The sequence below is a fragment of the Anabrus simplex genome, chromosome 9 (assembly GCF_040414725.1).
Source record: "Anabrus simplex isolate iqAnaSimp1 chromosome 9, ASM4041472v1, whole genome shotgun sequence".
NCBI classification, from domain to species: domain Eukaryota; kingdom Metazoa; phylum Arthropoda; class Insecta; order Orthoptera; family Tettigoniidae; genus Anabrus; species Anabrus simplex.
Genome location: NC_090273.1, coordinates 29,030,069 through 29,102,157, shown reverse-complemented (window position 1 = coordinate 29,102,157; position 72,089 = coordinate 29,030,069).

The following is a 72,089-nucleotide window of genomic DNA, read 5'->3' as shown; positions in this document are numbered from 1 at the left end:
TGCAACTCGTGTCCATCATACACATAATAGCTCGTAGGCCTTTCACTCCAGCCCTTTATACTGTGCTGGCAATATGTGATCTGAACTGAGATGGGAAATGGTGTGCCTCATTTCACATCAACCATCCATTCAGTACTGTGATAATGGACGCATATTAACAGAGACAGTTTTGCAAAATGTGCTAAACTAGTGAGATGGTTATGGATTTCAACTTTATTCTTCATTCTAAATGTGACTGCACCCCTGGAGTCAGGCGGTGGCTGGCACTTGGAAGGAACGAAACAGTTCTAGAAAAGCTGTGCCGTCAGTGAAACTATGAACTGATCACCAACATCGATTTCTCTCTAGCCACTTGTGGTTGTAAAACAATATTAAAACATGGATGGAAGAAGGGCGTAACTCAAAAAAACACCCTTTTGATATAAATGGTTTTAAAGAATTATAACATCAAACACTTTTCTCAGAAATAGAGAATTTTGGAATATTATACTTAACTACATTCTTGATTATTTCATAATATGTATATCAAAAGTATCTATAAATTTTATGGTTTGTCGTTAGTTTTCATTTTGGAGTTACGCCCTTATTCCAATTTCAATAAACATTTCCATTGAAAATTAATATTATTTACATTGTTGGAAGCATGTAGACAAGTTTTACACGTTAGAACACTTGACAGGTCACAGCATATCATTAGGGAAGTCACTCTACCGAGAATTTCCTATTCCCACAGATTCAGCTTCCCAGAAAATATTTTCAAACCATTCACGTGCATGGCACATACAAAGCTTACTAAATCTTCAACATCTTTTAATTTCCCGGGTTTAATACCTTCACGAGGGACTGAGATACTACCCAAAGTATTTACAGACCTCATATCCTTCAATAACTGAAACTTATTATGAAACGTAATATTATAAGTCTGCCTTCCTGATACAGTTCCTTCAGGAGAATAACATAATATGACATATTTTTGAATGGAAAACTTTAAGTCCTTTGGTTTGTAGTGTTGCAAATAGGCTGAGAACGGCAGATCATTCGGTTAGTCAGGATTTGGTATTCGAACCATCTGAGGTTTCACTTGGTATATATTCACTGTCATCTGCTGAAGAATCACATGTTTCCCCTCCCGAAACTTCTCCTATGGCATCCATTTCGCTTCTGATGAGTGATTAGTGCTGGGTCGTCGTAAGTCAGCATTGGAGTGTATTTTAAGTCAGGCACGAGCAATATTTGTAAGAACGGCGCAACTCAATATAGCACTTCACACGCCATCTCTTGCCACTACCGAGAAGCCATTTAGGTAATACCTAGAACAGCCTCCGACGAACGTATATATGCAATTTACCGAATTACGACACAACCTGACTTAAGCCCTTCTTATTGTCGCCATAAAACCTATCTCTGTCGGTGCGACGTAAAGCAAATAAAAGAAAAAGCCCGTCTTCCATCCATGTCTTCAATTTGAACTTCGGTGTTGGCGGCACATTCTCTTAATACCGCTGACTACCCGAAATAGTAATAACAAATTGTTGGACAACGACAGGTCAGAAATCTCCCAAGTGAGACAAAATATATCCTACTTTGGCAGCACTGTGCAAAGTGGAAAAGGATGTCATGATCAGGATGGTGATAGTAAGAGAAAAACTAACAAGCCAAGATCACGTTGGCTATTTGGATTCAATATCGGGACACTGGCATGACGATCAGTAAACTGAAAGAATCTACAGCTGAGTGTAGACACATGATCCATAGGGTGACCGAGAACCATACTCGACCAAACGAAAGAAGACAGGGAGAAGGAGCTAAGAACTGTACAGGAAGATTTTTGATCGCTCACTTGTTGGAACGTTAGTAGTTGAATTTCCAGATATCTAAATCAATATATTTCCCAACTAGCACCTGAAAACTAGTTTCCTCACATGTAAGTCTTTCTTCTTGGTTGTGAGATCACCAGCAATCCGTTCACTCATTGCAAGGAGGTATAAAGGAACTCTACACCTTTCAACAATCTTGGCTCTTCATATTTTCATTTCTATCATGTACTGATTATTTTTGTCACATGTTCTTCCCTTTCATATAGTCTAGATTGTCTGTTGCCTACATTTGATATTTTTATCCTTATTTACAATTTCTTAAGCAGTGTCCAACACCTTTGGGAGTCCAAAAAGCGTCATTTTTTCAATTTTCTTCACATAATATGAAACATCACTTTTGAATCAGTTTTGGTATTTCGTTGACATTTATAATACATTCCATGTTTTGTCTTAAAGTGTGCAGAGTCGTCACTCAAGTTAGCCTTATTAATTCCAGAAGTTTTGCAAGTATCGAGTGACTTTGTTGCTCCTTTTCTGTAAAACGTAATTTTCGAAACTTTTCCCCGACAACTCCCGGAGTTTATAAGATAGTTAGTATTTCATACTCTTCTGAAATTTGTAGATAAGAAAAACTCATAGTAGAGCTGAAGCTCTGTTTTTTAAGTTAATGAAAAAAGGTATTTGGTGAAAATTTGAACGAAATGTTTTGGCTTAAAATAACATCAATAAAAATTATCAATATTTCAAATAAATTACTTATTCTGCTAGGGACTGTACATATAACAAAGATAAGTACATAGTTTTTAAATCATTGAAGAATATTTATATTGACAAATATTAAAAGGCAAAAGGCAAATATGTCCATATTATACAGCTGTCAATTTGAGTACCTAATTTTCTGTAATGACATGCACTATGTAACATTTACATACGAGTCGTCCAGTCGCAAAACCCGTTATGTACAGACAAACACATTTTTCAGGAAGGGCAAAAAACTGTCATTTGTAATGCAACAAAGATAGGAGGTGAAAATTTTGTAATAAAATAGTAAGCATTCATCTTCGTCATACCACAAAATCTCCACAAAATTTAACTTGTAAAACCCATGTTGTTTGCAGAAAACATTTGGATAAAACGAGTTTTGCAGGAGTTTTGTGGAGATAAAATCTATGTGCAGCAGTATATGGAATATAGTGTGCAGATTTGTAGTGAACATGTTTTGTTAGCTACGTTTGAAAGTAATACACTATGAAAATAGCATGAATAGAAATAATTTTAAGGTTAGTATATAATGTTTTGATATCTAATCTCCGCTCTTTGATTTTATGATTACATCAAGAAATCATTCGTTCAAAACATTTCATAAGTTCTATAACATTTTGTACAGTTATATTAAAATCTGTTATTGTCTTCACCAAAATTTTCCACATCAGTGTCATAGTCCGGCATTTCAAATTGTAAAGTTTGCCGCTGGTCAAACAGTGTCTTCTAGAATGTGTTGTCATCGTTCCTTATCCACTCTTTCCCATAATGTTTGGTCAGCAATGTGTTCAGGTCGTTGAGGTTTTCTTTCTTAAGAGAAAACCCTTCCTCCACTGGTACTGGCTCAATAGCAGAAATGGGTTTCCCAAGCTTCAATATGCTTTTCGCTTCCACCACAATCGCTGTTATATCTCTTATCACACAGTTGTCTTATTTTGTTCGTGTAAGTATGATCCTCTTGCAGGGTTCTGGGACATAACGATCTTTGCTGCATAACACACGCTGGACATAACGACTTCTGCAGCAGTTCCAGTTATTTATCACCTTTAAAGGTATGGATTAAATGGACTTTGCTCACGTATTACATTACTGGATTGTGTATTTTGATGAGCTGAATACAATGGCGGCGATAACTCATTTCGAGAAAAAAAATGGCCATAACGGGTTTCAACTGGGCGAGTCATACATCGTCATGTTGAGAAAGAACTGTGTATTTTCCGCATCAAATTTAATTTTTTTCACACTTTCTCCTACTGAATGTGTCATTGAGTGTGCTTTTTGGTCGTTAAACAGCAGGTGTTGGTCCTCTCTTAAATATTTCTCATCACATTTCATTCATCTCACTTTAAATCTACTGCATGGCTAGATTTATTACTTTCTTATTTCGTCGTTATTCTTTAGCGTTCGTTCCCTTTACATTTTTCGTTCTCTATCATTCTGCAATTCTTATCTTGAATTACTTTCCTGTATGTTTCTCGTCCGTCCTCCTTTCTGCTTGTCGTATCTCCTACTCATCTTCTCTCCAATTACATGTTTGATTGCACCTATCTGACTCATATCTTCTAAGCTATCTTCTTCTCTGTTAATTGCTTTACCTCCTACGGGTCTGAGGAGCTCAAGGGGTAGAGCGCTGACATTATGAACTCAACTTGGCTGGTTTGATCCAGGCTCACTTGCAAAAAAAAAAAAAAAAAAATACATTCCTAGAGTGCGGTACGGTAAGGTTCATTTTCCTTTACACGTCAGCATAGTGTAGAACTCGTAGATAACTTACATTTCTTTATAAGTTGCTTTACGTCGCACCGACACAGATAGCTCTTATGAAGACGATGGGATAGGAAATGGCTAGGAGTGGGGACGAAGCAACCATGGCCTTAATTAAGGTACAGCCCCAGCCTTTGCCTGGCGTGAAAATGAGAAACCACGGAAAACCATTCTCAGGGCTGCCAACAGTTGGATTCGAACCCACTATCTCCCGAATACTGGATACCGGCCGCACTTAAGCGACTACAGCTATCGAAAATGGTAGATAACTTACAGAAAGCGGATGAGTATGCTGCGCGACGTATGTGTTTAACGAATTTTATGAACATGAGTTGCAAAATGTCTGTTCTGTTTCTCGAAACAACTGTTGCATTTCTTCAGTTCCTATCTGAGTGATAGGAAGCAGTTCGTTTCCTTCCAGAAATATTATTCTCGGGAATAAAGTATAAATTCAGGAATAATTCAGGGGTCCAATTTAGGCTTTTTTTATTTTTCTTGCATTTATCAATGATTTGCCTGAACAAGTAAAATATTCCAGCTGTCTGATAAATGCAGACGATTTCAAAGTGTTCATAGCCACTGAAAGCATGAATGACTGCAAATAGCTTCAGCTAGACTTGAAAAGTGTTTTGGAGTGGGCGACTGAAAATAAACTGTACTTAAATGCAGCAAAATATGTATCGATATCGTTCACTAGAAGGAAAACTCCCGTGCACTACACTTACAAGCCAGGTGTCAGAGGTTTACGATCGGTTTGCGAGGTGAAAGCCCTCGGTTTTTATACTTTAAATTCGCATATACTGAAAGCGGTAGCTGAGTCATAAAAGACCCTAGGATTCATTATTAGGAATATAAAACCCTTCAAAAGCACACAACCTTGCATTCATCTGTTCAATACCATAGTAAGACCAAAAAATGAAAATGCCAGCATTGTTTGGAGCCCTAGGTCTCAATCATATGTCCATCAGATTGAAAAATTACAAACATGATTTTAAAATACTTATAATATAAGAAAACTGGCTGCTATCTCGGTATGGTACCCTGTAGTGATATTCTTTTAAATTTCGGAGTGGAGAGTTTAGAAATGTACGGACGGAAGGACACTGTAAAATTTCTTTTCAAAATATTGTAAACTATGCCATTGTTAATCCTGAATTACTGTATCTCTTAAATTTCCATGTACCTCGCTTCAATTCCAGAAATAACCTAACATTTTGAAATGAAAAATCCAGGATGTCTGCCCAGAATAACGCGCCAGCGAACAGTTTCTGCAATGCCTTAACAGTGGTACTCAGAAAAATTGTGGCATTGGCATCAGTCTGCCAATGGTCGAGTTAGTAACTGAACTTCATCGAGCCATCGTATGAAGTCATAGAAATGGGGGAAATTTTAAGGCGAAGTTCTCTAATATGATGCTTGTACGTGAATTTATTCATTTCTTTTATAATTTTACTTTATCGTGTGTTTCTTAAGCATTTTAATATAAGGATCATGAGTTTTTAGAGAACTACATTGATATCTTATATTAATACTGTATGTGATTAGATAAAATTGTAGAATATAGTTTAGATTTAAGTACCGCCATATTAATTGTAGTTTATATGACGAAGTTGCCACTGTAATGGGGACACCAAGTCCTGTAGCATACAATAAATAAATAAATAAATAAATAAATAAATAAATAAATAAATAAATAAATAAATAAATAAATAAATAAATAAATAAATAAATAAATAAATAAATAAATAAATAAATAAATAAATAAATAAATAAATAAATAAATAAATAAATAAATAAATAAGCAAGTCGGTCTGGAGCGATCTATAATCTATATATAAAGGTATAAAAATGTAAATAAACGTGAATTAATGAGACACTTCCAGAAATTTCAAAAATTTTAAAAATGTTACCAGAGAAGCTGATGACCCCCAGCATCCCTAGAAAATCGAAAATTCTCAAAATTTCCCGAGGGGGACACGCTCGAGGCTTCAAATTTTGGACTCAGCATAATAAGGCAGTCGTATAATTTATCCAAAGCGTCAACCTATAGGTTTCGTGGGCTTAAGAAAATTCGTGAATTTCCTCATTTTTATCCCCCTTCCCCCAAAATTAAGATGGCGGCACAATCTGCCAGACCAGCTAGAAAACTGAAATTTGGCGAAATTATAGCTTGTAGCCTGTAATCGACGAAAAAATTCCAAGATTTTGTAATTTTTAACATATACCCCCAACAATATCGAAATATGGAGTCAATTTTAATGACTGTGCAGATATTCCTTTTGAGCTAATTGTTGGCTAAACGGTAAGTCCTATCACAAAACGGTTGGCACAACCTGGGTTCAATTTGGGGTGATATACAACTTTGGTCATGTGACCTTTTGTCATATCCCCCTCCCTTATACGTTAGATTTGGATATACTTTGGATTATTCGTAAATTTGGTGATTTTTACACGTTTATTTTCTTGTTTGACACACTTATGGGAAAGATAGAGTTATCAAGTTTGGTGCGCATATTGGCACGATTAAAGGCCATATGTGGACCACATTTCATGATTCTAGCTTATACTTCAGTATGCAAAACGTAATATAAAGCGTTGAAAATGTCCTCAAATTTTACCCTATTCAAATTTTCGAACTCAATTTAATCCATAAATATCGGAGATAAGTTACAAGAAAATATTTTAAAATTAAATATGTAGAACGATAAAGGGGACGTCTAATGGCGCAAACTGTTTTTTAATATGATGAACCGTTTAGGAGTAGTGAATCTTTAATTAATTTAATGAAATCTCAATTACGGCGTGTAATTTATGTAGAAATCCGTATACGATTTAAAAAACCGTAGCGAAGCAGGGCAATTTGTTAGCAAATAAATAAATAAAATCATGTTACATACATGCAGCTTTACACACGTCTGGCTCAATGGCTAAATGGTTAGCGTGCTGGCCTTTGGTCCACAGGGTCTTGGGTTTGATTTCCGGCCAGGTAAGGCATTTTAACCTTCATTGGTTAATTCCGATAGCTCGAGGGCTGGGTGTGTGTGTCATATTCATCATTCCAATTCATCATAGGAAGGCCCCATCCTCATAGACGCGCAAGTCGCCTATAAGGCGTCAACTCGAAAGACCTGCACCGGGCCTCTCCCGAGGCTTCACGCCATTAAATTAGCTTTACACACAGAACTTCAGCCTGGGCTAGAAGACTCGTAACATTAGTTAGTAAGTGAGGCCACATGGTGGCCATGATCGTTAAGGAGTGAGGTCTCTATGATCTCACGTCGTGGTTAACTGGTTCGAGTCCGGCAGAGTACGAGATGTGGGAGAATGCGTGACAAAATCATGGATTGTCTCCGCAGTGTGCATATGGAGTGAGCGCATATACCGCTGTTGATGATTATTCGTCAATCAGATGGAGATGCTAACCTTTCAATACACCCGTTTGAGTTATACGATTGGACTAGCTTATGTGCCGACACCGAGTTTCATCCTTTCCCTACCTCTGTATCACCAACATCCCGGACCTAGACGCACAGGTTGCCCATAGCCGTCAATTAGAAATTCTTTCATTGGTTTATCCGGAGACCAAACGCCATAATATCAGGTCACCGTTAAAATATCAGTACAATCTCTCCCTTAATCATTACATCTTACATTGCTTATTAATATTCACGGAGTGAGTCTCTTTTAAATATTAAGTCTTAGTTCTGTTTCACGAACGAAGCAGTGTCTCTGCAGGCGAAAGGTCTCATTTGCCGGTGGTTGAGGATATGAACTAGTAAAAAGGAATCATGAAGCCAACATGTGTTTTGTGTTCTACACGAACTCTCACTCCATTATTCGACCAATTAGCCACTGGACAGTATCTGAACTTTGCAAGGCAACAGTTGATTATACGCCGTGGCTTATTGATTTTGCTCCCATATTAAGCGACAAGTGGACCACTGCGACGCGTTACGAATACAGATACAATGCTGCTTTCTTGCTCCCAGCAGCAGTAACAAGACCTCTCTGATTGCGGACGCACAAAATAGGGCACGTCCAAGCTTTTGCAACTCATGAACTCTAAACACAGTGGAAACAATTTCATCTCTCGTGGAAGGTGTTCCACAAATAATATTCTTCTTCTTCTTGCCGTACTTCACAGCAATAGTTAATGCCTTAGAGAGTACAGATCAGATTCTCAAGCTGTCATCGATAGATTATGATTTGATTTGTACAAAGATGTGTATGGAGTCTCCTAGAAATAGGGCCAGTATGTCAATGATGTTGTTCGTCGTTGAAAGGTACCTAATATCTAAGGTCATCGGTCCGCAGTATGTTAATGCACTACTACCAATTCATGTACGTTCCCGTAACATAGCATCTGCAATTGGAGAAGTAATAATTCTGTTGATGATGAATCGAATCGAATCGAATCGAATCGAATCAAGGAAAATTAACATTGTGATACGGAATTTATTTTGTTCTTGCATACGCAACCTCAATCTTCCTCACTAATAACTGCTGTACACTGTTGGGAAAGTGTTTTATTCTTCTTCGCAGTAATATCAGCTAACGAAGATAACTTACAATGAAAAGACAGAACAAAATTCAATAAAAAAAAGTATGTAGGTTTTTTATTTTTATTGTAGCAGTCTTCGAAATTGTAAGCGATTATCCCCGGGTACGTGCGTGTGCTTAAACGTATCTGACAACCATTGCCACTGTAGTGTAGGACTTAATATGCACGATTTTCAACTTTAACAATCCACATGTATAGCGCTTGATAGGCGAGTGTTGTGGATCGCGTGTTTTAATATATAGAAGTGTAATTTACTGCAGAACTATCATAGTTGAAAAGTAAACACTTATGCCACTTTTTCTTTTTTGTTGAAACCCTAATGGCAGATTGTGCCGAAATCCTAAATTGTAATATCTTGGAACTTCAAAATAGGTGGGACGAGTATGGTATGAAATTAGTATTTCCAAGACTAAATTGGTGTCAGAAGGTGAGAAATACAAGAGAATTGGATGTGAGATTGGAGATACAAAGTAAGGGAGATTGAATCAATGTGCAGCAATGCAAACGCAGTGAGCTCGCGGTTGCGGTCAACAGTATTCCGTAAGAAGAACTTCAGCATCCAGACGAAACTATTTTTACATCGGCCTATTTCCAGTAAGTTATACTAAGTGCTGTTAATATTGTTATAATTTTACGTTATTGTTAACATCTGTAATTGGAGAAGTAATGACTCAGGTGATGATAAATAAACAAATCTAATCAAATCAAATCGAATCAAGGAAGATTAACATTGTGATACGGAATTTATTTTGTTCTTGCATGCACAACCTCAATCTTCTTCATTAATAACTATTGTACATGACATTGCAGGGAGAGTGTTTTTTTTTCTCAGTAATATCAGCTAACGGTTACTCAAGAGTTCAACAAGATCGGAAGACAAAACACAATATAGAAGATTGTAGAATGCTATAAAAAGGAGAGCAAGAATTGCAAGAGAAAATTATTACGAGGGTATATGCTCAATGATAGAAGAAGAAACTACTAAAGGACATGTAGATTCTGCGTATCAGATGGTAAAGATTTTCTTTGGAAAGAGGTGTAACAAATATAATGCCATAAGTAATGCAGAGGGAGTAATTGTCGATGATTATAGCGAGATTGCAAGGAGGTGGAAAAATTACAATGAAACTCTGTACGAGAATGTAAATCTACAAGAAAATGAAGTTCTTGGGGAAGAATAACATTCTTCATGTACATTCATGAGCCAGTCAGCCAGAAGTCTTCCGGAGTGTCTTTCAATTGTGGTGATAAGGAGGCACTTTCTGACAACATATTCATCACGCCGGCGTATGGAATACGGTAACATTTCCGATATCAGCATACCTTTGAAACTTCCTCTCATGTATTTACTTTGCACTCTTGTCTTTAAGTGAATCTTCTCCTGACCACCGCAGCAGTTAGTGAGGATTTTCTCCTCACGAACTCCCTTGGGAGTTCAGCATTCAGCGCCATAGAGATTGGTCGATCGTGTAGTAGTCTTGTATATCTTGTTCTTGCGGTCATTCTTCTCCCATTACAGACTATAAAACTCACTTTTGATCCGTATTGATGGTTGACATTTCTACAAATTGTAAAATTGTGTTTAATTATCCTATTACTAAATACTAACGAAAAATACAAAAAAAAAACTCCGCAATCAACAAACACCGGAAGATCAAGCAGGCCATGTAACATTATGAATCAGACGGTTTAACTTCATTAGCAACTCACATAATGTTATCCTCTGACTTAACAGAATAATTCAGAGTCAACAATGTACAGATATATTTTAACTGCATCGAGTGGCAACGAGAAAGTTACAACAAAGAAAAACTTCCAGCACAAAAACTTTTATACCAGGTGTATGCATAGGTCATTTCCCGTGTCAATAAGAAAGAGATGGCGCCAGCGAACAGTACGCAGCGTATGAATTTAACACGTAAGTCAGTTTGTTCGTCTGATATTAACCTACCAACACACACAAATTGAGTCCGCCAATCACCAGTGTTTGTGTTGTATCGTTCTGTGATCATGTCGACGTTTGTGCCTGAAAAAGAACATTTGCTGCGCGCATTGCTTTTCTTAATTAATGAAAAGGAAAAGGCTGTGGAACGTCATCGTTTGCTGGTAGAAACATATGGTGAACGTGCTCCATCGATTAGAACAGGGCCTCTCAAACGCCCAAAATCTCACGCGTGCAGAGCGAGGCGCAAGAGCCCCGTGCACTGTGCATCGGTGTCGCTCGGTGCCGCTCGGTATGGCTCGGATCAACGCTTCGTCTCTGGGCTACTCGACTATGCTCGGCTCTACTCGGCTATACTCGGCTCAACTCAGCCCGGATTTGGAGAGCTACGGCGCAAGTGGGGGAGAGGGAGACAGGCGGAGCGAGCGAGACAGGCGTGAGGAAAGAGAGAGTTAGCGCTATTGCTCCAAATCGAGGAGTGGGGGTCTGCACTCTGGCCAACCAATTGAAGTCGTCTTTTGCACCGTGCACAGTGCATGCACCACGCGCATGCACCCTGAGAGGCTCTGAATTAGAACATGGTTTGGACGATTTAAACGTGGTTATTTCAATGTGAAAGACAGTACGCGCCCTGGTAGACAACACAAGTGCGAAGACGAGCAATTGCAGGAGTTACTGGATGATCAACCAGCTCAAACTCAACAGCAATTGGTGCAAGTATTAAATGTGTCACAAGAAATAATCAGCATATGTTTACGATCAATGGCGAAGATCAATAAACTCGGTAAATGGGTCCCACTCCATTTGAATGAACGGCAAATGGAAAATCGCAAAGTCACTTGAGAAATGGCGCTTCAACGCCACCGTATTGCGATGGATGACAAAAAAAAAAAAAAAAAATAATTTGGAAACCCGAAGAGGAGAAATCGTATCTGTCACATGGCGAACCCGATCCTTCAAGACCAAGGCCAAATCGCTTCGGCGAGAAGACCATGCTTTGTGTCTGGTGGGACCAGAGCGGTATTACATATTATGAACACTTGAAACCAGGCTAAAAAACCAAACCAAACCCCATGGCACTACAGCCCTTGAAGGGCCTTGGCCTACCAAGCGACCGCTGCTCAGCCCGGAGGCCTGCAGATTACGAGGTGTCGTGTGGTCAGCACGACGAATCCTCTCGGTCGTTATTCTTGGCTTTCTAGACCGGGGCCGCTATCTCACCGTCAGATAGCTCCTCAATTCTAATCACGTAGGCTGAGTGGACCTCGAACCAGCCCTCAGGTCCAGGTAAAAATCCCTGACCTGGCCGGGAATCGAACCCGGGGCCTCCGGGTGAGAGGGAGGCACGCTACCCCTACACCACGGGGCCGGCGAAACCAGGCTAAACCGTTGTGAAAAATGCTATCGCCAACAAATGATTAATTTAAATCACGCATTGATCGAACGACGACCAGAATGAGCCACAAGACATGTCAAAGTGATTTAGTTAGACGACAATGTGCCGCCTCACCCAGCAAAAACACTGAAGGACAGCTTGAAATCGCTTGGATGGGACATCCTTCTGCACCTGCCGTACTCGCTCGATCTGGTTCCATCTGGCTATTACATCTTCGCATCAATGGAGCCCGCGCTTGCAGAGCAGCACTCCAGCAGTTTCGAGGATGTTGAAAAATGGCTTGACGAATGGTTTGCCGCAAGAAACAAGCAGTTTTTCTGGCATGGTATTCATAACTTACCTGAAAGATGGGCGAAGTGCGTAGAAGCCGATGGTCAATATTTTGAATAAACAGAAAAGGAATGACTTTTGACAATTACGTGTTTCTTTTACTACAAAAATTTATGCATACACCTGGTACACAATGTTGTGTGTCTAACGTTTTTAGATTTTTATAATGTATTTTACTGATGTTGACCATGTGTTCGAGTTGAAACAGGTCTAACAGCCTGTTGAGGATTTGAGTGCTATTTCCGAAGATTTCTTCTTTCCGGGACTGGATTGTTGTCTGACGGTCGGTTGTTGGTCTTGATGGGTCAGAATATGACCTGCGCCCTTTTTGAGGGCAATTTCTCGAAGATGTCCAAGGAGGGGAGTTCAGGGAAGTCATAATTAACATGAGCGAGGCAATTGAAGACGTATGGTCACCCATCCAATTGGTGACCACGCTCGATGTTGCTCAGCTGTCATGATTGCTGACGCATCTGTTCCAGTGCTTCGGACGAGAAAAAACTTGGGAGTACTTCTGGAAGTGAACTTTAATATCGCTGGGTGAGGGTGAGTGATGTTTCAAGGCGGGGTCTTTATCATAGAGGAGTATTGTGGGTTAGCTTGTGATTAACTGTCTTCTTGGCATGGTAGGGGGAGAAGGCGGACTTTGGATCGTGAATAGTTTGAGGAAAATTTTGTACTTTGGTGCTTATGGCAACCTTTAAAGTATTTTTTAATTTTTCTGATACACGGTGATTACAACCCATATTTCGACCATTTTATAAAAAGGCCGTGTTGAACATATTTAGTTACGTACGTCTCTATATGAAAGAATATAAATGCATGTATCCTACGGGGAACTGTTTTTGAGAATGAAAATCTACAGCCTGTTTCTAGTCATTCGATCGGGGCGGGAATGGAGTGAATGCATCCGCCATCTAGCGGCGAGGATAGGGACTGTGCGGGCTGCCGAACCCTGTCGCACTCCTCTGGGGCAAAGATTAATGATTAAAAGGTGAAATAAAATGATAGTGGGGAGTGTTGTTGGAAAGAAATATGACAGGAAAAACCGGAGTACTCGGAAATAAACCTGCCCCGCCTTCGTTTTGTCCATCCGAAATCTCACTCGGAGTGACCGGGATTTGAACTACGGAACACAGCGGTGAGAGGCCGACGTGCGAGTACAGTAGTTATGAAAGTGTGATATTCATCCATCCAGGCTTGTACTGGCTGATAACGTTCTGGCCTACCGCTCGTAACTGCTGTTTCTCATGCACAAAGAGCTGAGGCTCGATCTAGAGAATTCGTCAACCTGTCGACGCGTCACTTCGCAATCTGCCTTGCAAACAAATTATGAAATAATTTTAAGTGAAAGTTAATTAGTCATATGGTAGTTCCTTCTGAAAGATGTTCGTACAAAATATCATAGAATTCCGCCCAGCATTTCACACGCCATATCCTGAAAAAATAATGTTTGAATATTAAAAATCCCTTAAAGATGTATTTTCGAGTTTTCGAATTACTATGTTAGAGCTAGCAGAAATTATTGCTAATTTTCTCAGAAACTCTCCAAACTGTAAATCGCCGTTTGTGCGACAAGTTACAAAATATTAAATAAATGTTTCATTCGGGGTATCTTGAAAAAAATATTACATAATAAGACACTTTACTGCAAAATATTTTGAAGTATGTTTTAACCCATATACAAGAGCAGCTATCATTTTTAGCATTTTCCCTTTCTATATAACATACAGTATATCAAATTTGCACTATCAATTTCTTGAAAATTATGTGTGTTAGTATTGTAACTTGCCTACTACAATTAATTGAATTTGTAAACGATTCTTTAACTGAGATGATTTAAAGACTTACTTGTCGGGCTGAGTAGCTCAGTCGGTAAAGTGCTCGGCTTCTGAGTTTAACTTGGTAGGTTCGAGCCTAGCTCGGTCTGGTGGTATTTGAAGGTGCTCAAATACGTCAGCCTAGTGTCGGTAGACTAACCGCCACGTTATAGAACTCCTGCGGGAAAATGTTTCTTGTCTTCAAAGAACGTAAGAGTATTTAGTTGGGCATAAAACGAATCTCCACGCACACAGGGCAATTATGTGGTAGTAATTTTCTTTTCGTTGCATGTTTATTACAGAAAGCAGTAAAACGGTAGGCTGTTGAGGAGACTGTTGAGAATAACGTGATTGTGAATGGTAAGAGCAGCAGAGTTTAATCGAAGATATCCACATTCACGACAGTGTTGGACGCACGGCTCCGTGACTAACTGGTCAGCATGCCGGATTTCCGTCTAAGCGGTCACGATTTTGAATCCCAGCAGGTTCGGGGATCCCAAGCAATATTTTGCAAAGGGTACGGTTTTGAATGTTCACTTTAAGGATTTGTATTACCTGTTAATTATGTGTGAAGTGAATTTGTGTAGATATTATTATTTCGCTGATTGAAATCTTAACAACTATTTTGCAGTTTTAGAATGATCGTTTTGTGTTTATTTTTCTTTTGCTTTAAACTTTGCCCTTCTGGCAGCACAGATTGTCTGGGAAGTAGTTAACCCTTTCAAATAAATAATATAGATGATAGCCATGTGTAATTACGAGTCGCTCTATAGATATGATATATACGATTCGAACTATCACTGGCACTGTCACCGATCAGCCAAGCGACCAGAAACTGTGATTCAACACTATAAATAATTAAATCCATCACCAGTCACAATTTTGATCGAATCTTCTTCACAGCGCGTTTCAGAGTTTCACAGTGAAGAATATTCATTAAAAGTTGTGACTAGTAACGGATTTAATTATTTATAAGGACCTAATTCACAGTCACGGAGAAGCCCTAAGCTAAACATTTTAACGTTTAAGATTCATCTTCTTGGTTGAACTTGATGTCAGTGCATTCATTTGTAGAGCACGGACTGAGTTGCGGACAAGACACCCGCTCTTGGAATTCATACAACTATAACATATGTTTTCTTCTTTCTTTATTTTGACCTTCGTCCATAGGACATTTGGCCATCAATAATGTACAATGATAAAAAATTGTTATAGAAAAGAGAAATAAAAACGGACAACAAGTTAAAAGACATACAAAATAACAGAAATGACCTAGAACAGAGCAAAAAGTAAGCAAAACACACTTGAAATAAAGACACTTACACTTTAGATATTAACACCAGTTTTTGTGAAGAATGTTGAAATTGCACTGTACGCACGTAAGTCCCCAGTTGCCAGTAATAGCTGAAACATATGTTTTCGGCAACAGAAGTATGGGCAACTGCTACGCTTGGGAAAGTTACAACAATGGTCTTCATTGAGGTACAGCCTCAGCATTTGCTTGGTGTGAATATGGGAGACAACGGAAGACCATCTTCAGGTCTGCCGACTTCGGGATTCGAACCCTTCTATCTCCCGAATGCAAGTTCACAGCTAAGCGACCCAAACCGCATGGCCAATTCCCTCGGTCCGTCACATTGTTGAGATAATTATAGTTTTCAATATACATATCCATCTTTTTCCCGCTGTCTTTTTGTCAGTTACTTGCGATCCACACTCCGTGTGGGCATGGCTCAGTTTTACGGTCGGTTGCCCTTCCTGACGCCGGTCTTGTCTAGAGGGAAGTATTAATTATTGGATATTACTGTGGTGTGCTTTGTTAAAATGTAGATTTCTGTGTTAAGGTGAACACAAACAACCCGTCCCAATTGAAAGGAAATAACAGCCACTGCCACAATACCCTGTTTGACCAGTAATCGAACCCACAATCACCTATACCTGAGACAGCTGCGTTCACCATTCAGTCAAACAGCCAGACATTCGGCATAATCTATGTATTGTCTGGCTACATGGCTAAATAGTTAGCGTGCTGGTCTTTGGTCCAGTGGGGGAAGTTTGCTTTCATTGGTTAATTCCGATAGCTCGGGGACTGGGTGTGTGTTGTGCCTTTCTCATTATAATTCATCATAGGTAAGGCCTCATCGTCGCAGGTCACCTAGACGCCGTGAACTCGAAAGACCTGCACCAGACCTCTCCGAAGGCCAGACGCTATTATTATTATTGTCTATATATTGGATATATTTGACAAGATTCATACAGGAAAACTAATGAAAATGTCGCATCCTATTCTCCAGAATATTATGTATGAAATGCGAGGACTTACTATGACGTGAGTTTGTGTTCTGTTGAAAAAGTTGTAAATGAACACGAAGCAGGTCTATGAATATGAATGCGACCTGGGGCCTACTGCAGGGTCAGCGCAGAACTGGACGGCCCGCTGTTTACTTAAGAGGGGTTACAAGTGCCATTTACAATTTAAATTTTGCTCGCAATTATTTTATGCTGCTTTTCAAATGGTGAGATCTATCATTACAAATTATTCTTTCCTTTACATCGCAGACCTTGTTTCACAGCCTCTAATTATCTATGGTTGTAACAATATTATTTGTATTGAGTAAATATGAGGGAATCCGTTTCATTCTCTATTGCACTGGATGTTTATTTCCCCTATAAACGTATCTTAGTCTTTTCTATTAGGCCTACATGGTAATATTGATTATATACACGAGTTCTGGCAAGGGAATAAATCACATTTTACAGTCGCTGTAAGTACAAGTTCACCCAAGTTTTAAACGAGTATTTTTTTCTTTAGAAATATATGATACTAAGTATATTGTTTCGGTTTTGTTTGCAGACGATAAGGTATAAGAATTTTGTCCCTCACGAGTTCCTTTATGTTACAGCAATTTTACCGACATGGGGCTGACGCAATTGCACGCTCTCAAGTAACACCGGGGTGAAGCTGGCTCAAACCCACCAATGCGGGCCCAAAAGACCAGCGCATTACTATTTTTTTAAATTTTTTTTGCTAGGGGCTTTACGTCGCACCGACACAGACAGGTCTTATGGCGACGATGGGATAGGAAAGGCCTAGGAGTTGGAAGGAAGCGGCCGTGGCCTTAATTAAGGTACAGCCTCAGCATTTGCCTGGTGTGAAAATGGGAAACCACGGAAAACCATTTTCAGGGCTGCCGATAGTGGGATTCGAACCTACTATCTCCCGGATGCAAGCTCACAGCCGCGCGCCTCTACACGCACGGCCAACTCGCCCGGTCACATTACTATTTGGCTCACTTAATCAAGAATCTCAAGTTCTAATTGAAATACTTGAAATAATTCCTCTCTGATAGCAGCTGGTAAATTAAATGAAATGGCGTATGGCTTTTAGTGCCGGGATGTGTCCGAGAAATTCGGCTTGCCAGGTGCAGGTCTTTTGATTTGACTCCCGTAGGCGACCTGCGCATCGTGATGAGGATGAATTGATAATTAAGATGATGCATACACCCAGTCCCCGGGTCAGGGGAATGAACCAGTTGTGGTTAAAGTTCCGGACCCTGCCGGGAATCGAACCCGAGACCCCTGTGGCCAAAGGCCAGAAAATAATCCATTTGGACGCTTTCAAACGATTCTAAGTGGTGGTAATTTGTAGACTCTGGTAGTAAGAACATATACTGTTACATATCACGTAGCCTATGTCTTACTGATTTTCATGAAGTTTCTATCCTCTCAAAAAATCCCCCTTTCCGCTCGTGTGTCGACCTGAGGTCGACAGCCGTCACTTAGCGTTATAGCTCGTGTGTCGACCCTGAGTCTACACAGTGTTTCGTCGCTCGTTGCTAGGTTATCTGGCAAGCCAGGATTTTTGTAATTAGTTTCGTAAGTGCTGGTCCCTTCCGGAAACCAAAATAAACCAAATAGGAATGGTTTAGTTTCTCTTTGCTCGACAAAATTGCTCCGTTTCCTTGACAATGGAAAGCAGTCGCGTGAAGCAACATGGCGGCGCACAGTCTGATCGAAGCTGAGATTCTTGAGTCTATTGCGGCTGATTTTGTTGATAGTGACCATGAAAGTGACGAAAATTTTGAATATGGCAATGAAAGTGATATGTCCATTAGTGATTCAAGTGATGACATCGATATCAGAGTCGCAAGAAATCATAGAGGAGGCGGCAGTATTATGACTCGTCCCGGTCCCAGTCATACAGTGCTGACTTCAAATATACCTTGGAGATCGTGGAGAACTGGTGATGCAAGATTACCCAAATTTCCTTACAGGTTAGTCAGTGGATTCATAAGTTGTGGCAATAGACCTAAAATAGAACTAGAGTACTGGCAGCTATGTTTTACTGTTCAGTTGCTAACGTCTATTGTCCATGAGACGAACAAATTTGCCGAAATGAAAATACAGCAAATACTCCACTTCAGAAGAGATCTATCTGGTTTTCTTGGAAAGATGTGTTCTATAGATTTCTACATATATTCTGGAATCTCCATCTTTCTTCCCCTGATGGGGCAGGACCACAATCTAGAGGTTCGAAGGCCAGAAATATAGTGTCGTACCTGGACACGAAATTCCGGGAACACTTCATTCCAGGAAAGAATCTGAGTGTTGATGAAAGCACTGTAGGCTTCAAGAGTCGTGTCGTGTTCAAGTGTTACAATAAGCGGAAACCAACAAAGTGGGGACTCCGTATTGATGTACTGTCAGACTCGAATACCGGATACGTATGTGCTATTGAACCATATTACGGTTCAATAACCACACAATCCCTTGTTAGGCAAGATTTACCCTTCACTTGCAGGATAGTTATTCATTTGGTTACAGAAGTTTTGCAAGCCACCAACGAAACTGGGTTTCATGTCTTTACGGACTGGTTCTATACCAGTTACGACCTTGCAGCTGAGCTACTGAAACTAAAGGTCCATATTACAGGCACTGTAATGGTAAATAGGAGAGGTCTGCCATTACAAGTGAGAAAAGCCGCAACAAAGAGAATGAAACAACATGACATTATTGCACTCCGAACAGATAACACTTCTTGCTTGGTTTGGAAGGACAAGCGAATTATTGCTATGCTGTCCACTTTCTGTGACAATTCCACGCAGCCTATGCAAAGAATAAGACGTCAAGGTGCCGAGGAAATTGTAGAGAAACCTACTGTCGTATGTGCTTATAATCAATACATGGGGGGCATTGATCTTTCTGAACACTATGCTAGCTCATACCCATTCACACGTAAATCAGTGAAGTGGTGGAGAAAAATATTCTTCTGGCTTCTAGAGATCACAATAGTGAACGCCTTCCTACTCTTCAAAGAAGGTAACAATGGAATCACCCATCTGAAGTTCAGGAAAAACTTGATAAGACAACTTGTAGAAAATGTGCGGAATACACAGAGCAGGAACAGGGGAAGACCTTCCTCAACAGATGAAGAAGTGAGGCTGAATGGCAAGCTACACCTGCTGTACCCCCATCCTGAAGGAATAACTAAGGATTGCAAGGTTTGCAGTGACAGGAAAGTTATTGGAGGGAGGAGAGAGACAGTCCACTTCTGTAAATCCTGTGAGAAGCAACCAGGGCTCCATCCAGGCATTTGCTTTGAACGCTTCCACACACTCATGGGATACCGTTAAGAAAGTGAAAAACATTATTTTGTGCATTCTAAATACCATAAATTAATTAATTCTGTAGTTTCTTCCTGTATATATTGTTGCAACCAGTACTTAATAGAAGGTTTTAAAATATGAAGAATGCTGACAGAAATAAATACGAGTGGGGAGAAATCAGGACTTACAAATAATTCGAGTGGAAAGGGTAAAAACACATAAACTCTAAATCCCTCAATTATAGGTCAATTATATGCTTTTCATTTATACGTTTTCTTATATATGCGTTGCTCTTTTCGGAACAACAAACGAGTAATTTAATCATTTAAACATTTTCTTTTGCATTTTTTCGATTACGTTCGAGAAGCTATTCGAGGAGGAAAATTTACTTAGTATAATAATGAACTCGAGCATGGAGGGTAAGAAAAGTAGAGGGAGATCAAAGCGACTATGGTTAGACTCAAATTTCAATTACTTAATTATAAGAGGTGTAGAACTTAACGAGGTCACTGTGCTAGTTGAAAACAAAGCTTTGTTTATTTACAGAGGTTTAAGAGCTGAAAGAAATGTCAATACATAACGAAGATAATTATGGCGATTCCGGGTTATATCAATATCAACATTCTTCGGTACAAGTTAGTGACTACACTTTTGTTAACAATGAGGATAACCCTTAACTTGTATCCTACTACTGTGGGACGGCTACCGAACTTTCCCATGGCTATCCCCTCTCCTTGCGGGGTCCTACTGAATTTATTTATTTATTTATTTATTTATTTATTTATTTATTTATTTATTTTAGGATCAACAAGAGCATAGCACCAAATTACAAATGTCAGTAATATGTACAACAGTTATAATCTAAAATGGGAAATAAACAAACATTTACAATCGATACAAATATATACAAAATACACCGTAAAAACATATATTTTACATATTTACATAAAGAACGATATAAATAATCCTGTACGCTTCAGAAAGCTTAGAATTACAAACCAGAAAAGACATTGAAGAAATCGAGAAGAAGGAAAGAAAGATTTTAATAACAATTTCTCGGACCAAAATAATGTGCTTACACATACTGATTAAGCAGTAACAAAGGAGTATATAACGCATGCAGTAGGATTTCAGATACAAAGCGATGGGTACAATTATTTGGACATATTTCAAGAATATCCGACGAGAGACTTACTAAGAATTTTTTTTAACCATCTAAACAAGCCCAATAGGAAAGGCTAGAGCCAGAAACAGTGACCAAGAATAAATAACGCTGGGGGCTAAAAAGAAAGAAGTTGTATGCAAAATAATGAAGAAATATTGGATCAAAAGGAACCTGAAGTCATGAAGAGTTATTGACGGGGTCCATAGCCGGCCAAAATCCATTGTGAAAGAACAAGAGAAGAAACAGAGAATGAAGATGAGGAAAAAATAGGAGGTAAGAAAATAAATCCGACTTATGTGAGACATATCATGGCAAAAGTAAGGATACGATCAGAAGCTCTATAGGCTCCTGATGAAAGATACGGTATTATACGTTGCTGGAATACGTATAAAATGAACCTTTGTGTAAGAGATTGGTGGGAGTAGGGAATATGAAAGGGGGTATTTATTCTGGTACTACCGGAAGGGGCATTGAGTGGGAAGAAGGAAAATGTATAATTGTTTCCATGAAAAGTATAGTCACATACCGTGTAATCAGGACTTCTGTTCACACTAACAAATATGAGTTACCGGATCAAATTCAAACTTTTAGTTTTCCGGTGAATGATTTATTTTACCGATTCTAGATTATTTAAAAACTGACTGAGATAGCAGAGAAATTATAATAAACGAGTTTTTTCTATAATTTTGAGAAAAAAAGGTAGTGCAATTTCTCAGAGCTTCAGTTTAGTATATTTTTATTTCTTTAAAATTTGTAATTTTTCCTCTAAGTTTCACTGTGACTTGATTAAAACAAATGATTAAAGGAATTACATTCAATATTCAATAACAACAACAACAACAAATAAAACATTGTTTAATTTAATATTACATATCTGAGATCTGGTAGACACCATGATGCCAGTTGCGTTACATGAATTTGTGATATCAGTTGAAGGTAAGGATAAATGCGTGCTGGAAAGCAAATATGATGTTTCGGAGAGAAGTATACTTTAGAGGCTAGAGCTGCATAAAGCTCGGTAGTACACAGAGTGAATTGATTAATTTTAAATGTAAGATGCATCTCGGTGTGAGTGGGCGGACCGCTCTTTGGAATATATCCCTTGCAAAGAGGAACATCTTTAAGACTTCTTCCGTTCACAAAGCTTTTATCAAAGGGAATGCATCCTTCTTCGAATTTAATAGTATCACATCAAATGTTGGATTTAGGAGAGAAGTGATTTTCATTTCTAAAATATGTTTTACACGATCAAATGTTAATCAAATTCAACGCTTTACAAACAGTTAACTTGTCAAATCGCATGCAATACTCGACAAGTCTTGAAAAGTCTCCAAAAGTCTTGAAAGTGAATTAAGACATGTTCTAATCGATCAAAGAATCGCAAAGTCTTTGAAAGAGTTGACCAATGGAATTTAAATATTAACGATACGTGCTAGGCCGCTAGGCATGCTGGGAGTGCCGAGACGGGAATCAAAAGAAGAACAAAATGACTTCGTCTTCATGACCAAAGAATGTTGTGTGTGTATTTACTACTAAGTATAAGGCACATCCCTGCCTATATTGAATGGACGGCAGCGTACGAGGAGACAGTAAGAGAAATATCTCAAGAACTTGGACAGCTGTTACGTTTATTACCGTACGGAGAACACTTTCAGATGTGTTCTATTTATGACGATCTTTGCATATTATTATGGATTATCAGTCTAAAAAAAAAAAATTCGTGGTTCATGAAGAATTCCACCGTGTAGCAAAATGTGGATGTAACTGTCGTGTTTATAAAATTGCCATCAACCGGACACAAAACAAAGGAGAAATCATTGACTCTACGATAAGAATTGAAGCCTCTCCTTCCCAGCCATATGATATAGATAAATAAAAATAGGATATAACTCTATATTCACCAACAATGTCCTACGTCCAGAAAGCCTACAGCGTCAGGAACATACGAATAAGATAACTGCTTCCGGGTGCTAGAGGGACCATGACCAGAAATTTTTTCGAATGGCGGCAATCGCACAGACTGTACAGAAATATCTAAGACAACATTATTATCACGATTATAAAATTCTCGGTGGCAATAATGCGGAACCATTTGTATGGGAAATATAGTATTTATTCCACCCGGCAACATAAAGAAGTTCATATTCTTGAGTACATTTATATTACGAATCCAGCAATTCAATTATGTTTTATAAGAACTTATGAGCTATTCTGTGTCCTCTCGCTAACACGTATTGGTGTCAGAATGAACAGGAAGAAATATATTTTCATTTAGTGAGCAAATTCAGTATAACCCAACCTCTGCATGTGATGTTATGGCAGTAAATGCAATGCAAACATTATGTTGAAAATAACCAGATTAATATTTTCCCCCACGTAAATTATTGTCTATTGAGCGTTTCCCTTCTTTTTAAGAATGTAACCAACTGCTAGTCCAAAAACTACAACCGCCGTTTGAATTTCCTCCATGTTAAAACAAAATGCTGTCAAACCTTGCAAAATCTCTTCAAATCTCTTCAAACCTTCGGCAATGTTGAACAATCTTCGACAAGATTTGTCAACTTTTTCTTGTGAAGTATTGAAGTGAAAGAAAAAATTGATGAGGTACAACAGGCATGACACTACCACACGAAGGTGCTAGTGTAAGGGGTACAATAGTTTAGAAAGTACTTGCATGTGTGCATGGAATCATTAGGGATATAAAATAATAGCAAGACTGTAAATCCGCTTTTTGTGCTGTTTTGAAGAAATTTTAATTGGCATTGTACCTCTATGGGAAGAATTTACTTCTCCTTTAGCAGGTTAGTAATCCGTATGTGCTGTCACAGTGAGACAGTGTGATCAGTGTAAGTATTTCGGACCCAAATTACACACCCACACACACATACACGGCGTACACACCAAAGAGCAGGTTATATTACCGTGACTTGTTTTAGCTAGTGCCGAAAAAGCCATAATTTGCATTGTATCTCTACGTGGAGTATATATATATTTTTGATAATGGAAATTCGCTTCACCCTTATCATGTGGAACTGCACGATGAGTCTGGCCTACTAACAAAATCTATCTCGCTCTTAATAACTAACCTCACGCTGAATCCCCCACCCTCGCGTACCTAGATCCCACGTTTCAAAACAATCTCAGATGGAACGTACATTCCGATAAAGGTTATAAAAAGGTATACAACGGGTTTCACCGTTGGTGGGTAGGTCGAAGTAGGATGACCCCTTATCCTGGATATCAGACCATCCTAACCACTACCACAAAATCCTAAAACTTGCCGACAGACTCCGACGTGAAACTAGATTTAAAGACCATTAACGTCTTATATACTTTCCAAACAATACCGTCCCACCTCATTTCTATCTGTTTTCACTTTCTCCAGAACACTGTTTCCTACACTCTTCCTCATGTTCTCGAAGCTCTCATCATATCCCCGTTCACTCACTCCACGCTCAACTACCAACCAAGATATTTTTTCAAGTATTGTTGCCACACCAAGGATGTTCGAGGAATTGTGTACCAAACTTATTTCACCATTCTATCATTAATGTATTTTATTCACAATGGAGACACTATAGAAACTCTAGCATGTTACTAAAATACCACATACGCAGTAATGGAAGTATAGAAGCCATATTTACGCGTCCCTCCTTATTAGATTTTATGTTTGTCAAAACTCGAACACACAGATATACCTCGTTGTATGTCTGTATGTTAGGTCTTCAGCCCAGAGGCTGGTTGGATCCTGAAATAGCACCACGGAAGGCTATGCAATTATAGGGAAAGCGCAAAGGAGGAGTGAGGTAGTTTGCCATTGCTTTCCTCACTGGGCCAGAAGGTGCTACTGCAGCACGACTGATCCTATGAGCAACACCTTTCATGACACTCAGACCCTGCTAGTGCTCCACATGTCATTACTCAGCAACACTCATACACAAGCAGCTTCCAAATTGTCACAGACACAGATGAGACTGGGACTTCAGTGGCAGCTACACTTTGTTCTGGGCTGTGCCAAGAGACGGATACAAAAATACTGCATCCATCAAGAAATAGAAACAGGCTAATAAGGCTAATAAATTGAGTGATATTTCAAATTTAATGTTCATCTGCTACAAAGCAGCGCAGAAACAATGGAATAAAACATAAAGAAATTTCAAACAAGTAATAAATTAGGGAGCTTAAACTACGTTGAGGTAGAAGCAAGATCATAAGTAATGTACTAGAGTGAAGATATAAAGTTGTTTCTATAACAAAGTCTGCAATTTAATCTTTGTATATAAGATGAATACAATTTGAAACATTTTATTGCGAAGTAATAACAATTCAGAAACTTGCAACTCTCTTTAAAGTATAATACGACTTCATTACATAGCGCAACGGGAAGTAAAATGGTACTAAACTTCATTATATGGCTTAAAAGGGGTAAAACTACACACAACTTACAGGATTTTTAACTCCTCTCTTAAACTATCCTGCGTATTTGAGAAGAAGGTATACATAAGAAACAGATCGTGATTTCAAACTTTTGATTCCTCTGCGTATATGCGAAACGTTCTGCCTTACTTACATAACAGCGTTTTCCTGTCCGTTAACTTCTGTGGGTGAGGCAGGTAGAATACATCCATGGTATCCCTTCCCCGTTGTAAGAGGTAAGAGAAAGGCAAGAATTGGGAAGGAAGAGGCAGTATCATTGATTAAGGAACAGTCTAGGATTTGCCTGATGTGAAAACGGGAAAGAATGCAAATCCATCTTCAGGGTTGTCGACAGTGGGCTTCAAAACACTATCTTCCGAAGGCAGGCTAATTTATTGGCTCTATCTGCTACCATTGTTTTTATTTCAGTTATGTGAATCTATAATTCCATTCGAGTACTAATGTTATGGAATAAACCCTTAAACCATGGTGGTAGATAATTTAAATTATTTAGGATGTGTGTTCTCCCAGGATTGTAGTATAGTAAGTGAGATTGAATCAAGGTGCAGTAAAGCTAATGCAGTGAGCTCGCAGTTATGATCAACAGTAAGAAGGAAGTCAGCTTCCGGACTAAACTATCTTTACATAGGTCTGTTTTCAGACCAACTTTGCTTTACGGCAGTGCAAGCTGGGTGGAATCAGTGTATCTTTTTCATAAATCAGAAGTAACATACATGAAAGTAGCGAAAATGATTGCTGGTACAAACAGGTGGGAACAATGGCAAGAGGATACTCGGAATGAGGAGATAATGGCTATTAAATCGATGGATGAAGGTGTACGCATAAACCTGCTTCGATGATGGGTCATATGAAGCGAATGGAGGAGGATAGGTTACCTAGGAGAATAATGGGCACTGTTAAGGAGGGTAAGAAAAGTAGAGGGAGACCAAGACGACGATGGTTAGAGTCAGTTTCTAATGATCTAAGGTTAACAGGTACAAAAATAAACGAGACGACAGGATTAGTTAGAAACAGGGGCTTGCAGATTGACCGCTGAAAGGCTTGACGGTCCATAATGAAGATGTATTATGTATGTTTTACACTTAACTTTACGTCGCACCGGCACGGATAGGTGTTACGGCGACGATGGGATAGGAAGGGGCTAGGAGTGAGAAGAAAACGATCGTGGACTTAAGGTACAGCCCCAGCATGTGTCTGTTGTGAAAATGAGAAACCACGGGAAACCTTCTTCAGGGCTGCCGACATTTGGGCTCGTGTTTCGTGCCCCTAACCTCACGGTCAACTCAGTCGATAATTATTGTTTTAAGAGAAAGTAGATACAGGCAATCACAGTCTATTAACACTAATAAGAGAATACAAATGGGATAGGAGAAACCCCTCTGCAAATTGAGGTTATCGGGAAAGATTATTAATGGCTACGTGAAAATGAAAGACGCCCTAGGCATTGCAAACCTAGTACCATGGGGACTGGAAGAAAACATGAGTAGGCCAATGGATGCCCCCACACAAAGGTGGTTATTTAATTATATGGTGCCATTAACTCACACTATTATTAAGTTAAATTCGTAGCGAAACTGCTATTTTCGGATGCGCAGTATTGCCAGAGATTTAAGAATGGCAGGAGGGCTGGTGTGTGGTTAGAATGGTGTAACTCAAAAGAGCTGCAGCACCACGAAATGGGTAGATAAGTTTAAATCCGAAGGTATTATATTGCCCCCATCCACACGCGTGTGCCGGAGTAGGTCCACCATACGAACACGTGAGGAGATCGAGAACATACGAGCTCACGAAGCTAGCTGCATAGCTGCGAATAGACCAGTAACAATCTGAAGTATTAAACCTAGGCTGAGCAGGGTTTCATCAGGCGCTGCGAATAGACCAGTAACAATCTGAAGTATTAAACCTAGGCTGAGCAAGGTTTCATCAGGCGCTGCGAATAGACCAGTAACAATCTGAAGTATTAAACCTAGGCTGAGCAAGGTTTCATCAGGCGCTGCGAATAGACCAGTAACAATCTGAAGTATTAAACCTAGGCTGAGCAAGGTTTCATCAGGCGCTGCGAATAGACCAGTAACAATCTGAAGTATTAAATCTAGGCTGAGCAAGGTTTCATCAGGCGGAAATGTTTGAAGGAGCTGATAGGTCAAACTAGGGCGTTATTAGGGGTGGGATACACGTATAGGTTTAGCTATTTGTATTTTGCCCGTAATGGTCCTTGGAATAAGTTTTGATGATTACGATTAGAGGAAGATGTAAGTGATTTTCTAATATTAAGGTGATAAGGAGATTATGTTTATTATAAAGTTTGATTAAGTGAGGAGTGACCTCTGTGTTAGTTTTCAGGTCAATAGATATCGGATGCAAATATCAATGTTGAAAACAATTCGTTGCAGACAAAGTAGGAGTCCCAATACCACAAAAAACGTATAATTAATCAATTTTCTTGATTGTGCCAAAAGTTGAAGATTTCAAATTCTGAGACTTGAATAGCTCCATTAAACTTTAAAAATTTTAAAATCATACCCGGCCTAAATTCAGTTCTGGAAAAATAGCCTAAAATCACTTGTTTCTTACTCTTTTTCTTTTCGATTCAAATCCTAGCCAAATTAACTTATTTAGATAATTATTTCTATAATGTGTTCCTTGTTTCAGTACCCTCAGGAATTTATTTTAGTTTTTGGAAAATATCCGCACCGAAAGTAGTTAAAAGGGCTTAAGTGAAACTCTGCATTGACTCACATTAGTGCTCGTAGTGGTAGAAAAATGCAAACTGCTAATCTAACCGACCGGATAACGATGATTAAGAAACGATTGCAATTTTTAGGAATACATAGAGGTTCTCATACTTTATTATATTTTATTTACCTAAAATTCGTAGCTCATATCTCCAGAATGTTTCCAACATTGAGTTGCTTGCCTGAAAGGATTTTTTGTAAGTATATTTCAAAAAGTGGATCTGTGATAGAGGAAACTACCAAGATAAGGCTAATAGATACGTAATAGGTTTCTTTGTAGAAGCATAGAATAACATGCGAGCGGAAATGTTTAATGGCAAAGGAAAATAGGGAGAGAATGAGAGAAGAAACTTGAGACTACTGGTTGAGAGATCAGAAAATCATCACTGGTCATAATAATTCCTGAGTTAATTCGCTATTCTAGTTGTAGCAGATAGAAGCTTCCATGTCAGTCATTTCTGGTGAATTACTGAGATTGTATCCCGCTTCCAGTTCAAAGGAAACTTGTTCAATAACCATTACGGACCCAAACGAGCGCATTCTCACAGACATAAAAGTTGCATCATTGTAGCGGAGTCAATACCTCCCGCTATATAAGATAACGTGAAGTACTTAAGGAGAATAAAACGTGTTACTGCTTATTGATCACACTCAAAAACTTTCTAGTTTAAAACCATATCAGAGATGCTGTAATTCTAAGATTTCTGAATACATGCTACATGCACTGATTTTATCATGCAACTATAACAGTTTACTGTGGGTTTTTTTTAATGTTAAGTATTTGTAGTTGAACTATCGCCTGTACAATGTAATATTCCATAGAATTTGAATATATAATTCTATTAACTGTTAATGATATCATCTCTGTTTTGCCAAAGCGGCTAATGTGACAATGCTCTTCCCATCCATTGTTTTCCTTAAGACTGGTCACGCCTTCCAACCATATATTGATATGCGGTCCATCAGAACAATTTTCGTTGAGTTAATTTTCCTATGCGCTTGTGTCAAAGAAAATGAACTTTACTGTACCATACTGAGGGAATATATGTTTGCATGACATTTACCCACTCCTACAGTGTGATGTATTTAAGGTTAATTTTCCTTCACACACGCGCATAGGAAAATGAGCTCAACGAAAATTGTTGTGATGGAATGCATATCAATATGTGGCTAGGCGGTGTGAAGAGTCTTAGGGGAAGTAATGTATAGGAAGAGAATTGCCACATTCGCCGTTTTGGCAGAACAGGGACAATATCATAAATAATAATATAGGAGAATTTGTAACGGGGTTACGTGTTAGTTCATTCTTCCTTATACACGTAAATCCGATCGTAATAAAATTGCAAAAGCAAGGGGTGTCTGTTATTTTCTTGTACTTCAAGGAACTTCCCTTTGTTTAAAAATACTTTCAAACTCATGTTCATACAGGCTACGAAGACCCTTGGAGATGCTGAAGGTAAATGCTATCCGTAACCTCGGCTAGAGTGGTTAGCTCTACGCCCGGCCGCCTTTTCCCTTAGGAATTAAATCGTCTGAGTGAAAATTAGGGACGAGTGAACCTCCGGAAGTGGAAATATGGTTTATTACATTTTTCGACTTACTCACGGGGAATAGAACTCACGTCCTTCCGAAGAACCGAACATGCATTCACCGTCTCGGCCAGGCAGCCCCTGGAAAATACTTTCATTGTTTTGAATTTCCAAACTCTTTCTTTTTTCCTACAACGATTTTTGTTGCCACTGAGGGCACGGTTGCCTAGTTTTTACTTTTCGTTGAAAACTCAGCCATCATCACCACCACCACCATGATTTTCTTGCGGCCACTTTTCTCGGTCATCTCAACTTCTTTTCGGACCACGAAGGAATAAGGTTTATGGATCTAGCGAAACTTACATTATCTCACCCTTCTTGGTTCCATTTTTCTTTAACGAACTTCATGTTCCACTAAATGGTGCGAATCGTACACCTGGTTCACCAGCCCCTTGGAATTTTGTTGTATGCATTCCGTCGCGATTACTGCCATTCTGAAGTACATCGGTCCCTTCCCCTAAGCCGTGGTAATATAACGAGGAATGTGGTTACAGGCTAAAAGCCAGCAGAAATCAGGCCTTCGAGCACCATCCTCTATCACAACTCCGACCGCATCCCCGTGAAGTGAGCTATTGCGAGGCTTGGCATGCAGCGCCAAGTTTCCAGCCTATACAATCCGTGCTCCTGGTCTGTCTGTGCACCTGCTGTTGTTAGTTAGTGTTCTTCGTGTCTGTGCTCGATTTAGGGGTTCATTCGGCCTACCCATAATGAATTGATAGAATGTTGAATACACCGGTTCTCGTCCGACCACCGTAGTTAAGGAACATTGGGCGTGTTCAGTACTTGGATGGGTGACCGCTTGGGAACACCACGTGCCGTTGGCTCATATAAATTTACCCAGGGAGATGTTCAAGAAATTACCAAATTCTTTGGAATCATTTAAGAAAAGGCTAGGAAAACAACAGATAGGAATTCTCCCACCTGGGCGACCGCCTTAAATGCAGATCAACGTTGATTGACCGAGCTCGATAGCTGCAGTCGCTTAAGTGCGGCCAGTATCCAGTATTCGGGAGATAGTAAGTTCGAACCCCACTGTCGGCAGCCCTGAAGACGGTTTTCCGTGGTTTCCCATTTTCACACCAGGCAAATGCTGGGGCTGTACCTTACTTAAGGCCACGGCCGCTTCCTTTCCAGTCCTAACCCTTTCCTGTCCCATCGTCGGTGTAAGACCTATCTGTCTCGGTGCGACGTAAAGCCAATAGCAAGAAAAGGTTGATTGATTGATTGATTGATTGATTGATTGATTGATTGATTGATTGATTGATTGATTGATTGATTGATTGATTGATTGATTGATTGATTGACGCTCACGATTCCGTAACAACACACCTCGTTATATTGCCCAGGTTTAGGGAGATATAATTCAGAACCGTCCCTCCTATAGCTCTTCAACGTGTCCATCCATCAGTGAATTATTAACATGACTTAATCGTCAATTAGTCGGAACAAAACTGAGTTATGTACCGACTAGATGGTTAGAAAGATGATCACATCATTAAAATATCAAGGAAGGAATGATTGAATTAGTCGTTTTCAAATACAATGTGCTCTAGTAAGTTATTCGACTCTATCTTCTTATTTTTCACCATGGCATCCATTGAATAAAACTCACTCTAGGTGACATTATTTCTGTGTGAATTTTGAGGGTATTTTGACATATGTCTGTGTTCAGTTGACACAGCTCTTTTATGGCTTACTAGCATGTGACCGCGGCTTTGTCCGCGTGTATTAGTTGAACCGTTAGATGTTTATAAAATTTTTATTTAAAAGCAAATTAAAACATTATATTTATTAACTCACATCGTTTTGACGTAAACTGCATGAAATACATTTTGTTTAAATATATTGTTACTTTCAATGTTTAAGATACCGGGTTGATGGATGGTACAAATAATATTAAAACCATGTAAAAGACCATGTTATATAATACAAAATATATTGTTTCCTTACAGAGCTTCGGAATAAACTATATTGATGTCCTTCTATTTGGAGGTATACTGCATTGTGTTTGCCTTTCGAACTCTTGAACATTCCACGTACAGTTGACAATGGCAAAAGCACCGTTTTCGAAGATGGAGTCCTACAACTTTCAGCGATTGTCCTATATCAAAATTTCAGATCTCTGTGTGTCGTAGATTTGACTGGGCTTCGCGCACATACACCCAAACACTTCCGAATATTATGGGCTGAGGGCTCCTCGTGTCGCGGACCGAAAATGGCTTCCAACTCAATGGACTTACAGTCCCAGGAATACTATTTCGCCCGCAGCATGCTCAGTAATGATACTGGCTTCAATAATATTCGTCATCAGTTTCAGAGCCGTGTTCATTGCAGAGCATCAACAGCGCCGTATGCCCTCACACCATATAAGACCAAAAACGATTTCCTACGCCCTGGACGTAAAATGGCTCCTTGAATTGTGTTCTCTACCTATTTTATGTACATTGCCTAGCGACAGCGTCTCTATGCATTTAATCTTGGTGATAGCACATTGGATTGTCATATCCCAATTCACGTTTAACGATGGTTTTTCGTTCATAATTCACCAAAGAAGGCGAAAATGAAAATTCCGGCTTCGAGGTGCATTCGGACCCCTTTCCATCTACCTATGTTCAAAATTTCAGATATCTGAGTGCTGTAGATTTTGCTGGGCATCGCGCACAGACAGACAAACACTTCATTTTATAATTATATGAAGATTCAATGAAGAAATTATTTTTCATCAGCTCGTAGGCCAGTCTTTACCGTGATGTTTTCCCCACACACCCAGCGCTCGTTTCATGAAAAGTACTTTTTATTCGTTCAGTTTAACTTAGATCCCAGACTGTCAGTTTATCCCACATAAAATGAATTCCGTATATTGCTCTTGGTGTCACAGCCGATCGGAGCAGGGTCATTACAGTGTTTATTGCTAGTTGCTGGAGGATTTTAATGCTATAAATGGCTTTCATTGCTGCAACTGCTCTTTCTTTTGTACGTATTTTGAAGGATATCAGCGTTATACGATGAGTGATACCCTAAATATTTGGATTTTGGTACTATTTATCAGGGTTTGTCCGGCAGTTTCAAGGTGTCTTCCCTTGCTCGTTTACTTCCCTTTCTAAAACACATCTGTTATTTATTTTAGTACTTATTTGTAGGTTGTATTCGTATGACCATGTTTCGAGCTCTTGAGGTTCTGTTGAAGATCCTCAATGTCTACTGATGTAATCGCGATAACATCCACGTACATGATCGCTGCTGTGGAGTTTTTGATATCGGCTTAGAGGGATCATAAAGCAGGAACGATACTTTGTGTTACCAATGTTGAAAATATTAAATATATCTTGTATTACTTCATATATTGCTCCGGAAATGTGTATAGTACTATACATCATCCTGAATAATTATTTAATATTCCATACCTTAAAATTGAACAGAAGTTATCACATCATTAACTCCGTTTTAGAAAATTAGAACGTTGTGATACAAGCTCGATACCCCTTTAAAAATGAGCCCAGTTTCTGATGTCCGTATTTTGTATCAAAACTAACATAATATTATAGAGGATGAACTATGATGCATTCTGTTAGGAAATTCAAAATAGTCTGAATTGTTTTAGAAATTTGTTGTCCGAAATTATACACATTTTTAAGCAAATCTCTGATATAAAATATTCTAAATTTGGCCTCAATTCCATACATGTTATAGATGAACAATTTTGCAAAATTTCATTGAAATCAGAGAAATCGTTCTCAAGACATCATGTTTTTTGTGTGAGAAAAGTTCCTTTTGATAAATAAGGCTCCCTCATATTTGACCAAGTCCTCTAGTCAGATGAACCAAGTACATAATAGGGACAATAGGTTTTCAACCAACACCCTTCAGGTTCCACAGCATCGAACGGTAAAGGCAGTAAGCCTTTCATTGTCACTGCCTCTAAATTATACAATGACCCTAAACTAAATGAAATACAGTAAAGTAGTGTAAACCAAGTAAGTTTGCTGCTCGTTTCCAGTAACGTTTATATCTGAATAAATAAATAAATAAATAAATAAATAAATAAATAAATAAATAAATAAATAAATAAATAAATAAATAAATAAATAAATAAATAAATAATTTTTTTACTGAAAGAACGAAAGATCCGAAGAAAATAATTGGTTCTATTAAAGAGGGACGTGAATACGGAATCAGGCATAACAACGAGCTATACCAACATTTTTTTTTCACATTTTTTTTTGCTATGGGCTTTACGTCACACCGACACAGATAGGTCTTATGGCGACGATGGGATAGGAAAGGCCTAGGAGTTGGAAGGAAGCGGCCGTGGCCTTAATTATACCAACATTTAGAGACCATGACATCAGCCATGAAGAAACAGGACACTTACGTTCTACGGTCGCATAAAGAAGAGACTGGCCTCAAGAATCTCCAACACCATTTCTCGAGGGAAAGGGACAAATGCTAAATGGGCGAAACTAGTTCAAAAAGACCTAGAACTGTAAAAAATTGGTCCCAAGGATATATTTAAGAGGGATAAATTTAGAATGATCAAAACATCCGACACTCTCCAGTAACTGTCAGCTCAAACATTGCGTCCTGGAATGGGGGCGAAGTGAACTCAGGAAAGGAAAGCAACCCGCGTGCAAGGATGAAGGAATACTGGGCTAAGAATAAAGCTCACCACAGACAGGAACCACGTTGTCCAAGCGGCCTCAACGAAATAAGTTGAGGAAGAAATAAATAATAAATAATACACTTTTGTACTTATTCCCATGGACTCATTCTTACCGCTAATGAAATCATGTCATTGTTCAAATTTCGAGTACATTTGAATAATGCTGAAAATACATTCAACTCGTTTAGAAGTTTATATTTCCTCTGGTGAGGAAATGCACATAAATCGGTGCTGTTTTATGTCAAGAGCCAGGCACTGCACTATTGATCTGTCTTGGAGTAGTGAATGCCACGGATATGTGACAGACTGAACCCAGTGAAAGTGGTATTCAAGCCGAGTGAGTTCAATGCACAATGCACTGTGATGACATTACAAAGGAGGTGAGGCCATCAAACATGACGCGCGTAGAGAGCAAGATAAAATCAGTATACAAATCACAAACTATTCCAGTTATATATGTAAATCGTGTGACAACTCACAATGTTGGCAGGCGTGGGTGTTTTCCCATTTACTGTCGTGATTATCGCATCATTCGGTGTGTTGAAGTTATGACTTTCAGTCCACGTTCAACGTGAGGGCTATGAACACTTAGAGAGATTTACAATGATTTAACCAAAATATATTTTTAATTAGCAATAGAAAATCGATGCGAACTGTTGCATAGATTCTTTGATAATGATATCAATATATTTTTGAGACCGAGCGCGTTGGCCGTGCGGTTAGGGTCACGTAGCTCTGAGCTTACATTCCGGAGATAGTGGTTTCTACCACTGGTGGATCTGAAGATGGTTTGCGGTGGTTTCCTATTTTTACAGCAGCTAAATGCTGTGGCTGTACTTTAACTAAGGCCAGGAATACTAACTTTCCAATCCTAGTCCTTTCCTATCCTTCAGGCAAAAACCTTCGACGTGTTTGTGCAACATTATGTAAGTAGAGGAAAGAATGTGCTGAGAATGTGAAAAATCTGCCCCTCCCCCCACCCCACACACACACACATGCTCATTGAAACACAAATTCAAAAACAAGCAAACCCCATGGTTCACAAATCCTGCTTGACCTTGACCTAGCAAGTTTATCAGCCCGAAGGCCTGCAGATTAAGCGGTGACGCATGGTCAGTGCGACGAGTCCTTCCGACCGTTATTCTTGACTTAATAGACCGGGACCGCTGCCTCAACGTAAGAGAGCTCCTCAATTGTTCTCACGTACACTGAGTGGATCTCGAACCCAGAATCGGATCCTCCAAGTAAGATTCAGGCTTACTACCCCTAGAATGGCAAACACACTTTTAAGAAGATAATACTAACACTACTACCGAGCAAGTGGATGTGCGGTTTGGGTCACGTAGCTATCAGCTTGCGTTCGAGAGATATTCGGTTCGAAACCCACTGTCCGCAACCCTGAAGATGGTTTTCCGTGGTTTCCCATTTTTACACCAGGCAAATGCCGTGTCTAGACCTTAATTACGGCCACGGTCGCTTCCTTCTCAGTTGTACCCCGATCCAAAGCACCACGCTCAAGAACACTGACTTTGAGGCAGTGGATTTGGGATCCCTTGCCGAGTATGGGCAAAAAACCCGCCTTGGAGGGCAAACGGATTAAAATAATTAAATAATAAATGTATAAGTACTATTTTAACAACTTAAAATATTAAAATCTTTAAAACCATGTTTTGTCAGAATAGCACCTCGTAATACTGAGAACCAATTTCTGAAAAATGGAACAAGTTTTTAAACACCGTGCAGGTATCGACTGACGTGTTAGATAACTCTATTAAGCAGGTCCTTAAGAAGCAGCCCTTGCGTATGTCAAGTGTGTAAAGGGTCGGCTTGTAAACTGAGGTGAGGTGAAACGACATCTAAGCGAGGTTAATGAGCAAACAAGCTGAGAGGGAACATGTACAGGTCTTGTCTTAATCTTCATCGTCGTGGAATAACCTAACATACTTAGGTCGTGCATGTCACCTCTGACTGTGAGCTTCTACAAGAGCTTAGTGCTCTAAAACGTGGAATTCTAACTCTTACTAACAATATACACTGGCGAAAAATAATATCCAAGCACCATGAAATATGGAATGTAGAATACGGAAATTTTGGCAATATTTGTCGAGGTAACATATATAATTGATTAAAGGTACAAGACTACAGATTACTATCCACGTGAGAAAAGCCATAGCAAATGTGCCATGCGGTTCCATTGATAACCGGTGTAATCGCTTGACTATTGAAGGCGGGCAGACAAACGTGCATGCATTGTGTCATACAGGGGCTGCATGCCAGCTTGTGGGATGGAGTTCCATTCCTGTTGCACTTGGTCGCTCAATACAGGGACGGTTAATGCCTGTTGTGGATGACGCTGGACTTGACGCTCAAAGATGCCCCATACGTGGTCGATTGGGGACAGTTCGGGAGATCGAGCAGGCGAATGCAAAATATCGACACTCTGTAGAGAACGTCGGGTTACAACGGTGGCATAGGGGCGTGCATTATCCTGTTGGAAAACACCCCGAGGATGCTGTTCATGAATGGCAGAACAACAGGTCGAATCACCAGACGGACGTACACATATGCAGTCATGGTGCGTGGGATAACCACGAGAGTGCCCCTGCTGTCATGGGAAATTCCTCCTCAGAGCAGAACTCCCGGTGTAGGTCCAGTTTGTCAACGCCGCAGACAGGTGGAATGCAGACACTCACCTTGCCTTCTTTTAACCAACACACGGCCATCACTGGCACCAAGGTAGAAGTGGCTTTCATCGGAAAACACAACGGACCTCCACTCCATCCTCCAATAAACTCTCGCTTGACACCACTGTAGTCGCAGGAGGTGGTGGATTGGGTTAAGTGGATTGCACGCCGCAGGGCGTCTGGCTTGGAGCTGTCCTTCAAGTAACCGATTTCGAACAGTTCATCGCGTCGCTGTGGTGCCAACTGTCGCACGAATTACTGCTCCAGACGCAGTTCCTGCGCCACAGCCGTACGCCTAATACGGCAATTCTCCCTCTTAGTGGTGCCACGGGGACGTCCGGAGCCCGGTCTTCTTTCATGCATACCTTCTCATGACCACTGCTGCCAGCATGCATGCAAAGTGGAGGCATTCCTGCCAAGACATTCTGCAATAGCGCGGAAGGAAAATCCACCTTCAGGTTGCCCTATTATGCGGCCCCGTTCAACCGCAGTGACCTGTTGATACTGGCCTCCTCGTTGTCGCAAAGGTATCCTTCACACACTCACAGTCACTTCTTCCAATCTCACAGCTAACTAACGCTCTCGCACACTACAGGCCGTATTTAAAGTAAACCTAAAGTGCGAGGTAATGGTGTTGTTACTACTGTCCTGCTAATAAGATTTGCGGGAAATTTGAATCAACGTCATCTTTCATATACCTAAACACGCCTACCAACGTTCGTTGATCTCCTGTAGCTCAACCCCTTCTTGGTGTTTGTATTTTTTTCCACCAGTGCATTGTATAACGTCTGTGCGTGAATTCTTTTCTTTTCTGCCATTTTGAGTGTGTTGATTATATGTAGAAGGCCGAGGGAATATGCGTCAATTTTGAAAGATTTAAAATTTTCTGCTGTTTGCCTGTCTGTCGATCTGTTGCATCACCACGGGAAAATTGATTAGTGGATTTGTATGGAACGTGGGATTTATGTGTAGAATAGGGGTGAATAGAATTTCAGCTATTTGTTGTTAGAAGATTCAGTGCGGGCGATTCATAGGGGTCTTAAATCTCGATATAAATATTTTGCGATTGATTTTAAATGAAAATTATTCTTCGCTGAATTTATTTAGAATGCTACTTACAAAACTTTGTGATAAACATTTTTCATTACTGGTCTTAATGGATAATTGTGCAGAAGGCTTCTAGTCCAATCTCTTGTAACTTGAAAATAGGTGGAATAAGCACTGTATGTAAATTAGCTTTTCCAAGGTTAAAGTGATTTTAGTAGCTAAGAAATCCAAGATGAATGAATGTCAGGTTCTTGATACAAAACTAGAACAGGTAGATAATATTTCAAGTATTTAGGATGTGTGTTCTCTCAGGATGGTAGTACTGTATAGTAAATAAGATTGAATCAAGCTTCAGGTAAGTTAAAACAGTGATCTCGCAGTTGCGATTAACAGTTTTCTACAAGAAGGAAGTCAGATCCCGGACGAAACTATCTTTACATCGGTCTGTTTTCAAGCCAACTATAATAAGTTAGAAGTAACAGACATGAAAGTAACGAGAATTATTTCTGGTACGAACAAGTGGGATGAATGGCAGTAGGGTACTTGGAATGAGGAGCTGTACTCGTAAACCGTCTTCGACGGTGGGCCATGAGAGGCGAATGGAGGAAGATAGGTTACCTAGGAGATTAATGGGCTCTGTTATAGAGGGTAAAAAACTAAAGGGATATCAAAACGGTGATGGTTAGACTCAGTTTCGGAAGATTTAAAGATAAGAGGTATAGAACTAACAGAGGCCACAGAACTATTTACACCTAGAGAATTGAGGTGGCGTTTAGTAAATTCACAGTGGCTCGCAGACTGAATGCTTAAAGGCGTAAGAATATATTATTAATATGCATGAATGTTGTGAAAAATAAGGGAAATACGAAAGCCGGCTATATATTTTATATTCTAAATGTAATGAAATAAACAAAATTAGAATTTGTACCTACCCCCAACAGAATTTTTCTTGCCAGCTCAGTTCATAAACTTCGTGTTTGCCGTCTCAGTATCACACGCGCTCTGAGGGCTAGTTTGAGACCTAACAGTGTTCGAGCATGCCCGTGTATATCGGCCTCAGTGGTTCAGACTGGGCCAGACTGTGACAAGCGTGCACAGTGCAGACAGTCTTCACAGAGAGGAATAAACACAGAATCTTGACGAGGCAGATCACGGTAGTCTGGAAAAATGGAAGATTCTATGAGGAAAATAACACTGTGATTTGAAACAAAATGAGTACATTTTACAAACACGCAACACTGCAGTGCCCTACCAATTCGATAATACATTTTTTCTTTCTGCCCAATCTGCCATTAAGGCCAGTACTGAAAAAGCTTTACTACAGAAAAGTTTTGCAAACAATATTCTAATACATTTTGAGCCGAGCTGAGTGGCTCAGACGGTTGCAGACGGTTGCAGGTTCGATCCTGGCTCAGTCCGGTGGTATTTGAAGGTGCTCAAATACGACAGTCTCGTGTCGGTAGATTTACTGGCACGTAAAAGAACTCCTGCGGGACAAAATTCCGGCACCTCGACGTCTCCGAAAACCGAAATAGAAGTTAGTGGGATATAAAACAAATAACATTATTATTATTAATAAAATTTAACTCTGCGCTCGAATTCTCTGTTTAAATTAGAGGGAAGGACTGTTGTGTCCAAGAAAATCATTGAAAAACTTGCTGTGTTTCTGTGCTTAGAAGAGGAGTTATTTCGTTGTTCCCGTCTTTTAGCCTCATACGACATGCAGGGGGTACAGATCAATGCATCTATTCCAACCATAGGGGACAAAAAATGTTCCGATGTATCGAAAGAAAAAATACTGTAAACACAAAGGAATGGTGAGGAACATGAATTATAAGAAAATGAAAGGTATTCTAGACCTGACAGTTAAATACTAATCCTATTTTATTATTATTAGTCATACTTGTGGCGTAGAAGTCGTATGCTGTCTCTTACTTCAGGGCCCTGGGTTCGTTTCCCTTCCATTTGAAGGGTTTTAATTCTTTACTGAAGAGCAGAACGAGTTTCACTTGATACGAGAATTTATCAAGCTGTTAGTTACAGGAAGAAAGCGCACAGTGAGAAGATGGCGCCACGAACCTAGTGTACATAGAAGAACACTGGTTGTCATGGTTACAATGGTGTCAAGAAATGAATGACGCTCATTCCAGAGAGACCAAAAACATATCCATGTTAACTTGTATCAAGTGTCCGTAATATCACCCATATTACTGTAAATAAATAATTCATTTATTACTGACCTTTCCCTCATGATTAAATTATGTTATTATCAGGGATCCGATCAGCGATTAGCAACTCTGTCCGTGGCCGTTAACATTCGTAAAGTGTCAGCTATGTTTGCATAGAGCAGATCCTCTCACACTTCTGTAGGTTACACAGCCTGAGCCAAAATGAGCTTGGTTGGACAGAAGCCCCTGAGTTGCCCTTAGCCCGCCGCTGCACACTTTGGAGAGGATGCACACGCGGACCGGCAAGCGGGATAGACGATAACCAACTGTATTGTGTGTTGCCATCGAGATCATCCCAGCAAAATGTTAAGAATTTTTTAACATCTGCCTGTAGTCTAATTTATTAACTTTAACCTGATAGTCGATTTGTATACTGGAGGGAATTCAATACCAGCAACAGTGCAAAGAGATGAAGCTGCAGCGGACAACAGACAGCTAGAGAGCGAATACCTCACAAGCCAATGACAGGGAGAGGATTGGTCTGAGGAACGAAAAGAAGGTTCGACAAAAAATCAATGATGCAAAAGCTAAGTTACTGATCCGTCAGGGACGGTTAAAAGTGTTTGTATTGTATAATTACAACATCCACAATATTTCTGAGATGAAATGAAATGGCATATGGATTTTAGTTCCGGGAGTGTCCGAGGACATGTTCGACTCGCCAGGTGCAGGTCTTTTGATTTGACACCCGTAGGCGACCTGCGCGTCGTGATGAATATGAAATGATGATGAAGACGACGCATACACTTAGCCGTCGTGCCAGCGAAATTAACCATTGATGGTTAAAATTCCCGACCCTACCGGGAATCGAACCCGGGACCCCTGTGGCCAAAGGCCAGCACGCTAATCATTTAGCCATGGAACATTCCTGAGGTAAGATATTAGGATATCGAATGTTAACCTGATCAAAAGTAGCTAGCCACCTTCTGTGCTTATAATCAGTTGGTGTTAATTTAACGATCCTAAAATTTGTATTAAAATGTGTACCAGGTATCATATTTAAAATACGTGGAGGCACATAATCTGACATAATAATTTCAGTATTTATGTTCTAAGATATGAAATATTCAGTTTACTGGCTAATGATACTTATTCCCTTCAATGTAACTTCTTCGGAAATGTCCTTTACCAAGTATTTGAAAGAATATAAGAACAACCTCCGTAATTTCTATTCTGAATGGAAAATGGCTGAATTTCATCCTCTGTTACAGTTACCTAAACGGATAGTGTCTTTTTATGCTTTCTTTAGTTTAACGTTCTTTTCAGACATTCAGCAAAGAATAAATCACACGGTGATATATCATGGGAATAAGGAGGATATTCTGGATCGACATTACAATGTGTGATCTGAGTTGTAGACCAATGACTTATGAACTGTTATCGAAATGCTTGAAACCCTTTGAGTAGCTATGTCCGGGATCACATAATGCATGCAATTCATAGCCTATAACTGATTGTACTGTATTCAGGTAAAAAAAAAGGACTCTTTCTGAAATACTGCAATATCCATAACAGCATGGCTGTCTCCACACTTAATCAAAAGTAGCCACCTTTGGTGCTTATAATTAGTTGTTTTTGCTACTTGCTTTTCGTCTCACCGGCACAGATAGGTCTTATGGCGACGATGGGACAGGAAAGGCCCAGAAATGGGAAGGAAGCGGCCTGGTGTGAAAATGGGAAACCACGGAAAACCATCTTCAGGGCTGCCGATAGTGGGGTTCGAACCCACTATCTCCCGGATGCGAAGCCATAGCTGCGCGCTCCTCACCACACGGCCAACTCGCTGTATTTGACAGAAATGACTGAAATCATCGACTGTGGAAAGTTACCTTGCCCCAGATCGGAGATATCAATGTGGGGTACGAGATCAGGTGGGTACAGTATTTGAGATTATTCCAGTAAATTATATGATGGTTCCAGTTACGTAACCCCCGTTGGGTTTAGTAGCTGATGCTATCCGCACGATGTGATATTTTGTTAGAAAATAATGATTACATCCCAGTTCGGCAGACTAAAGCTACCTTGAGGTCGATGACTAGTCCGATGTATAAACAAACAGACGCATATGTGCTTTTCTCACTCTAACATCATGGGATTTTACTGCAAGGTTTCTTGTTTACTTCCCTTCAAAATAACGCAAAAAGGCCTGTGGGAGGCAAAAAAGAGGTATTTGTGCCCGGGCTAGAGCTATTGATCTAGAGCGCTGCTGGCTCCACAGTCTCTCCTCCTCACCCTCCTCTCTCTTCCCACCCTCATCCTTTCCTCTCCACCATGGGAGGAGGGAGAGATTTTGCTGAAGACCAGAAACTATCGAATTGTAGGCGGCAAGCCATTCACTGCTGTAGCAAGGTAATTGTTTGGAGATGGCGACACGAGCAGACATTAAGTCTACCACCTACAATGCTGCTCAGACTCCAAATGTTCCTCCTAACTCGCAGGAAGCCTTGCAATCGTAGGATAATACGTAGCTCAATATACGCATTTCTTAAATACGAAAAGTTTTCCAGTAAAATTTAATCATTCATTAGGCCTAGAAATTTGCATACGAATTTCTCAATCAATTGATTTCTATTTCAAACAAAATACTTGATATACAAATGAAAATGAAAACCTACAACCTATTTTCCAGTCTTTAACCGGGTCAGGGATGGAATGAATGAAGCAGATATAGGCTATTAGTACGATGGGTTCGCCACTCCCAAAGTGATTTATTAATAGCTGATAGATGCTATGAAATGAGAATGGAGAGTGTTGCTGGAATGAAAGATGACAGGGAAAACCGGAGTACCCGGAGAAAAACTTGTCCCGCCTCCGCTTTGTCCAGCACAAATCTCACATGGAGTGACCGGGATTTGAACCACAGTACCCAGTGGTGAGAGGCCGACGCGCTGCCGTCTGAGCCACGGAGGCTTGATATACAAATACACAAGCTTAATTGTATATTCAGGGTGCCCCAGGTGGAAAGGTCAATACTCAGCGATATGACATTTGAAGGCAAAGATTTCATATAGACATATGCCCTGTTCCGAATGGTTTCTGTGGTAGAACACATTTAATATACATTTGGGTTTGGGCTAGTGGCGCGCATATATGTCTTACCCACTAAATCTATTTAACGTTTAATTCTAGCCCAACCTACCTCGTTGTTTCCAACCGCTTTGCTCGCAATGTATTTCTGCCATTCAACTAGACCAGGGCCCCTCAGGGTACATGCGCCAGTGCATTGCGCCGTGCACAGTGCTTGGTTAACCAGAGTGCAGACCCCCACTACTCGATTTGGAGCAATAGGGCTGTCTCTCTTTCCCCACGCCTGTCTCCCTCTTCCTTGCTTGCTCCGTAGCGCTCTAAATTCGAGCCGAGTTGAGCCGAACTTAGCCAAGTCGCCCCGAGATGACGCGTTGGTCCGAGCCAAGCCGAGTGGGACCGATGCATCGTGCACAGGACCACTGCGTCGCAGTTTGCACGTGTGAGATTTTGGGCGTTTGAGAGGCCCTGAACTAGACCGTTGAACGCGCAGTTCTCCATGGTGTGTTGTGATGAAGTAGTGCGAGCGACTGAGAGCGTATCGGAGAGAACCATCGGTTAACTATGTTTGTGCACGCGCTGGCTAAAATGACACACATCTACACTAATGAAGAATATGCTGTGATGGTGTACATTTACGGCTTCTGGGAAGGTAGTGTTCCTGCTGCTGTCGAGGAATACCGCCAGCGCTTTCCGACACGTCGAATTCCTGATCGTAGAGTGTTGACCAGAGATTTCAGCACATTGCGTGAAACGGGTATTCTTCCAACTTCCCATTTTTCTTCTGAACATGTTGTTCAGCAACCTGTGCAGGAACAGCATCGCATTGTTGAAATGTTGCAGGCAGTCCTACTACCAGCACACGGCGACTTTCTGTACGTATCAGTCTCCCACGGACACGTGTATGGCAAACATTTCAAAACGGCAAAGAGGTTGGGTTGGTAAGACACATACCTGAGCCTGGTGTGAAAGTGGGGAACCACGGAAAACCACACTGCCAACTCGCCCGGTCCCTTATAGTGTCACGTACCGGGTAATTGGCCGTGCGGTTAGGGCGTGTAACTGTGAGCTTTCATTAGGGAGTTAGTGGATTCGAATCCCACTGTCGGCAGGCCTGAAGATGGTTTTCCATGGTTTCCCATTTTCACACCAGGCAAATGCAGGGGCTGTACTTTAATTGAGGCCACGGCCGCTTCCTTCCAACTTCTAGGCCTTTCCTATCCCATCGTCGCCATAAGACCTATCTGTGTCGGTGAGACGTAAAGCAAATAGCACAAAAAGACCACTATAAGGGAGTCAACAGCCTCAGGCAGATAAACTGTTTCAAAGGATGGTGGTTCATCAGTGGAGGAAACATCCCTTCAGGTAGCGGTTCCATACAGGAAAAGCATAGAATCAGGGACTTTTTAGGGTTCAGAAGTCGAGAGATTAAGTGCAGATTCTTTGGTGGTTCCCCTCTTAGTAGCTCCGTACGACATGCAGGCGATGCAGATAATGCATACTTTCACTCCACCCACAGTGCAGATATACGTAGCGTCATGATCTACGTCCAACATTATGGCAGCTGATTCAGAACACAACCTTCCCATGCCACGTCACAAGATAGTCCCACCTACCACGAACTACGTCCAATAAAGTGATCGCTGATTTAGCACACACATTTTTCGCCATGAATATTCGCAAGTTACGTATTATTGGAAAACTTCTGATACCTTCGGTGACGTTACAGTGTGCAAGGGGCTTTGCTGTGGTCTAGACGATACTGTATTTAGAAGGCAGTGTTTTGGCAAACGGTAATAACGTGAGGAAGGAGATGACGAAGACTGGTTGCTTGGTTACCACCATGGTGTCGGTTTTCTGTCCACGGAAAGTTTATGACGCAATTTGGAGAGAGAACCAGTGTTAATAGGTACCTGTTCTCCATATCAAGGGCGGCCTCTGTTTGATCCTACTGTAGGCTGGTGGCAGAAAGGGCATCCCCACTGTAAGATTAAATATTATACGGAGTAACTGGGAACATATGGTTGCTTGTTATTATTGAATAGTACTTTTTGATGCACCCTATATGTTTAGTATATAATGCTTTATGAACTGTAAATGATAAGTGCTTAGAGGTCACAGCAAACAGCAGAACTTTGAAGCGCACTCTGCTGAACGTAATGCCAATGTTTACTAAGCTGCCAGCAGCCGGATTACAACATGAAGTTAAGTTTGAGGTAGGAACTTTAATATCAGAAAAGGTGGGTATTAAAGAGTCTAACGAAGTACTGTACATCAGGTAAGGCTTCACAATATATCTCATTTAAATGAGCACGTCTTTGTGGATCACTCAGAGCTTAACAAATGTTCAAATGAAGAGTAATTAGACCTCATCCCATAAGAAAACTTCTGAGACAATATTTCAAACCGAATTATGTAGTAACCAACAGCTATGGGTTTATACAGAAATTAATTTCCTAGCAGCGTACCGTTCAATCAATCAATCAATCAATCAATCAATCAATCAATCAATCAATCAATCAATCAATCAATCAATCAATCAATCAATCAATCAATCAATCAATCAATCAATCAATCAATCAATCAATCAATCAATCAATCAATCAATCAATCAATCAATCAATCAATCAATCAATCAATCAATCAATCAATCAATCAATCAATCAATCAATCAATCAATCACCTACTCCCAGATGTTGCAAGGGATTGCGTTACCCCACTTAGAAGAATGAAAAAAACAAGTTGAAGCTGAGTTGGGAGAAGATCAATTTGGCTTCAGAAGAAATGTAGGATCACGTGAAGCAATCCTGACTTTTCGTCTGACCTTAGAGGATCGAATCAAGAAGGACATGGCATTCGTAGATCTAGAAAAAGCATTCGATAATGTAGATTGGACCAAGCTATTTAAGATTCTGAAGGTGATTGGGATCAGATACCGAGAACGAAGAATTATCTACAATCTGTATAAAAGTCAGTTTACAGTGACAAGAATCGAGGGCTTTGAAAAAGAAGCAGCAATCCAGGAAGGAGTGAGGCAAGGCTGCAGTTTGTCCAAACTCCTTTTCAATGTTTACATAGAACAGGCAGTAAAGGAAATCAAAGATAAATTTGGAAAGGGAATCACAATCCAAGGAGAGCAAATCAAAACCTTGAGATTTGCCGATGATATTATTTTATATGAGACTGCAGAAGATCCGAGAAGCTGCTGAATGGTATGGACGAAGTCTTGGGTAAGGAGTACAAGATGAAAATAAATACGTCCAAAACAAAAGTAATGGAGTGCAGTCGAACGAAGGCAGGTGATGCAGGAAATATTAGATTAGGAGAAGTCTTGAAGGAAGTAGATGAATATTGTTACTTGGGTAGTAAAATAACTAACGATGGCAGAAGTAAGGAGGACATAAAATGCAGACTAACACAAGCAAGGAAAAGCTTTCTTAAGAAAAGAAATTTGATCACTTTAAACATTGATATAGGAATTAGAAAGATATTTTCGAAGATTTTCGTGTGAAGCGTGGCATTGTATGGATGTGAAATATGGACGATAACTAGCTCAGAAAGAAAGAGAATATATTTTGAAATGTAGTGTTACAGAAGAATGCTAAAGGTGAGATGGATAGATCGAATCACGAATGAAGAGATACTGAATCGAACTGGTGAGAGGAGATCGATTTGGCTAAATTTGACGAGAAGAAGAGATAGAATGATAGGACACATCTTAAGACACCCAGGACTTGTTCAGTTGGTTTTCGAAGGAAGTGTAGGTGGTAAGAATGGTAGTGGTAGACCAAGGTATGAACATGATAAGCAGATTAGAGCAGATGTAAGATGCAATAGTTACGTAGAAATGAAAAGGTTAACACAGGAGAGGGTGGCATGGAGAGCTTCATCAAACCAGTCTATGGACTGATGACTCAAACAACAACAACAACACCTTTGGTGATCTCTTGCGCTCTTTCAAACCCAACCAAGGCAGGATTTCAGTTTTAACTTCCTTGACATTTCTCTCTCTTTTTCCGACAATTTAAACTCTTTGAAGGGTTTGATCTCTGCGTTATCCTCTTCTAATTAGTTAAGAGAGGAATATTCTCAATTGTTCCTAGTCTTAAGGGGGGACGTCAACCAATATGCATGTGCACGGAAAATATCATATATCTACCAATCCACGATTTACATACAAATAAATATTGATAGGCCCATTAGTAGTACAATTCGCTACACGTTCTCCAATTTTAAGATTTCTATTTCAAAATGTTGAGTTTATATTGAAATTGTAAATTTTAATTTTGAATACAAATTTATGTACCTTTTTCAAGAAACATTTGAATCAAATGTTCTGAAAATTTAAATTTAATCTCACCAATAGTGTTTAAACAAATAGGCGCAAGGATGTTTTTCTTGGTATAATATGAATGGTTTTAAAATATTTTGAAATTTTGCATTAAAGCATTAGTGAAAATTTTTGAAAAAAATGCTGATTAAAAATGTTATTTTTTCAAATATATCATTTCTGTTGCGCTAACATATGTGTTCTTATTAGTTTATTAACTGTAAAATAATTCATTCGTCTATCTTTCGTAGTGTCGGAAAAAAGGAATATTTGTCCAAAAAAATGGAAATGCCGGAAATCATATATGAAATTTGTCACATACAAAACTCCGTTTATTGAGATAAAATGCTCCAGGACTATTATCTTTGTCTTCCTAATCTTCTGATCTTCTCTTTCCACCCCTCTTCTGTTGCCTTTTTTTGTTTCATTCCAGCCATAACTTTAGTTTCGGTGCAGCAACACGTTTTTGGTCGATAGTTCTGACGACGCTGCATGTACAGACACAAGTCATGAAGGCCATATTCAGAATAGTATTAATTCTTCCTTCATTTCCATCATTGTAGACAAAAACTGCATTATTTCTTGTAATTTTGACAGTGGTGAAGGAGCAAAAGGTGATTTTAGGACACCGTATACATATAATTGATTTCAGGGATTCATTGGGATTTTGTTTTCCCATGGAGACTTCGGCGGGGAGGTCGGAATTTCAAAAGGGATCCGTAGACCGCCTTTACTGCTAATAAATCTGGTTCATGTTCACTATGTGGCTGGATATCAATTAACCTAAATCCTTTACCTTCCTCCAGTTCATCACTGTAGTCACATTCCAAGACACACTTGGAGGTGTGAAGATACTAACCATAACGTTATTTACGTCACTTTTGCCAGGTTCACATTTCGTCCTCCGAACTTTTATGGATCAGAGATTTCTTGTGTTTCCTAAAAATTTTGTTACTTCTAGGCATATTAGGTGTTACCATGGACACCGCTCAGATAAACAATCAATAATACATTGCAGGTGACATGGCAACTACAGAGATGTCAACTAAAGCAATACTCGCGCCTATTTCACAGCCTTCTAAATCATAAACATAGTCATCGTGAACTCTGCCCGTCATGCTGTAGTTATATTATTCCTTCCTGTACAGAATTCTACTAATATGCAAGGATAAATAGCAATAAATTCAAAAAGGTTACGACTGTGAAAAGTGGGTGTGGCCTATGTGCACCATCAACAGCTTTACATTATTTAATAGACTTAGAGATTTAATTCAAATTCCAAACTTTGTGAATATCTCTAGAGGCTAAGAGATAATAATAATAATAATAATAATAATAATAATAATAATAATAATAATAATAATAATAATAATAATAATAATAATAATAATCGTATGGCCTCAGCTACCGTGTGCACACATTTCGATTTGACGCCATCTGGCTGTCTGCTTGTCAATTTCGACGTTCCGTTTTACTCTACGCCCACTAGATGGCAGACAGAGTAAATCGGATCTCTCTTGGGCGTCTATGGCTGAGATTTAATGAATTTTGTCGGGTAAACACCAAATGTGTCACCAGAGATCTTTTACATGCCGACATCGTACGACATGGAGTATCGCATGGACTTTTTCCCGCCCTTCAAAAATCCGACTATCTCTGCAGGGTTTGAACCCGCTATCTTGGGATCCGAAGGCCGACACTCTACCACGGATCCACAGAGGCAGCTAGGCTAAGCGATGAAATATGAGAATAAAACAATTATCTATATTTAAGCAATAATCATCACCTTCACGTCCTCAGTGTAAACTGCTATAATGATATTATTATTCGATACTAGAATATTTTAAGCGCGCGGCTGTGAGCTTGCATCCGGGAGATCGTGGGTTCGAATCCCACTGTCGGCAGCCCTGAAGATGGTTTTCCGTGGTTTCCCATTTTCACACCAGGCAAATGCTGGGGCTGTACCTTAATTAAGGCCACGGCCGTTTCCTTCCAACTCCTAGGCCTTTCCTATCCCATCGTCGCCATAAGACCTATCTGTGTCGGTGCGACGTAAAGCCCCTAGCAAGAAGAAGAAGAATATTTTAACACGGACATATTTTTAGGCTGGGGGCTCTCTGGAATTAGCGGGCTCAATTTCTCAGACACCATTGTTCGCATTGCAACCAGTGTTGTTTATATATAATAGATTAGTAGCGCCATCTGTACGTTCCCGTAAGAACGCAAACTTCGTAAGAACGAGTACTATTTACTAACCTATCATACTTGGTAGTGCATCGGTCTAAAGTCAGGACCTGGTCAAAGAGTTTCGCTCCTTCATAGGTGATACGTTCGTCGTCGAATTAAACAACGACCCAGCCAGGATTGTAATCTTTAGGAATAAATAAAGAATATATGTCCATACTTTATTATATTTTATTTACCTAAAACTTATAGTTCATATCCTTAGGATGTCTTCAACATTGAGTTGAGTTACTTGCCTGAAGGTCTAGAACTGTGGATTTAAAAAAAGTCCTTCTTCCTTGACTTTGTTCAGTTTGTTTCAAATTATCATATCGTCGTTGCCGGGACAAAACCTCCTAAGTGAAATATTTTATCTTAGAACATTGGTCGTTAAAGTTCTGTCATCTAAGGTGCAATATTGTGTGAATATGGTCAAGGCATTCTCGCTCTTCATAATGTATGTGTTGCGGGTCAGTATATCTCCAAAAATATTATCACATAGGAGGTTTTGTCCCGGCAACGACGATATATTTCACGATATGTTCAAACACACGACGTATTTCACAGCTTAAATAATGTAGCATCTTCGACATACTCATGCTGTATTGCATTAAAACATTGCACTGGAGTCTGACATTTGACATTCATGAATTAAAGTTTGTGATGCTGATCATGTTATGATAAATGATGACTATTAGATTTTGTAGTTGGTAATGGTCTTTATATAGATGGTATCATTATGAGCTAGCAGAAGTAATGTTCAATTCAGACGGGATTGACTGATGTGGTAGCTGGGGTTAACCTATATTATTGAAATTATTCTGGCCGAGAGACCAACCAATCACAGGGCGAACTGTCAGTGAAAAGGACAACGCTTCAATATTTTATTATGGTATCGATTAGTCGCTCATCGATATTGACATCGACCACCACACCGTGAAGGGATATGTAATGATTAAAAAATGAGCTGTGCTCTCAATAACTAGATACGTTAATGTATAAATAATTACATATTTTAAATAGGGACCGGTTTCCAAATTGAACAGGATTCTCCCTTCCTCTTGCATACGGCGGGCAGTTGATTGCACATGTGCTTTCATATCATAATCCCAGTAATGATAGCTATTAATATGGCATGTTACTTATTCTACACACAGACCCGTCTTCTTTTATCTACGATGGTTTCAGTCATTAACTCATAAAACATAAGATATCTTCGCAACCATCTGAGGCATTTTCCTGAAATTTCGCCGATTGATAACTCACCAGACAATTGATATCCGCCTGGATTCGGTTAGGAAGTGAGTCCACAAGATTGTGTACGTACGTCGCATCCAGGTTAAGCCACCCGCTCGCTGAGGAGTTGCTCGCGCAATTCTTCCAAATTGTAGGGATGTTTATGTTGGACTATTGCCCGTTATTCCAACATGTCCCACAGATTTTCAGTGGGGTTCAAGTCAGGTGATTCTGCAGGCCAATCGGGATGTAATAGGATGGGGGAATGCTCATAAAATCAGTTGAGATATGTGTCCATCCCGATGAACTTTGCTGTTTTCATTTTTAAGAGTCGGGGTATCAATAGCATACTCATCATGCATATGTTGACTTAAAGGCAACACCCAATCATCCAGAATGTTAAGTAAACTTGCTGGTTCATGTTAACGGTCACTTCAGTGAGTGGCCCAAATCTATGATACGAAAATCACCCAAAACATCACCCACCCACCTCCGGCTTGAACCTGACCTTGCACACATCCAGGATGAAATGCTTCATTTGGCCTTCAGTGCACTCGACGACGTGCGTCATTGGAATACAGGCAAGAATGTGATTCCTCAGACCACAGCACGTTCCGCCAGTCAGCTACTCTCCACGCTCGATGATATCTAGCCACTGAAGACGCGCAGCTTTATATCCCTGTGCGAGCAATGGTCTCTTGCGATGGGATCGACTTCAAATGTTCATTGCATGCGCTTTCCGTCGCAATGTTCCCTCGCTAACAGGTTGGGATGGACCTTCATTCACTGACTGCAGCAATTCCTGTCGGGTTTGGAAGAGATTTCGATTCACAAGCCGAGAGAGGCTTCTCCGGTCCCTCTCAGTCAGGATCCTTTTCCGACCGCAACTCTCTCTCGGCCACGTGTACTACAAAACCTTTTGATCAATTATCATAACATAATTAACTAAGATCTAGTTTAACATCGATCAATTCTATCTTAACTTTTCACCAATTGCTTTTAATTGTATACAAATTATTTATAGATGTTCAAAACAGTGATTTATTTTAGTGCGTAATGAATATTAGATCATAACTATTTTCATGTACTATGCTATATTTTTGTTGTGTGAATGGCTAATTAGTTTTTAAGTGTTTTACGACCTTATGGCTGATGATGTCTTAATATCAATAGGCCGAAGCCAGTGCCGTGATTAAAATAAACTAAAGTACTAATTTTATATTGTACTAGCTGTAATACCCGGCTCTGCTCGGGGATTTTTTTCATTGTTTAATTTTAGGATTTGCATTAACTTTAGAAGTGAATTTTTGTAGATTTCTTTCTTCTGATGTTGACTGATAGATAGTTTACGAACTCATTTGTAAATTTAGAATTATTTTTACGTGTTTAATTTTATTTTTAGTTTGATATTATAATATTGCGTTAAAATATTTCCATATTGTCAGGAAAGTAGCTGATCCTTTCAAAAAAATAATAAATTAAATTATAACTCTATGTATTTATGCCTCGCGCAATATATATGATATACACGATTCCAGCTGTCACTGGGACAGTCACCAATCAGGCTAGGGACGCCGGAAACTGTGGACTCAACACAAATATTAGACATTTTGGACATAGTCTAGTTACTCTTTCTGAACCCCCATGCCGATTGAGGCTAAACTTTGACTTGAACGGCATATCGATTGTCATAATTCATTTCAATGACCCTAAAAGTCTGGGTTCAACACTAATATCGGTCATTTTCAATTACTATTACATTTCACTCCCTCCGCTAGGGGTGCTAGGTGTGTCTTTCTTCCAAAGTATTTTCTCCAGATAGTAAGTCATATTTATACCAAATTTGGTTGAGAGCTATGCTGGAACATACAAACATACATTCATAATCTCGGACATTTGTGGAGATTTTCTTCTAACTCTCTATGCCGGTGGGTTCTGAACTTTATCTAAAAGGCAACCAGAGTGTCACTGTTCATCTCACCGATCCCGAAAACTCTGGATTTTCTATTATTTTTATATCCCACCCCGTCTCATTTTCACCCCCTAGGAGTGATAGGAATGGCTTACACCCAAAATGTTTGTCTCTTGACAGTAAGTGTTATGTATACAAAGTTTGGCTGAAATTGCTCCAGTGGTTTAGGAGGAGATGTGGTAAGGTACTTCATAAAACATGGCGGTAAGTTCCCATCCTCCAATATACAACAATTCTTACTGGACTATCGTGATAGAGAGCAAGTTGCTGTTGCCTAGCGACAATCTGTCCATCAAGGTCGAATCAAAATTTTTGCGCAGCTTTTTAATTAAATTAATTTCGTAAAATTACACATAGTTAAAAACTACCTATCTGATTTTTTTTCAAACCACTTCCTAAAATATCTCAGGAGTGATAAGAAATAATTGTGAAGTTTTCAGTAAAAGCGATTCAGTAGATTTGGAGTCCATTCGAGACGAACAAACACATACCCATTTTTATATGTTAGGTGGATTACCTCATTTATCTACAATAATTATAGTGACATCAATACGGAACATGAAAATTATAAACGTTGATGAAATTAAATGTTTAATGGACTTCTTTTCCTTCGTTTATTGCGTACTGTCTCCTCTGTAAATATCGGAAAATATTTCACGGACACCCTGTATATTCTTCTCTTTTTATACCTTTTCGTAACGATTGAGAAGTACACATACAAATATCTTAATTTCATTCGATTTTGTGAAACTAGACACAGAATTCTCTCTTTACTTAAAAGAGAACTCTTTCGCATTTCAGATGTCAAATCTTCATAATTTATATGGAGTACCGTATTACTTCCTGAATTAAAAAAGAGAAGTACCGGAATGAATCCCGCTTCCATTACAAAATTTATAAACTCAAATGATTTTTCACTTTATTAAATATTTATCAGCTCCCTCTCTAAGTTCCGTCGTTAATTAGGGAGCAGTTGGGCTTATCGCTCCGCTTCGCCTCGCCCTCCCAAGAAGCATTTCAGTCTCATCTTCGTACCTGTTCACAAGTTGGGTTACACTCGGCTAAGTTTGGTGATTAAACTCTTAAACATATAGCGCTTTAAAGGAGGAAAGCACTGTAAAGTAATCTCCAGGTTAACATACCTTAGGTTAAGAAGGCAAGTAATTCAACTGGGAATGTGAGAGGAATGCGAAACATAAATTTGATCGCATATAAACTGAAGTTGGTTTTCAAATAGTTATAATTTACCCACCCTCTTCGGAAGGGGAGAGGTGAGGAATAACGCTATTAAAATGCAGATATAATGCCTTAAGTCAAGTATATACTTCCTAAAAATTAATTAATTTTTTCTAAAATAATTAATTGTTTGTATATTGACCATTTATCATGTTACAACTTCATTTTGTCGTCTTTTTCTGGAGTTGCCTGGCTCCAGTATGTGTTCATACGTTCTCTAATCTGCTAACTTTCCTCCTCTCTCCATGATATTTTACTTTTTGTACTTCTTCTATCTACTTGAGCCAACGTTCGTAGCCATGTTGCAACACCGGATCCCGTGAGAGCTCCGAAGTTAAGCAACATTAGGCATGGTCAACATTTGGATGGGTTGCCACGCGCTGTTGGTGGTGGGTAAGGGAATGGAGGAGCGGAAAGGAACTGGCCACTCTACCGTACGTAAACTCCGGCTCAGGCACACCTCTGTGGAGGTTCGTCCTGCCTTCGGGCAGAATACACCCTTAACTTACCTTCTCGCCTTGAAAACCTTCCGGTTTTGTGCTGGGTTTCGAAATGTTCACCTTTATAACATTTGGACGTCCATTATTTTCTTTTCAACATCGTTACGGCCTCACTGGACCACATTTATTTAATTTTCCAACCATGTTTACGTAACCTTGCCCACATGTCCTTCATTCTCCTAATGCGAGCGTTTCTTCTGTCCTCTGACTGGGGAAGTATTCTTGCTGGTTTGACCTCATCTTCAGGTATCATCCAATCCCGGATATATAGTTTAAAGATGCATCTAGGACAGCTTGTTCCGTTATCCGGCTCAGTCTCAAATTATCAGCCACTCCTTGGTGCCATATGGGTTTACCGTTGAGATTCAAAACTTGTGAGAGGATCTGTTTCGTCAGTCTGCTGTCAGACATACGGAACACATGACCGAAGAAAGTGAGCCTCCTTTTCCTGATGACCTCCGTTACTTTTCCCACCTTGTTAAGCAGTTCTTCATTTTTCTGAGCTTCCATGTTCCTTCCGAAGATCTTCCTCCCTATCCTTCGTTCTAGTTTCTCTAGTTCTCGTCTTGAGGTTTAATTTCTCAAGCTTAGGATTTTTGATGCAGGTAGAACTTCTGGTCTGACAACTGTCTGGTAGCGTCGGATTATTTATTTATTTATTTATTATTTCTTCTTCTTTTTGTTGTTTCGTCGAGGCCATTTTGACCACGTGGTTCCTAACTTTTAGCCCACTATTCCTTCATCTTCGCACTGCGGGTTGCTTTCCTTTCCACTTCGCTCCCACTCCAGGGCGCAATGTTTTATATGTCAGTGACTGAAGAGTGTCGGATGTTCTGATCAGCATTCTAAATTTGTCCATGTAGAATATATCCATGGAATCAATTTTATATATTCTACGTCTTTTCGAACCAGTTCCATCCATTTCGCATTTGTACGCTTATCTCTGGAAATGGCGTTAAAGATTCTTGAGGTCAGTCCCTTCTTGTCCATTCTGACCGTAAAAGAAAAGTCTCCTATTTTTCGTGCTATCCTCTCTAAATGTTTTAAAACTCGTTATTATTCTGTATTCACCTCCCTCTTTAATGGGGCCCAAGACTTTTCTCATGATATTTTGTTCTTTCAGTTCCAAATTTATTTATTTATTCATTTATTTATCGTCTGTAACATCGAGCAGCTCCAAGTACAACACGCTTAAATATTACAAAGAATTTTATGCACACAAATACCACATATTATCGACATGAAATTCAAAAACCGTTAAAGAAAATTTAAAAATGCGAATAAACTTCTACAAAGTATGTATTAGTAATTGCACCTTATAAATTTCATATTAGAGCCCGTACTGTCAAAGTATCAACTTGTGACAATTACAGTGTAATTACAGTATTATAAAGGTGGAATTATAAAATCTAAATGTTCACAAGTTGATGTATTACTAATACAACCGAAATTTGTAAAAAAAAAACAGAGGCTATATTTGCAAATATAAATATACAATTATATTGATTATTGAAATGTAAAATGGCATGCACTAAAGAATAATCCCTAACGATATAATAATAATGTATATATTAATGAAATATAACTTTAAAAAACTTACTCAATCATATACAGTGCTATCCAAACTTTACTTATACTGGGGCGCACCTGACTCTTGGCTAAGGCGGAGTGGCCGCCGTTTGATGATGATGATGACGATGATGATGATGACGAGGAGAAGTAAGACGATATAGGAATATGTAGGCTAATATTGAATGAATATTTTTAAACGTATGTTTCTTACATATTTCGTGTGAAATCGGGCATCGCGTGTTCGCGTAATTAAGGAATAATAATGCTCCGACAGTTGGAGTCTGACATCTGAGCGGCGAAAGCAGTAACTACGAAGTATGCTGCGTTGTCATAGTTACCTCCATCTGCGGCATATCACCCTTGCATACAGACTGAATATTTAATCAAATATATAGGCCTAATGCAACAATAAACTTTGTACCCGTTCCTAAGCTCGCGCTAATAATTCCGGCATTTAAGACAGAACACGTCATTGGTGATAAATAAGAGATTTCATAATCACCAAGCTGTCAATAACTTCAACAAATAAGCATGTTAAATAGAGAACAGAACTAACCAAATAACCACTGATTAACTTACAAAAATAATCTAACAACGAAAATAATATTCAGGAAACAAACACTTAAATACTTACATAAAGCAACGACAGCTAGCACAGTACCTTTCCGAGTAATTTCAAAAAATAGACTGAGAGCAAGCAAACCCACGTGGCGATAGCTTCCTTAAATGTGACATCGCTGTTATCGTTGCTATAGCAACAGACCAGCGTTGGTCAGCTTTTCCTCACCGGTGGTAACTCTCGTAGGCCCAACTATATTAAAACTGTAGATTCGTAGATATTTAGACATGACTAGAATCGCTGTATTACAATAATGCGAAATATGACTGATGCCTGGGTGGTGGTGGTGGTGGTGATTATTGTTTTAAGAGGAAGTAGAACTAGGCAACCATCCTCTATATAACACTAATCAGAGGGAAAAATGGAAGGGATCCGATACGTCTAGAAATGAAGATATCGGTCAAAGAAAGACAAGGGCCACGAAGGGCGTGAAAATGAAAGACTCCCTAGCCCTCGCAAACCTAATAGCGTCGGGGTCGGAAAAGAACAAGAGTTGACCAAGAGAGTTCATACAGGATGGATGAAAGTGAGGAGCCTGGCACAAGTAAGGGGAAGCAATGCCAGGACTCAGCTGAGGGCCCCGTGGTCGCCAACCCACTCTCCAAAGTTCAGAGCCCTTGGGGCCCATTTTAGTCGCCTCTTACGGCAGGCAGGGGATACTGTGGGTGTTATTTTACCACCCCCACCCACAGGGGGATGACTGATGCCTCATTTTTTAAGTCATTATAAATGAAAATTGAAGTCGTTAAAATGCAAGTCTTCACTAAAAATAAATCAATTTTAAATCTAAGTTAGAAAAGAGCAAATAAAATGCACATATTGATAAATAGCTCACTGCTTTTGCTCACAATACAATCCAAATTCTACTGAGGATTCCGTGAAATATTTTCTCGGTCGTGAAAAATATACGCTTCTTGAGAATGTAGGAATGTTGAGAAGGAGGGATTTATGAAACATTCGCAACGCTATCGTTTCCTGAAAAGTGTTCTAACTGGGAAATTCCAAGTCTCAACATAGTCACTTCATCCCCTAGTCTTTCTCTGTAATACCTAGCACTCACCAGAAAGCAGGTATTATCATGTACAGAGTTGCCACAATACACGGTGTACTTCAAAAGCACAGATCACCTGAAATATCAGAGAGAGTAGTCTGTAGAATGAGTACTTCTAAAACTATGAAGATAAAGTGGTGATTCAGAATTGTGGGATTGCCCGGGAAAAACTTAAACATTGCTAGTATGTTCAAAACTAATATTGGACATTATACATTTTTCAGCAGGCATCAATTTTTGGTAATGAGACAAAGTCTGAAGTGCATTGGCACTGCCGGTGGCTCCAAGTAGACTACGCAGTGGCCTCCACGGTATGTACTAGCAATGTGTCTTGGTAGGTGTGCTAGGTACCAACTGATGAACTCAACCTAGCACACGGGGGCGAAACGCTGGCAAACAGGAATGAGTTAGCTGGAAAATTTATAATTTCCAATAACATACCATTTATATTGGTATCAAAATTTACTCATTCGGGACAAATATTTCAGATTCCCTATGGGAATCAACATCTATATCATGTTCAAAACTATTCAGAAACTTTAAACTACGGTTAATGTTGGTACAATCTGCGACTAGAGGGCGCTAAAACGTATGCCAGAGGGTGCCATGGCATCCACGGGCGCCGAGTTGGATAGGCCTGATCTAATAGATTCTTCAACGGTAAAGGAAAGTCCACACTGTTACCGCACACCCGCATTGGACAATTAGCCGTTGAAATGTATGATTCTCAGAAGTTCCGCATTGTCGTTAATACATTAACACATTTATGGAGTAAAGCTAACTATAATAATAATTTTTTACTTCCCACTAAATAGTTTTAATGCTAATAATAATAATAATAATAATAATAATAATAATAATAATAATAATAACAATAATAATAATAATAATAATAATAATAATTTTTTACTTCCCACTAAGTACTTTTAATGGTTTTTGGAGACGCCGAGGTGCCGTAATTTCGTCCCACTTGAGGTCAATAACGTGCTAGTAAATCCACCGACAGGAGGCCGACGTATTTGAGCACCTTCAATTACCACCGGACAGACCCAGGATCGAACCTGCCAAGTTCAGGTCAGAAGGCGAGCACCTCAACCCTCCGGCACACGCTAATTGAAAGTATAGATGTACTGTACATCTTCCCATTGGGTTCTATATGTGGATGTTCATATGTTCCAATACCACTATGAAGACCAAAAAGTGCTTTAAAACAACAACGTTGGTAAAGTTGGCAATGATCATCAGCATTGCCATCATCTTCATCATCAGGAAGTGAAAATATAATATGCGGACAAATGTTTAGTGTAAGATGTGGACATAACGTGTCTTCTGTTGGCTGTTCATTAGGTAGTAAATGTTGGAAACTCTTGTAGTTGGAATGATACTGAATAGGGAATAGGGAAAAATGCGGAGGTGGGGAAGTCAACTAAAGTGAGTATCGGAGGATGTAAAAAGTCCCGACAGTCACATTTCAAACAACATTTTCACAAACGTGTGTAAGTTCACTACCTGCGATTCTCGTTTATACTAAGAGAACATACAAAATATTAATTAAATTAGACGAAATTAACTTATATCCTTTCATTCATCAGTTGAGAATAATATCTGTAAATAGCTACAGATGGTATGTTCATACGCTGTATATTCAAGCTGCTGGTTGCTGGTTTCCAATCCTTATTTCTTCAATAACCTTGCGAGTGGAGCAATCCGTTCGGTGCAATGCCTACACCTATGAAAAACCTTTAATGTGTCAAAACGTGTTTGTAACTTTTACGAAACAGTAAGAACCCTACTGCTCTGAAATTTCCACCCAACTCTTCGTTGTAATATACTCACATTTAAAAGAACATTTATGTCGGATTTGAGGTAAATAATAATAATAATAATAATAATAATAATAATAATAATAATAATAATAATAATAATAATAATAATAATAATAATAATATTTTATATTATAATTAATTATAATTATAATATAATATATAATAATATAATAATAACAATAATAATAATAATCCAGCGATCTACACACAGCTGGTGTATGAGGCCACTGGACTTGGAGAAGTGAAAGTAACGATTAAGCGTCCAACTGTATATCAACTGGCTGGACCGCCTACCGTGCCGTAATGAAGAGAGAATTGTGCATAGACTTGTAGTTAGTAAGTGTGGCCATTCATAACTGATTAGAACTGTGCATGTCTGTATATGTGTGTGAGTGAATTTATTGGGTCATCCTGAAACAAATTAGAGTGATGAAACAGATGGAGTTTTATTCGTAACACTATTATTTTGTCGGAAATCACACGAATAAAAAACGAGCTGCACCCAGTTGGATCTTTCCTGTTTCTCGAATCAAGTAATTCCGGGGTGCGTCTAATACGCTAGAACCATATTTTAACTGGAGTTTTACCAGTAAATTATACGCCTTCTGCTTCAAATCCTTATAAGAACCCTCTCTACAATTAATAACTATTTCTTTACTCTACAACTCACACATACACTGCGTAACCATTAATGCACTTAAAAACAAGAATAAACTTCGCACGTCGAGGAATGGAGGATGTTCGGTGCGTCCTGACGTCAAACACTTGCAAACATATTCAGGTCCTTCATCCCAGCACTTAAATCATGGCAGTGTCGAAGATCAAACACGTATCGCCTATGGGTGCGACAAATGTGAAACCCTAGAACATTGGGTTGAAGTGAAAACATTTGTTTTTCTCTTTCTGCCTTCTCTCAGGCGTATGAATCTGAACGACTACACATAACTACCATGTGCAAATGATGGCTCCAATCAGCATGCATGGAGAGATATGTCGCTGCTATTGATCTCTACTAGAATAGACCATAGACGCCTCCATTGTATTCGTTATGAATGTCATTTGCTCTCATGTTGTTATTGAAAGAACCAACACATATTAATATGGATATGTCTGAAAATTATTAATTATTGCCTGCTGAATATTAATGAATGATACATAAATAATCCTGTCATGAATGAAATTCGTGGGCAATAATTGTTCAAGAAGTCCGGCTTCTTGGATGAATGGCCAGCGTCGAAGCTTTTGGTTCAGAGGGACCTGGCTTCGACTGGCGGTCAAGTTGGAGATTTTAATCTCATCTGGTTCATTTCTCAGAACCGTAGAATGGTTCTTTGTGTTTGTACCAACACCTATCTTTTTCATACACGCACAAAACACCCTCACTACCAACTACAGCGGAAACAGGTAAAGTTGACTGAATACATCCCTCCACAGAGGATTAGCATCAGGAAGTAAATCAAGGCCACGTACACATGTGCGACGCAGATCGAACCAGAGAGCTCGTAGTTGTCATCTCTGGAAGCTTTGGTAAAATTAGATATCTCAGCCATAATAACCAGTAATGAGCTATCATTTTGCCACAGCCGGGCTGAATGGCTCAGACGGTTGAGGCGCTGGCTTTCTGATCCTAGGTAGGCTACGTCCGGTGGTATTTGAAGGTGTTTAAATACTTCAGCCTCGTCTAGGTAGACTTACTGGCACATGAAAGAACTCTCCTGAGGGACAACATTCCGGCACCTCGGCGTCTCCACAACCCGCAAAATATTGTAGTTAGTGGACGTAATGCAAAATAATATTATTATTATTATTATTATTATTATTATTATTATTATTATTATTATTATTATTATTATTATTATTATTATTATTCATTTTGCCTCATATATTATATTTCACAGTATACAAACATTCAACAGAAGTCTTGCTGCTGGACCTAGATTATTAGGTCGCCGGACTTTGCAGAAGAAAGTTTCCAAACATGGAGTCCAGTAGTGTGTGTACTGGCCGTGTGTGTCGCATTGACCTGTCAAGACCAGGTGACCGTAAAGCACAAGTTGCAGGGCGACAAAAACAGTCCACCATAGTTTGCTCTTAAATTACATGTCGACACTGACTGGCCTCACCCGCTAGTCCGCCTCTCTTATCATCGCTGCTGCTGCTGCTGCTCCAGACAAACTTCCTGAAAGTAACTGTTGCGTTATGGACAAATAAAATGCATTCAAGAATTATTATATTTTTTTAAATAAAATATTTCTATGCCATTCTTGTACTTTTTACTGCCTCTGTGGTGTAGTGGTTCGTGTGATTACCTGCCACCACTGGAGGCTCGGTTCGATTCTCGGCTCTGACACGAAATTTGAAAAGTGGTACGAGGGCTGGAAAGGGGTCCACTCAGCCTCGGGAGGCCAACTGAGTAGAAGGAGGTTCTATTCCCACCTCAGCTATCCTCGAAGTGGTTTTCCGTGATATCCCACTGCTCCTCCAGACAAATGCCGAGACGGTACCAAACTTAAGGCCATGGCCGCCTCGTTGCCTATCCCTCCCAATCTTCTCATCCCCTACAAGGCCCCTCTTCAACATAGCAGGTGAGGCTGCCAGGGCAAGTTATTGATCCTCCTCCTCATTTGTATCTCCCCGACACAAGGGCTCACGCTCCAACACATTGCCCTTGAAGCGGTAGATGTTGTATCCCTGGCTGAGTCCGAGGAAGAAACCAACCCTGCATGGTAAACTGACTAAGAAAGAAAGAAAGAAAGAAAGAAGGAAAGAAAGAAAAGTTATTGCACATTTTATCCCAGTCGAAGTAGCAAGGTACTTTGAGAGATGGAAATTAAACTTCTCTTGTCCTACTTACATACCCACTAAATGTAAACATCGGATCGTAGACTACTAAAATGATAGCAGTTATCTCTTTATCTGAAGAATGGTGAGTTCTTCTCTTACTTTCCTTTACTATTATTATTATTATTATTATTATTATTATTATTATTATTATTATTATTATTATTATTATTATTATTATTATTATTGTATTATTACTATTATTTTATAACGCATGACGGTTTCGGTACGGTATAAGTTGTAACTACTTTCAGAATGCAACTTACGTGAACTAATATTATTAATAAGCTGGAGGAGGCAGACATGAAGGTACTGATAATGTTAACAAAGACAGTACACATGCTGTGTAGACATGAAAGCCCATGTTTGATTGGACTCGATTGATGAATTTTTTGGTATGAACCGGCTTCAATTCTGAAAACATGTGAGGTGAATGGAGGAGTAAAGACTGACTCATACATATCCTAAAGAAACGCCTTATCGATGCAACCACTCTCCTCTGTCATCTACTGTCCTTTTAACTTTCATCCTAGTCTCTCTTCGATGTCTTCCAAGTATTTATTCCTGTGCAATCCTCTTCCTTTCTTCCCCGACACTTGTCATTCAAGAATGTTAATGTTGAAAGTGATGAGTCTGGTTATATACTTGGGGGAACAAATGTTTGACATGCTATAAAAGTTTATGTCGTGGAGCATGAAGTATGTACAGGTTTATACGGATAGATACCCACCACAGTAACGCAGTCATGGTGATTTAATTGGGTAATGGTAACCCTATTTGATATAAACATGCTTCCAGTCCCGTCGAGTCACAATACGAGGTAGTTCGTAGTACACGCTAATACGCCTTATTCGAGAATGGGACAGTCAGCATGAGGCATCTAAGCGAAGTGGAGGTGTCCCGAGCTGTAGCCCTTCGCCAAGAAGGGAGAACAAAGCGGTATGTGGCTAACGACCTCAGAGTGTCTGCATCCGTTGTGCGCAGGGTCTGGCATCGTTATGCGGAGACAGGAGGGTATTTCAGACGCCGTGGATAAGGTCGCAAACGGAAACGTATTGCTCTACAAGACAGTTTCCTACGGTTATCAGCACTACGCCGGCCCTCCAGCAGTACCAAGGAACTGCGAAGTGTCCTTACAAGAGCCTTTGGCCTTCAGCTGTGTGTTCAGACCTTACGCAGTCGATTAAGAGAGGATAACACACGCTCTATAAAACCTGATCAAGTATCCCCCGCCCTCACCTCACTAAGGAACACCGTAGAGCTCATCTTGTATTTGCCAGAGATCATCGTCACTGGCAACTGAGACAATGGCGTGTCAGTTAATGTTTACAGATGAGCCTAGATTTACCTTAAATGGACCGGTTGGCCGTCAACGCGTGTGGAGATGACGAGGACAGCGATTCGTTGACGGTCTTATGCAAGAATAGGTCGGACATGTTGGTGGATCGGTCATGGTGTGGGGAGGGATCATGATTGATAATCGGACGGATCTTGTGGAGGTACCTGGGCGTCTGAATGCTGCGGTATATATCAGGGACATCGTGAGCGACCATATTGCTCCTGCTGTTCTTGGAGTAGGGTCTGATTTCTTGCTGATAAATGACAATGCGGCAGCCTATACTGCACGGAACACCAGAGATCATCTCCAGCGATTGCACATCTCTGTAAGGAAGTAGCCTGCAAGGAGCCCCGACCTAAATACGCTGGAGTACTTACGGGATGTATTGTAGAGACGGATTCGGCAGCGCGAAAATGCTCCAGAAACATTGCACGACCCCAGTGAAGCACTGGTTGAGGAGTGGAACGCCATTCCAGAGGCCGTCATTAGACGTTACATACTCAGCACGCCACGCAGGTGTGCAGCTGTAATTGAAGCTAGGGGAGGTGCAACACGGTATTAGACAACTATCGCTTGGGTATGCAGAATGTTCATCAAGAATTTTACATTGTAATTGTGGTAGTACATCTGTTGTGTTGCAAATTGTGGTGAATAGTTACATGCAATGACGATGGTTTTGTTGTTGCTAATTAAATAAAGCATGCAGTTCCTTCACCAACATGTGTTTCTTTTCACAAATCCATATGTCGAGATTCTACAACCTGCTCCCCTCATTTTTGTTCTGAGTGTATGTCCAATAAATACCGTGCTGCTCTTTTTCATTTCCTTTAATAATCTTCTCTCTTCATGTACTTCCCTTAAAACTTCAGGAATATTTGTTTCTGATAGACTGCCTACACTCAAAAATAATTGACTTCGGTATGGTTACTTTATCACTTCTATGCTCTTCATTCATGGGACATAGCGAATAAGTCGAAACACTACAGTCCTTCTTCTTCTTCCGCTTCTTGCACTTCATCATCCTCGCTGGCCATGTTATCAGTACCCTGGGATCGGATCTAAGGTTGATGAAGTCCAACTCAATGTGGAGGGATGTTTTCATCTTAGCGTATTTCTGTGGAAGTTGGTAGTGTGATTTGTTGTGTGGGAATAAAGATAGGTTGTAAGATAATCACACATACCCAGCCCCTGAGCTATAATTAACCAAACGTGAATAAGAATCCCCAGTTCGGCCGCAAGCCACCGCACTGACCATCCAGCGAAGAAGCGGTATTCGATAAGAGAAACCAAATAAAAGGACCCAAATGAAACCCAGTGCACTAGAGCTTTGATGGACAGCTATTTACCAAGCGACCATTCCCCAGTCCAAAGATCTGTAGACTACAAGGTGATGCTTGGTCTTCGCGACAAATAATATTGGCAGTTATTTTTGATTGTCTAGCCAGGGAATGTTATTTCACCCTCAGGTAGTTCATCAAATTTTCTCACGTAGGCTAAGTGGATAGCGGATCTGCCTTCAGATCCGCGTAAAAATTCTTGACCTGCCAGGAATCGAACTCAAGATTCTCCTGGTAAGACCAAAAAACATTGTATATGTCTGAGAATCCTTTACATTAAATATGAGGGTTGTTCAAAAAGTTTCCGTTCAGTCCTGAATCGGGATACCAATCAAGCAAAATCGCCGAGAGTATTGAGGCACTCATCCCACCGACGCACCAGGTTGAAGATCCTCGTGTGGTAAGACATCGTGTCCTGCTGCGTGAGGAAGCCCGTCACCGCCTGTTGCAAATCCTCGTCCGACAAGAAACGTCGACACTTCAAGGCCTTTTTGTGGGGACCGAGGGCGTGATAATCACATGGGGGAGATCAGGACTATAGGCATGGTGCTCGAGTGTCCGGTTTGGACGCATTTGGTAATAACGTCGCCATAGTTCATGCGGCCGCATTTAACGCACGCATCTCGGCACGACACGACTGCTCACTAATCCCTTTGCCAACATGTCCGTGTCTATATGCACGAATCGGAGCAAGGTCTTGATCGGAGTCGCGCTACGTTGCAAGTACGTTGCAGCAACGCCTTATATATTCTGCCTTTCGAACTCCCACGGGTATGACTGCCACATTTTCGTATCACAAATCCCACACCCTCTCAAAATGCATATATTTGGAACCTCTGATCAATCAATCAATCAATCAATCAATCAATCAATCAATCAATCAATCAATCAATCAATCAATCAATCAATCAATCAATCAATCAATCAATCAATCAATCAATCAATCAATCAATCAATCAATCAATCAATCAATCAATCAATCAATCAATCAATCAATCAATCAATCAATCAATCAATCAATCAATCAATCAATCAATCAATCAATCAATCAATCAATCAATCAATCAATCAATCAATCAATCAATCAATCAATCAATCAATCAATCAATCAATCAATCAATCAATCAATCAATCAATCAATCAATCAATCAATCAATCAATCAATCACCATTGATCTGCATTTAGGGCTGTCGCCGCCATGACATATTCCCTATCAATTACTTACCTAGTCGTTCCTTAAATGATGTTAATAGAACTTGGTAATTTATCGCACGTTTCCTTTGGTACATGATGCCAACCCGTAATTGCTGTATCTATAAATAAATCTTTGCCCCAAATTTGTTCTCTTAAATTCCAAATTTTATCGTCAATCTCTGATCTTTTCGGTCCTTAAAATAATTCGCATGCTTATTCGAGTAATAGTGTCACTTAGCGTCCTCTCTCTACTGATAGTTTGGAACATATCGCATAGTTGAGCAGCGCATCTCCTTACTCCCAAGTCTTCCCAGCACGAACTTTGCAATACTTTCATAACACTACTCGTTTGTCACAGATCACCCAGAACAAGTCGTGCTGTTTGACGTTGAATCTTTTCTAGCTCTCGTATCAAGTAATCCTGGTGAGATTCCCATACATTGGAACCATGCTCTAATTGACGTCTTAACAGAAGCTTATTCCCCTTCTCCTTTACTACATAGCTTTCATAGATTTATTTTGAGAGGGTACTAACAAAGGGCCTAGGAATAAGGAACATTCCCAGAGGTGAAATGAGGTTAAGGAGTTTTCCATCCGTAAGTTCATCTGCCATTCATTCTGAGGTAGCAAAATATTTACAAAAGCCTAACTGAAGCACCTTACAGCAATAAACCTTTATCGGCCTTGTATGATTAATTACAAGAGAACAGAACGTCTATTTCCGAAAGTAATATAAATTAGAAAAAAGAACGGCCTTCATCTAGCCCCTATGCCCCTGGGCTACGAGCTCGGCACATGCACACAGCACACACAGAAGCACAACACTTAACCAATCAGACCCCACAAGCATTAACCTTCCACTCAACATACACTCACCACTTACACTCCACTGTTCGCAGCCCGGCAGTCTCGGGTTCGAAAGGAACTCCTAAGTTGATGCTCTGATCAAGTGAAAAATAACAATGATTCTCAACCGTTGAACACAACCAGCCACCTAGACTACGCTTGAGAAGGGAAAGGGAAGGAACAGGAGAGGAACAACCAGTATCGAAACAGAAAGTAACATACCAATAAGATACACTCAAATCAGAGCGCTGGCGCACTTAAAGAATATGTAAGCGTCTTTGAGTCTTAGAAAATAACTCGAGGGTTATTTCTTGTTTGTTATGCAATTTTTAAAAATAACTAATGAAAACACGCCTGTGACAATTTCCTCTCATCAGCTGCAGACTAGTAACACGTGTGATGGATGCGATTACTTTATAACTGTAGACCTTTGAAGCTTTCCAACACTCGTTAGAAGTTCATACGGCTGTTCACAGTTCTATTTGTAGAGTAATGCCGTGTTTATGGTCATCCTTACAGACTTAAGATTTGAAACCCCTGTCACCTGTGGGGGGATATACGTTATTTTCTAGTAATATTTATGTGAAAACCACAACTAAATGGGAGTTTGTTAAAAAGTGTCATCAAATTTTTCACCCGGGCGTTATAACTACGACAGTTAACTAACATGAAACTTGGTGAAATATTCCTCTTACTAAATATGTTTGCAGCTGTGTCACGGGAAAATAATTACTTTCATTCCTAGAACATTTTAAAGTACAAATGCGAGTATTTATGCATATTTGTATTGAATTCTGTATCTACAATTCACACCAAGCGAACGAAACACTAGTCCCAAACGCACCAGTTACCAGTACATTCGTTATTTATTTTTATATTTTATTTATTTTTTCCAGAAGTATTTCAGTTTTATCTCCCACCCTATAGCTCTCTCTCGCTCCTCTCCCAACAAACTTGTGATTATTTATTGCCGTATCGACGGCTGGATGTAATGCGGGCGGCTAAACCTACAGGGGCGCAAAAGTTCGTCCCAAAAATATCAGTCATAGAAGTGAACCGTATGTGCTAACAAACATGATCCATAAATCTTCTCTGTGCAGACGGGGAACGGATGGTTGGTGTAGGAAACCTTATTTTGTTCAACTCTTTTAGCAGATACGACTGTTTCCCAAGACTTTCCCTCTTACTCCAAATGTTCTACCATGGATTATTAAGTGAGTGAAATTTTCAATCAATCAATCAATCAATCAATCAATCAATCAATCAATCAATCAATCAATCAATCAATCAATCAATCAATCAATCAATCAATCAATCAATCAATCAATCAATCAATCAATCAATCAATCAAATTAAATTAAATCAAATTAAATTAAATTAAATCAAATCAAATCAGTCATTCACCATTACGGTTGTCGCCCAGGTGGCAGATTCATTATCAGTTCCCAGAAGGAAACTATAATTGAATTTCATCGATTCCAAACGTTAACAATATTTTGAAAGGTGTAGTAATCCAATCCCTCTGCAACACCGGGGCGAAACGCTGGTAATTTAATTATTGAAAAGGCTTAAATGTTCTTATCAGTTGTTTATTTATTATTTTCCCAAGTTGTTTCAAAGACTTTGGAAATATATTGAACAACGCCCGTGGTAAACTGGGAGTAAGGGACGAGCTGCTCGACGAACGGAATGTTCCGAGCTGTCAATGTAGTGATGGTTTTTGAATGACATTAACCGGTCAAAAGTTTAAGACCACATAAAGAAATCACGAAATGTCATCTATAACCTAAAATTGTGCCACTAGACTTCTGAAATTTTCTTTCTCGGCTCTCACATCTAATAGGATATTATGCCGCCGGATTTCATTGAGCTAGTCCAGGTACTGTAGAAGTTTTAAGTTTTTAACTGTTGAAAGGTAACCAAAACTAAGAAATATATTAAAATAATATACTGTGTACTCTAATTAGTTGCAAGATTTTTTTTTAGACTTAGCAATAAGTGGGGGCCATTTTATTATAAATATAAAAATTCCAAAAATATGCGGCACCGGTTTTTTGCGTGTTTTATGTTTTTCGAAACAGCACCAAGATGGTTGATTTTTCTTTGTCTTTGAGATGTAAAGGCAAGCTATGTCGGGGCAAGCCATCGGCGTCAGACTTATCTGCCCTGATAATTTTATTTGCACTCTTCATATGGCATCCGAGAACACATTTCTCATGCCAATAGCTCACACTGAGACCTAGGACAAGAACATTGAAAAGTTTGACCTTCTTAGCGCTGTTTTGAAAGTAAAGTAAACGCACAAGAATTCGTGCCGCATTTTTTCGTAATTTTTCTATTTATACTAAAATGATCCCCACCTATTCTAAATCTGAAAAGGAATCTTGGTGGTGATACTTGAAACCAATTAGAGTATATAACACATCATATTTTCAAACGTTTTGACGTTCCGATGCGACCTTCCAAGAGTTAAAATTTTTAACTGCTACAATACTTGGCGTAACTCAGTGATATCAGGCGAGATATGTCATACTAGGTGCGAGAGCTCAGGAAAAACATGCAGAGGTCTAGTAGTAAAATTTTAGGTTCCAGATGGTATTTCATGAATTTTTACGTAGTTCTAAATTTTTGACCGGTACTTTTGTATGCAAATAAACTTGAGTGGAGTTTTTAAAAGTAGGTAAGATCATTACATGAATAAAAAAGTTGGAATTCAAGATAAATATTGACAAAAATACTTGTTTATTGGAAAAGGAATCATGGATTGGAATAATTTATCAAGGGAGGCGACTGATATATTTTTACGGAAAGATTAGGTAAACAAACGATAAAGAACGCAGACGATAATAATAATAATAATAATAATAATAATAATAATAATAATAATAATAATAATAATAATAATAATAATAATAACAATAATAATAATAATAATAATAATAACAATAATAATAATAAAAATAATAATAATAATAATATGGTTTATTACGTACAACATAAGGCTTTGATATTCTAAATTGAGGGATCTTGACACCATTGTTAAACCCGGGTGCTTATAGGCAGCGGAAACACTGGACATGATTGGAAAACTGGACTTGAAGATTATCATTGTCATACATAGGCGTTACAGATTTGTAAACATTCTGTTTCTCATGTTATATGAACGACAGTTCAATAAGCTGTATGGTATTCTTATCACTGGCGAGCATCAATAACGAAGATCGTCTATGCGCATGCGTCATGAGAACAAAATATTTCCAATATTTTTTAGAAATAGAAGATTTTTTTCCCTCCAGTATTTGGACTATTTAGAAAATGTCGACTCACACAACATCTACTAACTCCTTGTAGTTTCGGAGTTTGAGTTGAGTTTTGTGAAAGATGCACATTAGGTATGTAAGATTTGTGATATATCTGTGATGTCTATGATCGTGTAATTATTATAATCGAAAGATATGGACACTTTTTACCATAGTCTGTCTTCGTCATATGCATAAGAAATCACAATTATCGTTTGTTACTGTGAAGCCTGGAGAAATGGTTGTTGTTGTTGTTATTGTTTGAATCATCAGTTGATAGAATTGTTTGTTGCAACTCTCCATGCCACCCTATCCTGTGCTAACCTTTTCATTCCTACGTAACTACTACATCTGCTCTAATCTGCTTGTCATATTCGTTCCTTTGTCTACCCGTACCGTTCTTACCGCCTACACTGCGCTCAAAAACCAACTAAACAAGTCCTGTGTGTCTTAAGATGTGTCCTATCATTCAATCACTTCTTCAAGTCAAATGTAACCATATCGACCTTCTCTCACAAAGTCGATTCAGTAACTCTTCATTCGTGATTCGATATACCCACCTTACCTTCAGCATTCTTCTACAGAATATAATTTCAAGAGATTCTATTCTATTTCTTTCTGAGCTAGTTATCGTCCATGTTTCACTTCCATACAATGCCACACTCCAGAAGAAAGTCTTCAGAAATGTCTTTTAAATTCCTAAATCAATGTTGGAGGTAAGCGAATATCCTTTCTTAAAAAAATGCCTTCCTTGTGTGCGCTAGTCTGCATTTTATATCCTCTATATCATCTACTTCTTTTAGGACTTAATTTCCTAATCTGCATCACTTCCTTCCTTCGAATGCATTCCATTAGTTCTGGATTTACTTATTTTCATCTTGGACTCCTTCTCCAAGACTGCGTCCATACCAGTCAGCAATTTTTCCAGATCTTCTGCAGTCTCAGATAAAATAACAATATCACAGAAAATCTCAAGGTTTTGATTTCCTCTCCGTGGATTTCAATTCCTTCCCCAAATTCCCCTTTTATTGCCTTATAACTATGAATACACCTGTTTCTATTAAGTACAAGTAATTCAACAACGAACATCTTCGGGATGAT